The following is a 72,089-nucleotide window of genomic DNA, read 5'->3' as shown; positions in this document are numbered from 1 at the left end:
AGATCATGCAATGTCAACTAAGACTGTGACAATTAGACAAGACGAAACATGTTTACTTAAGTCATCCTTAACACGAAAGCCGAAAAGAGGAGCGCAAAAACATGCCGTCAACGTTTAATCATGGTGTCACACCGATTCAAGAGGAAAGTGTAACGGACTTAGGTTAGTTCTTTGAGGGGCTATTTAAATGCCCCAATTGTATATTGTCAAGAGAGGGGTGTGTAAAAAGTGAAATTGTGTGTGTGTGTTTGTTTATTTTATTAGTTGAGTTGTATATTGTTTTTAGCACGGGGTTTTTCAAGGGAGGGGGGAAGGGACAATAAGGTTTCCTGTGGTCCGTCTAGTCAGAAAGCTGACCTTGTCTGAGTAGGGTGTTGGTGATTGTTTTTCGGTTATTATGCCTAGAGTAAGGAGATGTTATATTATTATTCTTGCTATGTGTGCGTACTGAATATTTGGGGTAATGCTATGATGTGTCATGATACCCTTATGTAATATATTATATTATATTTTATATTGTTTGCAGTAAATAAATACTAATTTTCTACTCCTTCGTTGAGTGTACTTTATAATACTTGTACGCTTGTAGAGAACTACAGTTTGGGCATAAATTAGCTCTCAAAGAACTAACCTAAGTCCGTTACAGAAAGTAGCTGTGGAGAAAGCTTGCAGCCCTATGTGTCGAATAGCGCGCGAGCGCTTATGTCAATGTGTTTCTCAACATTTTGCATTAATAAAATGTTACTTTCGCCACTCAACTGATCAGATAATTTGTTAAGGTGGAGCGCCTTAATCTCACTCAGAGTTGTCTGGGGGGATCCCCGGGTGCCAAACGTTTTTCTACATTTCTGAGCTTCATAATCTTCTTTGCCGTGGCGTGTACAACGTAATATTTTTCTCATAATAGGAAAATTACTAGTCAAATCAAACTGAATTCAGAAAGTTTAGTACATGCTGATTCTAAAATGTGAGAAACATTCGAGGTAGAAATTTGTATTTTTAAAAGTTGTTTTTTTGGGAAAGTGCATTTTCTCGACTTGGGTGTCACCCCCTGATGGGTGCCACCCGGTGCGGCTTTGCACCCCACGCCTCTCCCCATAGTGACGCCACTGACTAGATTTAAACATGAAATGCGTAGGACGTATTTATCTTCTCTTTTGAAGTTATGTCTGTAATCTATATATATTTAAGCTTTAAATGCATGTGAAAATATTAGAGTTAGTAAGGAAGATAATGTGAAGTAGATTGTAAACTAAAAGAAAATGTTTTTGTAAAATAAAATATTGTATTGTCTTCATCACCTCATATCTGAACACAATATCATAATAAAGAATAAACAAGATGTGCTTTAATAGGTTTGTTAATTGACCTCAAAACAAATTTAAATAATAAACAGGTGTAGATTCGACTGATGAGATATCGGTGGACTAATTTAATTGGCTGTCAAGTAAAAAGTTGATTAATTACAGTTATGATTGGCTTATTCTACGACTTTAAATTATTAGGCTACCAAAGCAGTTTGCACAGAACTCAGAGAAAATTATTATAGTTCGCCAACAGCTATAGAGCACAACGACCGACCGCTTAAAAATCCCAGTCTTCACCAAGACTCGAACCCAGGACCCCAGGTTTTGAAGTCAAGCACTTAACACTCAACCATAGCCCCACCGGATATGTTACTTACGTGTAATTATTTCATTGATTGCTTACTAGTCCATCTGACAGACACATCATACACACCCAGTTTTACATAAAGTAACTAATCTTTTACAGACCAGTGTAACAAACCGTGTTAGTTATTATAATGGTAGGGATAAATTCATAGTTGCACGAGGTCCAGGTGAATGTGTGTAAGGACAGATGAGAGAGCGAGTTGGTGACTGGGGCACAAATGAGAGAGAGTGCATATACTTTCAGAGGTTAGTTTAGACTATAGTTTGGGTTTGAGTAAGTCGAGGGTTTATTAGTAGGAAAGTCTTATCGTAGATAGTCTTTGTTGGTGAGCGTTGTATTTTCTTTTGCGTTTATCTGCGTACGGGACGTACTACTTAATACGTAGAATAGTTAATAAAGTGTTTCATTAACTATAAAGTTCTGAGATGTGTCTATTTAAAGAGTAGCCTATGTTCATAGGGCCGGATTTAGGACAGGACATGGTGGAGCTACTGCCCCAGTGAATCCACAAGAAAGGGGCCTCTACAAGATTTTAAGTCTCAAAATTTTGACGTTTCAGCCACTTTTATGTTTGTTGTTTTTTGTTTCGAACATTTTTTCCGACAAAACTTTAAATTTTACGATTGACAAGAAAGAAGTGTATGCTTGTATCATGCTTACAACTTAGAAATGCAGTTTCGAATCTCAACGGCTGTGCGTCAAACCAGGACCTTACCCTCCACAAACTCAAAGATAAATTAAATGTACCTTCTTTGTTTAACTAAAAAAATAAAATAAAAATTTTGTTTAAGAGTCTATAAAGTATAAAGTAGAATAAATTTACAAGTAGGCCTACTTTGTTTCTTTCTTCCAAAACATGGCATATAGTTTTATTATTAATAAGTGGATTTTTTAATTTATGATTTTGAAAAAGTGTACGGGGCTCTACAAAATTTCTTCCCCGGGGGCCTCCACATAGTTAAATTTAGCCCTGTATGTTCATGTTACACTTTTACAAGTTAAGATGTTTCTGTCGTCAAGAAGCTAACTAAGGCTTAGAATCGCTTTCCAGTTACCCAACCCCCTAGACAATGACGTTTACAGCCAGGGCAACTCTTGAGATAGGCCAGCGGTTCTCAACCTTTTTAGTGCTGCAACCCCCTAATAAGATTCTCCACTAAGCATCGAACCCCAACCGTAATTTTTTATTCGTTCACGGACCAAGTTCAATCGCAATTGGCTAATGTTATAAAATCCTAATCGAAATGTCTATATTTGATATTAAACTGTTACTCAGCCCTGAGTTGTCAAGTTCTTTGAATTGGTTGTGTCGTGTGGTACAGTTTGCAGAGAATCTGGGTAGTGAGAAACGTTACAATATATATATATATCTTTGCCAGTGCTACAAAGCCAAGCAGCTTAATGACTTATAAGTAGATTAGCAAAGTATAAAAGATATAATGAGAAACAAGGTAGTCTTAGACCAAGCTTAATTTAATGATTTAGATATAGTGTTTTTTTTTCTCAAGACTTTGCAGCTACCTTCGTGTACAAATAAAATGACATTGTGCAAAATTTTGAACGCCAGAGTCTTTAGAAAATGTGAATATGTTTATCTTCAAGCATAGTGAAAAAGAGATTGAATGAATTCTTGTGAATACAATGACATTGTGCTTATTTTTGTGTGAAATTAACAAATCTTTGGTAACGAAGCAACATTTTGTTTACACTACAGATGATTATATTGTGATTCGCCTCCTGTAACCATATTTTCTTCATAGAGAATGTATGTTTAACTCTTATAAAATAATTGATTTAATAGAGAAAACTTTTTCAAAGAATTATTATAAAAATTAAAGTGAGTTTACTACTTAACAGTACTTTGTAGTTGGGCTTCTAAGATGTAATTGATTAACTTTTAAGGCCCTTTTTTCATTGCTCTTTTTATGGTCACTAATAGAAGTTGCTGTAAACTGGTATGCTCCTCCTGACATCCTCCAAAACTTAGTCAGTCATCATTGACACTTAAACATAACAATTCTCAATCTTATCATTGAAACTAAGTCATTACCATTCTCAATCTAATCATTGAAACTAAGTCATTACCATTCTCAATCTAATCATTGACACTAAGACATTACCATTCTCAATCTAGTCATTGACACTAAGACATTACCATTCTCAATCTGATCAATGACGTTAAGATGTTTTCATTCTCTATCTAATCATTGACATAACATTCTCAATGTAATCAATGACACTAAGACACTACCATTCTCAATCTAATCATTGACACTAAGTCATTACCATTCTCAATCTAATCATTGACACTAAGTCATTACCATTCTCAATCTAATCATTGACACTAAGTCATTACCATTCTCAATCTAATCATTGACACTAAGACATTAACATTCTCATTGACATCAAATCATTGACACTAAGACATTCTCTATCTAATCATAGACATAACATTCTCAATGTAATCAATGACACTAAGACATTACCATTCTCAATGTAATCATTGACACTAAGTCATTACCATTCTCAATCTAATCATTGACACTAAGTCATTACCATTCTCAATCTAATCATTGACACTAAGACATTACCATTCTCAATGTAATCATCGACACTAAGACATTACCATACTCAATCTAATCATTGACATAACATTTTCAGTGTAATCATTGACACTAAGACACTACCATTCTCAATGAAATCATTGACACTAAGACATTACCATTCTCAATCTAATCATTGACACTAAGACATAACCATTCTTAATCTAATCATTGACACTAAGTCATTACCATTCTCAATCTAATCATTGACACTAAGTCATTACCATTCTCAATCTGATCAATGACGTTAAGATGTTTTCATTCTCTATCTAATCATTGACACTAAGACATTACCATTCTCAATCTAATCATTGACACTACGACATTACCATTCTCAATCTAATCATTGACACTAAGACATTACTATTCTCAATCTAATCATTGACACTAAGGCATTACCATTCTCAATCTAATCATTGACACTAAAACATAACAATTCTCAATCTTATCATTGAAACTAAGTCATTACCATTCTCAATCTAATCATTGACACTAAGGCATTACCATTCTCAATCTAATCATTGACACTAAAACATAACAATTCTCAATCTTATCATTGAAACTAAGTCATTACCATTCTCAATCTAATCATTGACACTAAGGCATTACCATTCTCAATCTAATCATTGACACTAAAACAACAATTCTCAATCTTATAATTGAAACTAAGTCATTACCATTCTCAATCTGATCAATGACGTTAAGATGTTTTCATTCTCTATCTAATCATTGACATAACATTCTCAATGTAATCATTGACACTAAGAAACTACCATTCTCAATGAAATCATTGACACTAAGACATTACCATTCCCAATCTAATCATTGACACTAAGACATTACCATTCCCAATCTAATCATTGACACTAAGACATTACCATTCCCAATCTAATCATTGACACTAAGACATTACCATTCCCAATCTAATCATTGACACTAAGACATTACCATTCCCAATCTAATCATTGACACTAAGACATTACCATTCCCAATCTAATCATTGACACTAAGACATTACCATTCTCAATCTAATCATTGACACTAAGTCATTACCATTCTCAATCTAATCATTGACACTAAGACATTACCATTCTCATTCTAATCATTGACACTAAGACATTACCATTCTCATTCTAATCATTGACACTAAGACCTTACCATTCTTAATCTAATCATTGACACTAAGACATTACCATTGTCAATGTAATCATCGACACTAAGACATTACCATAATCAATCTAATCATTGACATAACATTTTCAATGTAATCATTGACACTAAGACATTACCATTCTCAATGAAATCATTGACACTAAGACATTACCATTCTCAATAAAATCATTGACACTAAGACATTACCATTCTTAATCTAATCATTGACACTAAGACATTACCATTCTTGATCTAATCATTGACACTAAGACATTACCATTCTCAATCTAATCATTGTCACTAAGACATTACCATTCTCAATGAAATCATTGACACTAAGACATTACCATTCTCAATCTAATCATTGACACTAAAACATAACAATTCTCAATCTTATCATTGAAACTAAGTCATTACCATTCTCAATCTAATCATTGACACTAAGGCATTACCATTCTCAATCTAATCATTGACACTAAAACATAACAATTCTCAATCTTATAATTGAAACTAAGTCATTACCCTTCTCAATCTGATCAATGACGTTAAGATGTTTTCATTCTCTATCTAATCATTGACATAACATTCTCAATGTAATCATTGACACTAAGAAACTACCATTCTCAATGAAATCATTGACACTAAGACATTACCATTCCCAATCTAATCATTGACACTAAGACATTACCATTCCCAATTTAATCATTGACACTAAGACATTACCATTCTCATTCTAATCATTGACACTAAGACATTACCATTCTCATTCTAATCATTGACACTAAGACCTTACCATTCTTAATCTAATCATTGACACTAAGACATTACCATTGTCAATGTAATCATCGACACTAAGACATTACCATAATCAATCTAATCATTGACATAACATTTTCAATGTAATCATTGACACTAAGACATTACCATTCTCAATGAAATCATTGACACTAAGACATTACCATTCTCAATGAAATCATTGACACTAAGACATTACCATTCTTAATCTAATCATTGACACTAAGACATTACCATTCTTGATCTAATCATTGACACTAAGACATTACCATTCTCAATCTAATCATTGTCACTAAGACATTACCATTCTCAATGAAATCATTGACACTAAGACATTACCATTCTTAATCTAATCATTGACACTAAGAAACTACCATTCTCAATGAAATCATTGACACTAAGACATTACCATTCCCAATCTAATCATTGACACTAAGACATTACCATTCTCAATCTAATCATTGACACTAAGACATTACCATTCTCATTCTAATCATTGACACTAAGACATTACCATTCTCATTCTAATCATTGACACTAAGACCTTACCATTCTTAATCTAATCATTGACACTAAGACATTACCATTGTCAATGTAATCATCGACACTAAGACATTACCATAATCAATCTAATCATTGACATAACATTTTCAATGTAATCATTGACACTAAGACATTACCATTCTCAATGAAATCATTGACACTAAGACATTACCATTCTCAATGAAATCATTGACACTAAGACATTACCATTCTTAATCTAATCATTGACACTAAGACATTACCATTCTTGATCTAATCATTGACACTAAGACATTACCATTCTCAATCTAATCATTGTCACTAAGACATTACCATTCTCAATGAAATCATTGACACTAAGACATTACCATTCTTAATCTAATCATTGACACTAAGAAACTACCATTCTCAATGAAATCATTGACACTAAGACATTACCATTCCCAATCTAATCATTGACACTAAGACATTACCATTCCCAATCTAGTCATTGACACTAAGACATTACCATTCCCAATCTAATCATTGACACTAAGACATTACCATTCCCAATCTAATCATTGACACTAAGACATTACCATTCCCAATCTAATCATTGACACTAAGACATTACCATTCTCAATCTAATCATTGACACTAAGTCATTACCATTCTCAATCTAATCATTGACACTAAGACATTACCATTCTCATTCTAATCATTGACACTAAGACATTACCATTCTCATTCTAATCATTGACACTAAGACCTTACCATTCTTAATCTAATCATTGACACTAAGACATTACCATTGTCAATGTAATCATCGACACTAAGACATTACCATAATCAATCTAATCATTGACATAACATTTTCAATGTAATCATTGACACTAAGACATTACCATTCTCAATGAAATCATTGACACTAAGACATTACCATTCTCAATGAAATCATTGACACTAAGACATTACCATTCTTAATCTAATCATTGACACTAAGACATTACCATTCTTAATCTAATCATTGACACTAAGACATTACCATTCTCAATCTAATCATTGTCACTAAGACACTACCATTCTCAATCTAATCATTGACACTAAGACATTACCAATCTCAATCTAATCATTGACACTAAGACATTACCATTCTTAATCTAATCATTGACACTAAGTCATTACCATTCCCAATCTAATCATTGACACTAAGTCATTACCATTCTCAATCTGATCAATGACGTTAAGATGTTTTCATTCTCTATCTAATCATTGACACTAAGACATTACCATTCTCAATCTAATCATTGACACTAAGACATTACCATTCTCAATCTAATCATTGACACTAAGACATTACCATTCTCAATCTAATCATTGACACTAAGTCATTACCATTCTCAATGTAATCAATGATGTTAAGATGTTTCCATTCTCTATCTAATCATAGACATAACATTCTCAATGTAATCAATGACACTAAGACATTACCATTCTCAATCTAATCATTGACACTAAGGCATAACCATTCTCAATCTAATCATTGACACTAAAACATAACAATTCTCAATCTTATCATTGAAACTAAGTCATTACCATTCTCAATCTAATCATTGACACTAAGACATTACCATTCTCAATCTAATCATTGACACTAAGACATTACCATTCTCAATCTAATCATTGACACTAAGTCATTACCATTCTCAATCTAATCAATGATGTTAAGATGTTTCCATTCTCTATCTAATCATAGACATAACATTCTCAATGTAATCAATGACACTAAGACATTACCATTCTCAATCTAATCATTGACACTAAGACATTACCATTCTCAATCTAATCATTGACACTAAGACATTACCATTCTTAATCTAATCATTGACACTAAGTCATTACCATTCTCAATCTAATCATTGACACTAAGTCATTACCATTCTCAATCTAATCATTGACACTAAGACATTACCATTCTCAATGTAATCATTGACACTAAGTCATTACCATTCTCAATCTAATCATTGACACTAAGACATTACCATTCTCAATGTAATCATCGACACTAAGACATTACCATAATCAATCTAATTATTGACATAACATTTTCAGTGTAATCATTGACACTAAGACACTACCATTCTCAATGAAATCATTGACACTAAGACATTACCATTCTCAATCTAATCATTGACACTAAGACATTACCATTCTTAATCTAATCATTGACACTAAGACATTACCATTCTTAATCTAATCAATGACACTAAGACATTACCATTCTCAATCTAATCATTGACACTAAGACATTACCATTCTCAATCTAATCATTGACACTAAGACATTACCATTCTCAATCTAATCATTGACACTAAGACATTACCATTCTTAATCTAATCATTGACACTAAGTCATTACCATTCTCAATCTAATCATTGACACTAAGTCATTACCATTCTCAATCTAATCATTGACACTAAGTCATTACCATTCTCAATCTGATCAATGACGTTAAGATGTTTTCATTCTCTATCTAATCATTGACATAACATTCTCAATGTAATCAATGACACTAAGACATTACCATTCTCAATGTAATCATTGACACTAAGACATTACCATTCTTAATGTAATCATCGACACTAAGACATTACCATTTTCAATGTAATCATTGACACTAAGACATTGCTATTCTCAATGTAATCATTGACACTAAGACATTACCATTCTCAATCTAACTATTTGTACCGTCTTGAATGGTGTGAATGTTGATTGAATGGTATAAGGGCCTCTTCTGGCCTTGATGTAGTGTTCTTGTATCCTTAATTAAACACATCACATATTATGGATAAAATAATTACAAACTCCTCTCTGTCAGACAAATATTTATTACATCAAATAATAGTTCAGAAAGTAGGCAATCTCAGCCATACAATATCATCACGAATTATTTCACATCAAATACAAACTACATCCATAGAAAAATGTCCACTTAGGTACTCATATTATTTAATCCAATTTCATAAAACAGAGACACCTACGTCTCTTGATACATCATGGCGCTAACTTACTAAAAAAACGTGGTCATGTGATAAAAAATGGTACCTCTTTGCTAGACAATGTGTAAGACCCATTTTCACGTGAACTGAAATCATCTCGTTCATCTCACTCTAATCATAGTGTTACACCATTGACACTAAGACATTACCATCCTCAATCTAATGATTGTCTCACTGTTATCATTGGCACTAAGACATTACTATACTCAATGTAATCATTGACACTAAGACATTACCATTATCAATCTAATCAATAACACTAAGACATTACCATTCTCACTGTTATCATTGACACTAAGACATTACCATTCTCAATCTAATCAGTGACACTAGACATTACCATTCTCAATCTAATCAATGACACTAATACATTACCATTCTCACTGTTATCATTGGCACTACGACATTACCATTCTCAATGCAATGATTGACACTAAGACATTACCATTCTCACTGTTATCATTGACACTAAGACATTACCATTCTCACTGTTATCAATGACACTAAGACATTACCATTCTCAATCTAATCATTAACACTAAGACATTACCATTCTCCATCTAGACAAAATTTACATGGTCACAGTTTAAAAGTGAGGAAAGCAACAAACAACAATTAAATTTAAGAATCTATATTCATTACCCAGCTCAAATACAAACAGATGCTTAGATAATAATAAATAATTAATAATATAAATAAAAAATTAGTATAAAAAATATCAATAGTGCAACAACTTGTATTTTTTTTTTTATTGCATTTGCATAGTAACAGAACTGGTATAGAAAAATACAAAAGACATAAATGTGGGGGCCACCGCTGGGCCAAAGTAAAAACACAGCATATTTGTATTTTTTTAAGCATTGTTCACCCCAGCAGCAGTAAATCTCTACATGGCAAAATAACAAAGCAAAATTTGAGTAATGGTTTAATAATAATAATGATGCTGAAGATAAAAGATTGGTGCAGTGTTTTCATAAACCCTATTACAACCTACTTTCCTCTATGGCAAAAAGGTGCCTGAGTTAATCTTTATAGTGCTTACAGGAGCACCCCGTTACGCCATCCTTGAAGATATATTTGGCATGCAGTCGCCCCCCATGTGGGATAATTTTCCAACCCATCACAGATGTTGAATGATAAGTATTTCTTCTATACTACCCACACCAGCCTCCAGCAGAACATTTTTTTAAGGTAGTTCTGCCAGTGTATGACAGTTTGGTGAGAACTGCTGCTTGGATATATATATATTTAATATGAAACTTGAAAAAACTTCTTTTTTGAAACAAAACTAAATATAACTTTTATTACAACATAACACTAACCCTAATACTAACCTAGATGAAATGAAATAAATCTAGTAGCAATAATATAAAATGGTATTTTAAACAAAATCTAACTCACTACAAAAAACCTGTCTGTACAGTTTCAGATCCCTGGGTAATTTGCATTACACTAGACCATTTTTGTAATTTCACCATCCTCACTGCATATCCGCCAACCAATCGCTAATTTCTCAACGTTACCTTGGAAACACCCACACACACACACTCCATAACACTGCTATACACATTTTTATGAACATACAAAATATAAACATTGTATAATTATGTCTTTATATAACTTTTGTTTTATAATTATTTTATCTAAGTAATTGACTAAGTAATTGTAATCATCGTCCTAAATATAATTTTGAGATCTTGTTTTCTAGTCTTAACATTACGAAAGATAACAATCTAAAAGGTTAATAGTTATTGAGCTAACAAACTAATATTAGAAAATGGTAAAATAAAAAAATCACTGAATACAATATATTTACAGAGTGCGTCAAAAAAAATTTATACACACTTTGAACTGTCATAGACAATTTATTTCCCGTTCTACAATGCTAAATTTCAGCACATGGAAAGCTTAATGTCTAATTAAAGTCAAAGTCATCAAGATAAGGCAGAGGAAATGGTTGGGAGGGAGGGGGTCTGTCAATGAACGTTGAATGGTGTAATATTGAGTTCTTACTTCCTGAAGTACTCTAGACACGTGACAAGACAAACACTATACGACTGACTCAAGTCTGTTCAGCAGACAACATGAAGTTATTTTACTATAATAATAATAATATACTGCACTCCTTGTTAGTGCTACAAGTCAAGAAATAATAATCCTATCCGCATAACAGCGGTATCAAAAGTATCCAATACGTTAACAACAAATCATGTCCGCATCTCAGCGGGCAACACTGTGTAGAAATATAGATTAACTAATACATGTCTCAAAAGACCACTGGCAACAACTGCCCACAAGTTACTTTCTAACTGAAATTACTACAGACTTTTCTAAGTCGCTACTGTCCATCCCGGACTAAAATATACTTGACCACTCGGTCCAAAGAATAACACTTGACTTCTAACTTGACTTCACTTGACTGCTTTACTTGACTGACTGACTGACTTCAAAGTCAACTTTATTCATTCTACTTCCTGTTTTCTACATTAGGAATTCCACGTGTCTTTTAAACTATTAACATGATGTGAACTTTAGATCATGCAATGTCAACTAAGACTGTGACATTACGCCCTTTCCCTAAAAAATTTGAAATTTGAAATTGAAATTTAAGTAATAATACTATTATATGTATAGTCACATCTTTTGAGAGAGAAATAATCCATACAAATGTACAATGTGTGCTATAATCTCTGGCACATGTCTTATCATGCCATCAAAAAATTTGATGAGACTAATATATGGTCTCATTTGACCTTACAATATTTGAAAAAATATTTGTCTGTGTAGACAATACTCATAGTTGTCAACATTACTCAAAAAGCAAGTGTTTCTTTACACAAAATTTCAAAGTAAATTCTCAATTTATCAAAAGAATGCTTTCAATATTAATTTTACAAAGGAATGAGCAGCCATGAAAAATGCTCGTATACAAATATACTTAGTTTATCCCATCAGGTTACATAATCAAATGAAAAATATTGACAATGGTTACATGGTCAAATGAAAAGATATTGACAATGTTCTTTAAAATAAATCAATGCAAGTGAAATGTATCTATAATAAATATTTATGTTGTCTCAATGGTTTATGTACAAAAATAATGGCAATGTTTTGACAATGCTACTAAATCATGAAAGTCAAGAAAATATATTCTTTAATGATGATTTATGAGGAACATATTTAAATCATCAAAGTCATAAGCATATTAAAGCATCAAGGTCGTTATCATGATATTCATTTGGCTCATATGTCTTACTGTGAGCACAAGTTCTTTTAACATAAGTGTAAGTTACAATCTTCTCTCGAAAAAATGAATCAGCTTTTCACGTTATGTAACATCAAATATGTTACTTCGAGCCATTAATAGTGCTCCAATAGTCTTCATGAATCAAGTACAATGTTCTTTCAAAAATCAAGAATATTACTTCGAGCCATTAATCATGCTTCGATAGTTTTCTCATATCCATACAATATTCTTCTCAAAATTAGTGTTATCATCACATAATATAAAATATACTGCTTGAGCCATCAATAATGCTCCAAAAGTTTTGTCATTAAATACAATCTTCTCCTCAAAAAATATCAGTGTCTACATCACACATCATCAAATATATTACTTCACGAGCCATCAATAATGCTCCAATAATTTTCTCATATTAAATACAATCTTCTCAAAAAGTCAGTGTCTACGACACACATCAAATGTATTGCTTCACGAGCCATCAATAATGCTCAAATAATTTTCTCATATTAAATACAATCTTCTCCTAAAAAAATCAGCGATTACATCACACATTATATATATTACTTCATGAGCCATCAATAATGCTCCAATACTTCTCATATTAAGTACAATCTTCTATTCAAAGTTCAAAGATTCAGTTTGCATTACACAGTATCAATTATTTTTCAAGCCATCAGTAATGCTCAAATAGATCTCACTAATTAAATACAATATTCTTTTCAAAAAATCATTGTTTGCATTACATATCATCAAGTGTATCGTTTCAAGCCTCGAATTAAGCTCAAATAGTCTTCAAAACTGATATGTGGGAAAAAATAAATTCATCAGTGAAGATCAATGTCACAGTCATATCTATACAATTTACAAAGGTTATGTACATTTGAAAAAATGAAAAATACATTTCAATAAATAGTGTCACATACTCAGGTTTTAATATGACTTCGTTCTGTTCAAATGGACTCTTGGAAAAATAATTTACACATATGCAAAAATTGGGCACATATGACCTTTTGAAGTGTCATGTGTACAAATACAATCAAAGTTATATGTAGAATATGGCATCAACAGATTCAATGAATTACACTTGTACTGGCTAACGAGTCCTTAACGGTGCTAGTGTTATGTAAAATAGTGTGATAATTATAGTTGTTGACTTATGTGAACAATGTCATTGTTTAGTTATATTACTGATATTTAGTGATTTTGTGATGGTGTTGTATCCTATTGTATAATAAACAAAATTGTATGTTGTGCTGCCCTATGTCTAGCTTGCTAACTACTAGTGTCATGTGTGTTTCCAGTTCTAATGTTACTGTTTCGTGATGCGTTGTCCAGCCCGTTTGTAAGTAATGGATAGGAATTATTTTCTGGAGTTGAGTTCATGAATGCTACATGTTCGTGTTCGTGAGTGTCGATGGTTGCGGCTGAGTTGTCATAACTGCTAGGGCGTCTATGGATTCTATTGTTGCTGTTACTTTGCCATCTGTTTGAAGTATTTCTGTTGTATCTGTTTCGTTCGTAGCCATCACGTCTGGATTGTCTGTGATAGTTCTGAAAGTTGTTGGTATTGTATTGCTGTCTTCTTTGATAGTTCTGGAAGTTGTAATTATCGTTGTTGGTGTTGTATTGCCTTCTTCTATCATTAGGGCTGTAACTTTGGGTTGCTCTGCTGTTTCTTCTGTTGTCATATTTATTGTCTCGATATGTGCCACTTTGATACTGGAAAGTGCTTCTGTTGATTGATCTACATTGGCTCTTTATGTGACCCTTTATGCCGCAGTTAAAGCAGGTTTTATTGTTGCTGCTGTATTTGAATTTACTTGAATCAGTGTTAATGATGGTCTCTTCTGTCGATGGTGTGATTGGGATGGCTGTCTTTGAATAAATTCAGGTTAGTTATGAGTTCTGTTTCGTTTTTAATTTTCTTCTCTTTCAGGAAAGTGAAAATGTTGTCTGTAACATTCAATAGTACACTGTCAATTAAGAACATATCAATGATTTGGTCTGGTCTCGTCATATCACAGTTGGAGAGTTCAAGCCACTTTAAGATATTTTGCTTAATTTCAAAAATAATTCTGTTGTAATCACCGTTCTTTTGCAATCTGATGTCTCGAAAGAGTTTTCTGTAGTGGTCCTCGGATTTGCCAAAGTGTTTGAGGAGTCTGTTTTTCACAGCCTTGTAGTCAGTCTTTTGTTCAGGTGTCAGGGTGGCTATTATGTTCAGCGGTTCACCTGCAAGATTGGCGAGTAGGTGCTTGGCCATATCTCTAGGAGACATGTCATACGTTGAGGCTATGTGCTCAAATTGCACAATGTAGTTTTCAAGAGTTTCGTTTTTCTCATTGAACTTAGGGAACTTCGAGACGTATGGTTTGGCTTGCTGTGTCAGTGGTTGTAATATGTTCGGATTCACTTTTGCAGCTTCCAGTTTAGCTAACTCAACTTTTCCCTCTATTTCTTTCATTTCTTTCTGATGCGCTCTTTCTGCCGCTCGTTCATCTCGTTCCGCTACTTCACGTTCTTTCTTCTTTAATTCATCCAATTCTCTTTCGATAAAATCTCTTTTCTTTTCACCCTTCAATTCCATTTCTCTGGCCAACTCCAAGATTTTATCATAGGTAGACATTGTTGATAGGTATGGGTTTAGGCTTCAAGTGTGTATAATGTCAATAAATATTAAATAATCTTCAATGTGTATAAAGTCAACAAATATATAGGATTCCAATCTGTATGTAGTATTAACTGTGTAGTGAGTGCTTAGTTATCAAAATACAAATAATAATGTTTCACTTTGCATGTATCTTTGATATTTAAATAATAGATGGCCAATAAATGTGTTGAGTTTGTAATCAATGTGTGCAAAATACAATGTACAAATGAGTCAATAGTAATAAGTGTTGCGTCAAAATGTACCAACAAAATAATCAGAGTACGAGAAATGTGTCAATACAAAATAAGTACAAGAGCTCAAAAAATAAGGCTCTAATTCAAGTGATAGTATATATGTACACAATATTATTACTTCAAATATATCTTTGTAACATGTTAAATGTGCAGTGAAAAAATGAAAAAAAAATTAATTAATGAGAGAATAAAGAGATAAATTAAAGTATAGGTGACGAACACAAAAACAATATAGATAACAATACAGTCTGCTTTAAAAGAAATCAATAAATAGAAGACTTTGACAAGAGAATCACAGATATGTAAATACAAGACTTACACAAACAAACAATATGAATACAAAGAGAAATCACACTACGATTGTACAAACAAAACTATATACCACTAAACAAAAAATTTCAAAATGATTTAGAAGTCCCTACTGAACAAGGCTGGTCTACTCGGACCTTATTAGGACTAGGAGAACAACAAGAAAATCCCTAAAGATCCCTATCAGATGAAGTGAAAACGAACGGAACAAATAAATTGTGCCGATTCAGTCTCAAAACATAAGACAGACCCACGCCGACCGCCCTTTAAGGTAACAAATATAAAAAATGAAAATCAATTTAATATGGTTCCAAGAGTTATCAATCACTAACTCTATATATAATCAACTTCAATTACTGCTATACCACAGCAAAATCAATGTACTTTATTAATCATATGAATATATTCAATCCTTAATTATAACTTACAGACTTTCTTTTGTAGACTGATGTAGATTAATCCTCTCTTGTAGCTTGTCAAATACAAATACAGCTTGAGTAGTTCAATAATAATCCATGGGTAAGGTAACTAAGTAATCCGATTGAGAATACACATCAATGTGAGCATCAAAGTAGTAGTAAAATAATCCAGTCATATGCCATAAGATGGCTCAAATGCTCAAGTAATGTCAAAAAATATTTCCTCTTGACCTTTACAATTAACACAAGTCCAACAGGTAATCCAAATAATCCAATAAGATAATCCAAAATGTAAGTGTAGTAATGCAGGCATGTGTTATTTCTTCGTCGTACAACGATGACTAGGAGAGCGCCAATAGGTACAAGTTAGTCCAACTTCAACGTCAAAGATCAATAATCCAAAAGTACTTGAACATTCGTATAAATAATCCAACAGTACTTAAGTGGAGAACTTCAGCTTAGATAATCCAAATATGTAAAGTCTCTGAAAAATTAGAATGACCATAAGTGAACAGAGGTCTAAATGGAGGACCTTCTGTATAGCAATGTAAGGTGAAACCTCGACAATGCAAGAGCGTGTCAAAAGTTGGTGACGAGCGCTCACGTGGAAACGATGTATCATCTGTCTTCAGGCGACGCCTTGAATTTTACACCCACACAAATGTATCAGCTGTCTTCGAGCGAAGCCTTGAGTTTTTCACCCACACAAATGTATCAGCTGTCTTCGAGCGACGCCTTCAGTTTTTCACCCACACAAATGTATCAGCCGTCTTCGGTTTCTGCCGATGGTGATGTCTCAAGATGTCGACAATAGTGGAGAAATAGGCATTGACCAGGTTTAAAATAAACATATAAGATCCTTTTTTGTCCAGTAGATATAATGGTCAGTTTGTAGACTTCATCAAGCCCTAACTTGAGAACTGCTTGGTCAGACACAAACTGTGAAAGATGGAATGTGATAATATGAATATATATATATGAATACAATATTAAAGTGCTGACTTATTTATTACTAAAGCATCTCCAGATTTTCTTTTGCTAAGTCTTTCTTTTAACCAACTGGTGTGGCACAGCAGTAGGCTCTTTTTTTTTTCATTGCAAGTCTATGGTTATTTTTTTAAAATCTTTTTGTCTACCAACACTCTTTAAACTATTTCCCAGGTGGATTCCCTACTTTAAATTTCTGTCTTTTAACATTTCAGCAAAGGTACAAGATATGAATACATTGCTTATGTCCTGAGAATGTTCTGCATTAGACACTTTAGGCCTTCTCTGCTACTCTATCACCTAAATAAATTAAGTTATGCTTCTTTTCCTTGCTCTTTGTTTCACTGCCAAGTTTGATACTTAATACAAAAAGAGTCAAAGGAATCAGATTATCAAATTAATTTAATATTTAAAAATAGAATTGACTCACCATTAGCTGTCCCAATGAACGAACCATAATGTCAGGTTGACCATTAACCCTATCTTACTGTACCAGACATTCATGCTTGTTAGTTTAGCCTAAAGATAACAATGGTAGTGATATTTAGATGCAAACATTTTACTAAATTTATATAACTGGTAATAAATTATTGTTAAAACAAAAGAAAGTCCATAGTAAAGAGATACAAATAAAACATAAAACAGTCTAATTTAAAACTAAATAAAATGATTAATTAACACATTCTTTTTAAGACTGGATGGCTGCCTGGTTGTGCAGTATGCACACTGGATTATCTTTCACAATGGTGGGAAGCGTGGTCGAGAGGCCAAGTGCGCTTGAACTTGGCTTGGCTACCTAGAAGGGGGCTCGAGGTTCGACACCCGACTCGGGCAGAGATGTGTTTACCTAGCGCCCAAAGGCAGCACAGAAAACCAACTCCTAGATACCCCCTCCCCCCCACCGGTCCACAAATGAGATTGGACCAAAAAGCGCTCTGAGCATGCTATAAGCATGAAAGTAGCGCTATATAAAAGCTATAATAATAATAATAATGGTGCCAGGTTCATATTCTGCCAGCTGACATCAAACTTTTGAATTCATTTGTCAGTAATTATATTTTCTTTTTTTTTTTTTAAATACAAGCCTCATGCAATAGCAGTCTTTAACTTTTTCTTTATTGTTATAAATTATTTTAAGCAGAAGAATCTAATGAAATATACTTACAAAACTTCCTTTAAGATTTCAAGTTAAAAGTTGTGGGTGAACATCATCCCAGGGTATACCAGGACCTATACAGATAGAGTGGTCATGAGTCTGAAATACAAATAAAGTGATTGTGTCTGAAAAACTTTTTTCTTTTATTAATCAGAGTTAATATGTCATCTAGGTATGTCAAATAGATAAGTTTTCCAACCTGTAGGTATGTCTGACAGATATGTCATAAAGAGTCTTACAGTCTAGTAATGTAACATGCTGACAAATTTTTTCTTTAGAATCTTAAGGGGAGGGGAGGGAGGTAAGAAGAGTGCTTTTAAGAAATTATTACTCACTATGGTTTCAATTACAATGGTCAGGTCAGTTCATCAGGGCTGATCAATCCAACATAAGATCCACTATTTGGTAATTTACCTACGCCACTGTCATGCTTTAAATATTTCCAGCCAATAGAAGTAAATTGAGTTGTATGTGCTGAGAAAGGAAGACAAAAAAATGTTTGTAAAATGTTTCACATATTTTAGTTGTTCCTTCAGAGTTGAAGATAATTTACTTCCTAGTCCTAACTTCCAGCAGGATGACAGCAGGCAGGGTATTAACCCAGGACCATCGAGAAGTCCAAACAATATACCACACGACCAGGCAGCCAGCCTGTATGTATTATAAGTGTGATTCAATATGTTATAAATCTATATTTTATATATGTTATAAGTGTGATTCAATTTGTTTAAAACTACAAAATTTATTTTTTTTAGGTTTACTGTTTTTGACAGTCAAAATAGTGGTTTACATATTTTTCCCACCATTTAAGAATTCCGATTACAATATAAAATTTAAAAAAATAGAAAAAAAAACACATACACACATACAAAAGATTTGTAAAAAGCCTTGGCAGTCACATCAAACATTTTTTCAAAACCAACAACATGCACATCCTTGATACAAAACACACACACTGGTGATTTTAGTCATAAGAGATGTACCTGTTACCAGATGTACCAGTAAGGTTGATTGGCTGTATTGTTAAAGATTAAAAGCAAACCATTATCCATACAGATCTAGTTTCACTAGAGAAAAGATTTTTTTTCTTGGTATCCAAATTCTTATGTATAAGATTTCTATAATGTGTCTTCTTTCTACTATAACATGCTCAGTACACTTTTATTGTATAAATACAGTAAGGGTTATATAATTTGGCTCTAAATGAAAGATTTACCTGCTTTCCATATGAAGGGAGGGAGGGGGGGGGGGGCAAACATTATAGTTTCGGTTCTAATGCAGTCATAAGACCATATCTAGTATGACAGTCAACAGTAGAAACTTGCAATTAGATTCCATTATAGTTTCGGTTCTAATGCAGTCATAAGACCATATCTAGTATGACAGTCGACAGTAGAAACTTGCAATTAGATTCCAAGCAATAGTTCTACAAGTATATAGTGAATTTAAGATGTAGCACATAAATTATAATTTCCAAAATCTAAACATAATTTTTTCTATTGCACAAAGTTATCCAGCTAGAGCTAAATTTTAAAGTAAGAGGCAATTCACAGTTGGAAACATATGAAAATATAAAGTAAAAATATTAATGTCCATCATGCATCAGGTTTAATTACAAAATGAGGATACTGAACACTTCAAGAACTTTAAATATTTCCTTTTCCACAACCAAGGTAACCAATCGAGCCTAGTAGGAAGCGTGGTCAAGAGGCCAACTACGCTTGAACTTGGCTTAGCTTGGCTGCCTATGAAGGGGGCAAGAGGTTCGACACACAACTCGAGTTGAGTTGTGTTTACTGAGTGCTTTAAGGCAGTTAGAAAACCTACTCCCACTGGTCCACAAATGAGATTGGACCATAGTGCTCTGAGCATGCTATAAGCATGAAAGTAGCACTATATGAAAGCCATAATTTATTTATATAGTAAATATTTAGGGTTAGAAACATGCTTACAATTCAAGTAGATTTCCTTATTGAATGACACTACAAAATGTAATCATGTATAATCTGGATATTCTTCTTTGTTTTTATTATTCATTAACTTCAACAGACCTACTTTTTTTGCAGTGTCAGAGCAGAAGCACCAACAAATGTTTCATTTTTTTTTATCTTTTTTAAAAAAAAGACTCACAACATAGCAAGTAAACTGCTTTACTATCGAAGTTAGTGGAATTAATTTAGGTGAATAGATAGTTCCAAACAGGATGCATGCCATAGTTTTACTTCTTCTAGACTTAATCATTATTTCAATTTATCAGACAATAGTTACCCAGATAACGATCCTGACTGCCAGGTCGTACAGTTTGCGCGCTGGACTGTCGATCGGATTTATCGATGGTCTCTAGTTCAAACCCTGCCTGCTCCCATCCCCCGTCACCCTGCGGGAGGTTTGGACTAGGAAGTAAACTATCTTCAACTCTGAAGGGACATCCGAAACATGTAAAACAATTTACAAACATTCCAAAGATAAATACATGTTAAATTAGTTATAACTTATGAAGACATATAGCTATTGACATGGTTTTGATTTAAATTTGAGGATAAAATGTAAAAACAAAAAAACCTTCATTAAAATTATAACAAATAGATAGTTGTATATTCTATAGCCCCATTTTCTAAAAGATCAATAGCAAATATTCTTTTTTTATGCTTTGTTTAAGCCTGCTTAGCATACTTTATAAAAGTGCATAATTTGACTATAGTAAGTATTGCTTATAATATTAGCCTTTTCTTGCATCAAAGTAAATCAGAAATATTATTTTAAAATCAATTGTTGATTTAACATAATCATCAATTTAGTGGCTCAGAAAAGAAAAAATGTCTGAAAAAATGATTATAATTTTTAGAATAGTTGTGGATTAAAATGTAATAAGAATGCCTTTTAAAACTTGCAATCTATAGGGCTTGCTAATAAAAATACCAAAGAGTGGAGATCTATCACAATGTGAGAAATGGCGAGGCATCACTTTGCTGTCAGTACCAAGCAAGATTTTTAGCAGAATCCTACTAAACAGAATAAAGGGAGCATGTGATGAACACCTAAGGGAAGAACAGGGCGGATTCAGAAAAGGGAGATCTTGTGCTGACCAAATAGCTACACTCAGGATAATTGTAGAACAATGTGTCGAATGGCAATCTCCTCTCTATGCAATTTTTGTTGACTTTGAAAAAGCTTTTGATAGTGTCGACAGAGAATCTATTTGGACTGTAATGAGACATTATGGGATCCCCAATAAAATAATAACCATAATCAAGAACCTTTATGATGGTTTCACCTGCCAAGTAACCCACTGTGGCAAGCTGTCAGAGGAATTTCCAGTCACAACAGGAGTCAAACAGGGATGTCTTCTTTCACCACTCCTGTTCCTTCTAGTACTGGATTGGGTCACAAAAGAAGCCTACTCTAACACAGGGAAAGGAATCCAATGGACTCTCATACAAAAGCTGGAAGATCTGAAATTCCCTGATGACATAGCCCTATTATCACACAGACTACAGGATATGCAAGAAAAGGTCACAGCTTTAAGCGAAGTAGGAAAAAGAGTGGGCCTCAAAATAAACCACCAAAAAACTAAAGTACTTAAAGTAAAAAATAAACAAAGTGGAGACATAGTATTGAATTCTCAGACAATAGACCAAGTAGAAAATTTTATATACCTTGGGAGTGTAGTCAGTATATCAGGTGGAACAGATGAAGACATTAAACGCCGTATAAATCTAGCATGTCAGACATTTACACAGCTAAAACCAACCTGGAAATCTCCTTACATCTCAAACAAGACTAAACTAAGAATCTTTAACTCTAATGTCAAGGCTGTCCTACTGTATGGTTCTGAAACATGAAGAACAACTGAAGCCACAACAAAAAAAATACAGACCTTCATCAACAGATGCCTCAGAAATATCCTAAAAATACACTGGTATGACAAAGTAGAAAACACCAAACTGTGGGAGATGAGTGGACAGAAAAATATAGAAGTGCAGATCTTAGAGAGGAAGTGGAGATGGATTGGTCACACCCTTAGAAAAGATACCAGCAACAGAGCTAGGCAGGCCTTAGAGTGGAACCCCCAGGGAACAAGACGCAGAGGAAGACCAAAAAGAACATGGCGACGCAGTGTACTTGAAGAAGCAGTGAAGACCGGGAAGAGCTGGGACACCATCAAAAAGCTAGCAAGAGACCGTGGAGAGTGGCGTGTTTTTGTCGAGGCCCTATGTTCCATAAGGAACTCAAAGGAGTGATGATCATGATGAATCTATAGGGCAGATGATGTAAATGTCATCTGTTTCAGTGGCCTACAGTTATAAAGGTATCATGATATGGCCAGCACAATGATAAACCTTCTTTACTTCCCCAACTAATGTCATTAGAATTGCATGGACTTGAGGCACTCTAAGATCCTGAAATTCAAAAACAATCTTCACCAAGATTTGAACCTGAAAACTCTAGCTTAAAAGCAGTTGCACTTAACCACTTAGCAAGTCCTCTCCCCCCCCCCCCCCCCCCAATTAAAAAATCAAATGTTCCATTATGAATCAGCACATCATCATTTGCAGAGAGAATTTCTGCCAATCTTTTGACTATACAGGATATAGCTAGCTTAAGTACAATAGAGATAACTTTATTCAAGAATTTTTAACTTTGGCTGAATGTGCATTGTGACAAGCTAATTCAGGAACTGGCTTATACTGTAACATTTATTTAAATATTTTAGACTAAAATTACAACTATTATACACTAAAATAAAATGTTATTTCATTCACTATGTCATTATGTTATGGAGTGTTTACCCTGGCCCAGCATCCTCCTCCTTTTGCAGCATTACATGTACTGTAATCTTCAGGGGCCCAAAGACTTTTTCCAGTGATGTAAGCCTCCAGAGAATCATATGTCCTTGGATAATGGCAGCTGTGAACAGAATCACTTTTGCATAACACTTTCCAAAATGTACAAACTATTTAAATATATTAATATATGCCTTTATTCTAAAAACAACCTCATAATAATATACTTATTCTTTTAAAAGTTTCATAGAATTTATTACATGCTAGATATCCTTATATGTTCACCTAGATGTCTACAAGCTAGCAGAGCTGTTTGTTAGAAAGTTGATTAGGTCTTTCCAAACTCAGCCACTTTCAAAACTTAATAAATAGTGAACAATACACAAGTTACACCTAAAATAAAAATGCCAACAAAAGAGCTATTCAGGCTTTAGATGGGAACCCACAGGCACAAGGCACAGAGGAAGACCAAAAAGAACAGTACAACACAATCTTTATATCTTCTAGATTACAGGCATTACTTCAAAAGAGAATATTCCTATGCATTTCATGATCAATCTAGTCAGGCATGTTAATAAGTTACTTCACCTCTACTAAGTCATTGGTTTTCCTGGCCGATTGAGGCATCCCATTCCCCCTCTCTAATGGCATTAGGGAAAATTGAAAATAATTATGTGGTGTTGTCTTTTTATCTGTTTCTATCTCATCATCACTAGTTTTGGGGAGTAAAAAACTTAACCAACATACCCAATAGCATAAACAGATTTAGCTCATTTTTTTTTTTTTATCTTTTAAGATGACATGAGCAATATCCCATCCTTCATCATGTGCTATAATTAAAATATTTTTAAAAGCCATTTAAATCCCAAGCCCAGGTGAAAAAGGAGGAGGGTTTGGCATGGGGCTAGCGACCCCCACCCTGTAAAACCACTATTGCTACAGAAACGGCAAACTCGACACACCAGGTGGGAGTAGGCTTCAGACATTGCCAGTGACAGATCTTTATGGAGACAGCTTGCCGACAATGCGCCGAACGGCGCGGGAGGACCTAAGTCTAAAGTAAGTTTAAATCTAATGCATTTCTCAAAGTCTGCAAATAGAGAGATAACAAAGATGTCTGGTAAATGTTGTATGCAGGCCTTCTAACAGAACTAATAATTTCAAAAACAAAAATGATTTGGAAAATATGACCCTAAATATACAATCTGTTGAATTTCAATAATCAATTTATTTATGAACCATCTGGTTTATTATATATTTGTTACGGTCGTAGCGCAGCACGGTGTGCATGAATAATGGTGCGAATTTGTGTAATGAATGGAAGTTGAAAAGGGTAAATTTGTGTAATGAATTTCGAAGAGTTTGTGTCGTAACAAGTGGCGCCCAACGGAAAAGGCAAGACCTGCGTTATATGGGTATCTAATTCCTGTCTACTGAGGTATTACTAGTACTACAAAGTGTAACAAAATCTCTAGATCTATTAAGATTGGGAGAGTAGCGTCATCTAAATCTCTAAAGCTATGTACTAGACTCACTGGTAAACATAAACCTTTAGTTGAAACTTAACTAAAACATTATTGCTGAATTAATCAATTGGATTAACATTTAAATCTAGATTTATATCATTATAATTATTATGACGGCCCATTCTCTACATTCACCAATGTGAAAACGTCAGGGATTACCCACTGTATTTGGATGTGCTATGAATTTATTGAAAAAAAAAAAATTAAAAAAAATCATGTCAGTGGCTGCTGAAGTACATGTTCATTATTCTGGCTGGTCATAGTTCTCAACAATAACCTTTAACATTCAATATTGATGGAAATTTGTACGATTATTAGCACTGCTGTGGGCAACACTAGTGAATTTTGACTACGGTGGAGAACAGTGCCTATTTAGGACCAACGGATATACACTGACTACGGCATATAGACAAATAACGAAAGACTCATATCACCGGCGGAGAATATACACTAGCATTGGCAGTTATACCAGCAGGAAGAAGAGTATTCCGGGAAGTAGATACATATTTGTATTCGAATAACATTAAACGTTTGGTTCATTACATTACATTTAGATATGAACATTGTTGGGTCCAAGCATTAAGTATATGAGAATCAAATATATTTAATTGATATGGTCAGATATTATAACTCGATAAAGAAAAAATACAAATGGCGGATAAAGCTGAGATAGTTGCTTTGAAAGAAGAAGGGAGACTATTGGAATTAGAAGGAGCAGAGCTGAGAAAATATGTACAAGAAAGATTAATAGAAAGAGAGAAACTAGTCAAGGAAAAGGAAATAGAGAAAGAGAAGTTAGTCATGGAAAAGGAAATAGAGAAAGAGAAGTTAGCCATGGAAAAAGAAAGAGAGAAAGAGAAGTTAGTCATGGAAAAGGAAATAGAGAAAGAGAAGTTAGCCATGGAAAAAGAAAGAGAGAAAGAGAAGTTAACTATTGACAAAGATAAATTAGCAATGGATAAAGAAATAGAGAAAGAGAAGTTGGCTATCAGTAAAGAGAAATTAGTTACCGATAAAGAAATTGAGAAAGAGAAGCTAGCTATGGAGAAAGAAAGGTTAGCCATAGAGAAAGAAAAGTTGGAAATAAAAAAAGGAAAAGCTAAAGATGAAGGTACTGGAAAGAAAAATGTCTGGAAATAAATTGGCAAAATATAAAGGTACAATGTTTGATGAGAATAAAATAGACATAGATGTTTTCTTAAAGAAGTTTGAAATTGAAATGAAAGAATTGGCTTTTCCTGAAGATAAATGGATATTTTTGTTATCAAAGTCATTTGCAGCGGAGGTACCGTCAAAGATTTGCATGAATCAGAATAATTACCAAATAGTAAAGGAGCAATTACTACGAACATTTGGTAAAACTGAGGCATTTTATCATCAACAATATGTTAATTGCACCATTGAAACCAACGAGGATCCCCAAACATTTTTAGACAAGATGAATAGCTACTTTGACTATTGGACAGTCATCAAAAATAGAGAAGACGTTTGATGGACTAAAGGTATTTCTTATGCTGGATAAAGTCATTTATGAGAGTCAGGACGAACTAAAAATATTCCTGCTGGAGAGAAAGCCAAAATCTGTAGATGAGATTGTAAAATTAATAAGGGCTTACAAAGTGGCACATCCTGAAAAAAAGTTAAACAGAGTTAGCGATATTGAAGAAAGAGTAGCATTTAATAGAGCTAGAGAAACACAAGACAGTTATAGCAACAATAGAAGATTTAGATATGAAGGACAGAATAGGTTTAGAGGACAAGGAAGGAGCCAAATAGATAGTAGACAAGGCCAGTATAATAGCTACAGAGGGCGATATCAAGAAAACAGACAGGAAAGATATGACAGCGGAAGAAATAGAAGAGATCAAAGTTTGTCGTTATTGTCGAGTTCAGGAAGTCTAGACTGTTTTCAAACATTTGTAGGAAATAAGGCTGCAAGAACGATAAGGGACACTGGGAGCACTATTGTTGGAATAAACCGAAAATTGGTTGAAGATCATGAATATACTGGAAAAAACAAAGCATGTATTGTTTGATGGTAAAACAGTTCGATTACCCGTGGCCCGAGTGAACATTAAAACACCGTATTATACGGGGATCGTAGAGGCATGTGTTATAGACCATGATCAAATTGATTTGATTATTGGCAATATACCAAACATAAAGAAGTGCACGGAAAATGAGATAGAAGTTTGGAAAAATTGTTGTGGAATGGCAACTACTCAATCCTGTAGTAAAGATGTAGAGGAAGGAGATTTGGCAAAATTGTTTGAGTTATCAACTAAGGAAAAAGAGCAAGATGAAGAACAACATGAAAACACAGAAACAACAGAATAGCCAGATGGGCACTGCAACTTATGGATTATAACTTTGAGGTCAGGACAATACCAGGGAAAGACAATGTGATAGCTGACACATTATCACGGTGTACCTAAGAAGGAAAAGAAATGGAAGTAAGGAAAGGAGCTTGGCCACGTCAATTTTGTTTCTGTTGGTTGGTCAAAAGAATAATGTCAGTAAAATCATTTTGGTGAGAACACAATGAATAGCAGTGTAATGAATAGACATCTATAGGGAAATCTACAGATTGGAACATTTTGTAAATATACACATATTACATGTATATGTAATCGAAGACTGTATGGACTGACGAAGCTTTGTCACATGTGTGAGGTGTCGAGATATTAATATATGGTGTTATATTGAGAATTTGATGAAACCATTATTAGAAATGTAAAATATAGTATTACAGTTACATAGTTAATTACAGTTTATATTTGTGAATTATGAGATTTACTCTGATTGGTTCGTTGGGGAAGTCTGGACATTATACATTGGGATGGATGTAAGTAATTTTGAACCTAAAATAATAATGTAAAGAATGATGATATTTAATTTTGCTGTTGGAGGGTTTTTGTTGTTGTCGTTGGTTTTTACCTGGTTTAAAAGAATGAGAATTAATGAAGATAATATAATTATATTGAACAGTGATTTATAATTTTATTTGATATTTAAAAGACGTTCGATGTACATCGAACTTGGCAAACAAGGGGGGTGTTACGGTCGTAGCGCAGCACGGTGTGCATGAATAATGGTGCGAATTTGTGTAATGAATGGAAGTGATGTTGAAAAGGGGAAGCCGGGAGTAATTGACAGGAAGAGAAATGAAATGTTCGTATTTACATAACTTGTTGTAATATTAAAGTATTTATAGAGTAATAACCTGAGAGTCTATTATTATTTCGAAGAGTCTTGAGTCGTAACAATATTCAAAAAATATTTTGATATGTTTAAAAGCTACAGAAGATTGTCCTTATGATCACTTGAGAAAAAAATGTCAATATACATTAAAAGTCAGAATACTTTTTATATCATTTCTACAATGATTCCCTATAGAATAAGTGATGCCTTGTGATGACAAGAAACTAATCTTTAACTCTTGGACAACTATCAGATACATCCAATATGATCTGGTAAAAACAAAGATCTTCACTTTTTCCAAAAATATACAAGTATTATTATACAGTATGTCTTATAAAGATAGTATAGTATAAAATGTAGACAATTACCTTTATAATAAGTCCCAAGATAAGTTAGGAATGCAGTATTTTCTGTGGCTGTGCAGCCCCAGCTGAGACCTACATATTTATATAATCAACACTATAGCCTCTCTCATTCCATATCTGATGAAGATAAATTAAAATTAGTTGTTAGATTTATACAAAGTCCCTGTGGGGCTGAGGGGCATACACCAGTTGGCTACCTTTCAAGGGGGCTGGATTTAGAATTCCAGTAAGCACCACACATTTTCATAAATTTTCAATTTAGATTTGGCTTGAGCTATGTTGCAGAAAGGGTTAAGTAAGGGTTGGAAACAGCATGAAAATCTTCTCCCAAATACTGCTTCTCCCCACATGTTCCCCAAAGAGCTTAAACTGAGCACTGAGCAAGCTTTGTGTTATGATAAACCAAAGAAAAATAATAAATAAATAAACATCTAAATTTCATTCAACAGAAAAGTAAAATCTAGACAGTCAACTGTTAATTAAGGCTAGTAGAAACTAGAACAAATATATTCGTTTTGTAGAGTTCATTTTCAAGAATGTTTTTTTTTTTATGTTGCTATCTTGACTAAGGCTAACTCATTTGACACAGAGGGCATTTCAAACCCAAGCAAAGGGGCATAGCACTTGTAATACATATTAACATAAACTTTTTCATATAGAGTTAAATATAAATATCTTTATATTATGAACTAAACTGTGTATCATGTAATAGAGACCAACAAAAAAAACAAAAACAGTCTAGAGAAAACCAATACATAAGACCATAGAAAGTGTAGGGGCAGCTACGGAAACTTACCCCAAAGTAGTCTATTGTTAAATTATGCCTTCTTTTAGCTCCAGTAATCCATCCCTTCTTTGTCTACTCAATCAATCATATACACTCTGGACTATCGTTTAGTGGTCTCCATGATCCTAGGTTAGACCCCTGCCTGCTGCCACCCCACATCTTCTTGTGGGACGTTCAAGCTAGAATGTAGTTGTTTTCAACTCTGAAGGAACATCTGAAACATGTAAAACATTTTTACAATAATCAGAATGGGTCACCACAATTTAGATCCTGCACACATAATAATTCCAGACTCATCATAGATAATCAGTAAGTCAAAGTTAATAAGTAAATACTGTTTGCATCAGTTTAATTTAACTGAAAAAAAAAAACATTATTACATTATAATAAATATGTCATAGAAAAAAGCAGTTTTAAAATCATAATCAAGAAATTACTATTTTTCTCAAATTTACCTTAATTATAAATAGTCTAAGATTTCATTCCCCTGAATCTCTGGATAGTTGACAAAGTAGTTTTGAAGTTGCCTAGGAAAACATTTTTTTTTAGGAATTAGTTTCAAAAAGATCAAACTCATGCCTGTAATAAACCTTCCTCAGTTACCAGTACTATAAAAAAAAAATCCTGTGTTTGGTACCATGGGGTCAGTTTAAGCTTTATTAGTCTCATTGTAATTTTTTCATTCATGTTTTGAATTCTCTTAATTAAATAACATTAAATCTCTAAAATCAGTGGCCTGACTTTTAAACTTATCTGTTTGTTTCTAGTGTAACAGTGTAAGCTTACTTTATCAACTCTATGCAGTCTCATTTATTCTATTTTACATGTTTTTTTTTTTATTTCCTTAGTTGTTGCTTTTTTTTTTAAAGCATCAAATTTACATAAAGAAAAAAATAATATCTTTTTGATGTATTTTTTTTTCTGCCTTTTTATTATGTTTTTCTTTTAATAGGCCTACATAGTAACATAGATCTCTATGGTAGATTCTTATAACTGAACACCGACTTTCGGGAACTGGGTCAATTTTATATTTTATTTTTTTATTTGGTGAAGGTTTAACTTACAAAAAAACTGAAAGCAGATTCTTATTCTGCAACTAAAGGACTATAAAAATAGCTGTGTTCCTTTGTATTACCACCCATAGTCAAGATTTTATTTTAAAATAAATTAGGTCACTTCATGCTCCTATTTTGAACGCAGTTTTTGGGCTTTCTCCTTAGTTGAACAGTGAGCATCGGTGTTGAACACCACTAATTAGATGTAATTGCTAATAAATTATATTGGTGTTACTTTAAAATTATTTAGATTGTAGTAAAAGAAGTAGATTCAATTTTGCAATATGTATTTATAGTCTTATTTCCTCATATGCTCTCTCTCTTTATATATATATATCGTATATAGTTTATTTATTTAAATACCTATATAATCTTTGTGTAGAAACAGACAGAAATATACATATTTTCTACTAGGCTACTTGTATTTTCTCTCTGTCTTTCTTTTAACTCCCATCCAAGGACCCTCTTCTTGTTTTCATAATTTGGATGTTCGTTTTGTGAAACCTTAACATCCCCTCCCTCCCATAGATGCTTATAATTCTTTTCATGACTCTCTCCCCCTTCCCTCCACTGCCTGTTGGATAGTTTGTGACACTACTCGCCTAGTGTATACCCCTCCTCACCGCCAGATTATCTTGCGTGATCACATGCAGTGGGCATGGTCTCTGGCTTCAAATTAGCAGCCCGCACTTTTTCTTTCATTCATAAATTATATATTCTAGATATCTCTATCTAGGTCATGTTTATTCATTGAAAAAAAAATTGTAGATAAAATAAATGAGAAATGGACGAGCTCCCATCCAAATCACAAGAAAGATGATGCTTACTATAAGCTATCCCGACAAGACCAACGTCTAATCTTTCGACTCAGGACCGGACACAACAGAATGCGACAACACATGTTCCGGAAGCTCAAAATTGGAACCAGTGAAATCTGCCCATGTGGAGTATCACCAGAAAATGCCGACCACGTCCTCCAAAACTGCTCTCTCTACCAAGAGGCCTGTATAAGACATTGGCCCCAAATCACCCCAATAGAAAGAAAACTATATGGAGAGCTCCCTGATTTGGAAACCACTGCGCAGTTCATCTCATGTATTGGTCTAGTCATATGAACACTCCAACATAACAATGAGAACGATGAAGAAGAAGAAAAATTGAAAAAATCATAGATTTATTAATTCCAATAATATTTCTTAATACGATTTTGCTGTGTTCAAAAAGGAGAATGAGCTGAATTCATTATTATTTGTTTGGACACCCCCTTTATTAATTTTATTTAACAGCTAACGGTATAAATGTGATTGGAATGTCTTTCTAAAGATGTTTGGAAGCTTATTTTGATAAGCCCATCAGCCTACAATCAAACAGGCTCATGATATAGCCTTCATCCCTTATATGGGTATGAATTGCCAGGGGAGGTTAAAACAACAGCTTAACATACATGGTTACCGAGAATCTAAATAACTGCCATCTGCTTTGGAAAAACAGAACAAAATTACCGGAACTTATCTAAAATTGGACATGCACAGTCCCGAAACGTCGTTTTTTAGCTCCAAACATAAATACAAATGAATTACAAAAAAAAAGCGACCCGTTCAAAAAGGAGAATTCGATGGGGTGTTCAAACTATAAGAGCCTCCTCTCTATAACTATAAAGTATAATAGATCTATATTTTGAACTTTCAAATTACAGCAGTTTTTTTGTTTAGAAACCATAATGATATTATGCACATTACCAAATTAGTTAATTTAATTAGGTTTGGACAAAGATGTACATTAGATTTATACAGATCTAGAGTCTAGTAATCTTTAATTCATAACATGTTATTGTTATGATGACTGGTAATCTGATTATAATTATGACATGTCACATGGTGTAAAAGTAAAATAAAATGATAAGATTCAACTTGGCAGAATTTAAGTCATTGCATGACTAGATGCATGACGCGTAGGACATAATCATCTTCTTTTCTTCGAAATAACGTCTGTATTTCATAAGGGCCATTATAAGATAAGAAGATTCAACAATCTAATTCTAATATATCTAGATATCTGTCTAGTCGTCTAGATCTAGATCTACTTACGGTAAAATCCGCGGCGTCCTTGTCCTATCTACCTTTTGTTGGCAGTGGCCAGGGAATGGTTGAGTGTGGTGACTTTATTATAGGTTAATCTTATCTTTTAAATTACAGACACGTCTTCAAGAAGACATTCTAATTACGTCTACGTCAAATGCGTTTAATTTGTCAATCTAGTCATGCATGTTAATAAGTGGCTTAAACTCTAAGTTGGTTTTCCTGGCTGATCCAGGCAACCTATTCCAGACTCTAATGGCACTAGGGAAGAACTTGTACTTGTAATCAAGGGTGGATTGGATGTCAAAATCGGTCCAGGCATTTCTAAACAGTACATTTCGTAAATTGTATATCATTTGATGGGTCTCCAATTATATGCCTATCTGTTCTCAAAATCATTGGGTTTTTTTAATGACGTATCGGTAAATATATGCATGCTCTATAATACTCTACATCTTTAAAAGAAATATAGGACTTATGTTGCTTTTGAATCGTCCTAAAGAATGAAGCCTACTAATAGCACTGTCTACGTATGTAGGTATATTAGCCTACATTATTTTTGAACATGTTTGAGATTAAATGAGTAGTCTGTAGTCTGTAAAAGATGTATTTAACTTGACGCTCATATAGCCCCTTATATAAGAGAATATTATAAAACCTTTAAAAATTTTATGCGTGCCATAGTGGCATCCATGAGACCATTTACGCCAGTCATGTCAAACTCATTAAGTATGGGCCACATAAAAAACTTACTATGACCTGAGGGGCCGCAGCCAAAAATCAGTTGCAAAACAGCCTACTAGTTTTATGTAAATTATAAACAATAGAGAGGAAGTGGAGATGGATTGGTCAGACCCTTAGAAAAGATACCAGCAACAGCGCTAGGAAGGCCTTAGAGTGGAACCACCAGGGAACAAGACGCAGCGGAAGACCAAAAAGAACATGGCGCATCAGTGTACTTGAAGAAGTAGAGAAGACCGGGAAGAGTTGGGAAACCATAAAAAAAACTAGCAAGAGACCGTGGAGAGTGGCGTGTTTTTGTCGAGGCCCTATGTTCCATGAGGAACTCAAAATAGTGATGATGATAAACAATACAATAGAATACATTATTTAATAGCATACCTGTCCCACAGTTAGCTAAATTTGTAGTAGCCTACTATTTGGTAATTATAAATTACTATGATTTCGCGTTATTTTCTTTGTCCTGATGCTTAACATTCTTTCTGGGATACAAGTTTATAAATGTCTGATTGAAGCTTGTTTGCCATTGACACTTTCATCACTGATGACAAATTTTGATCAGATAATCTCGAACGGGAAGGTGTTTTTGTAGCTTTCATTAAGGAAAAGAACTGCTCACAGAGATCAGTGCTTCCAAACATAGCAAGAATTCGGGCTGTAAATTTCCGCAATTTAACTTTCTTTACAGGTAAATAACTGTAAAAATTTTGGCACAGCCACTTCTATCTACTTCGCTTTCAACAAAGATCCAGACTGCTTTTCCATCAGCTCTAGTTGCACATTATAGCAGCATTTTCAGAAGCAAATAAAAATGGAGATTTTAACAACGAAAATTCTTGCTCGTATGAAACGAAATCAAGAAAACGGTCATTGAAAAGCATCTACTAATGATTCCAGGTGTAGGACATATTTACCTAATGTTGTAGCCGTATTTAATCTTTTTAGTTCCTGGCACGTTGAGACGTAAACAAGATTTTCTATTCATATTTGATTTATCCATAGTCGTAATTTTGTTTGAAAGCACTTGACATGATCACACGCAGTAGTGACAATTTTGTCTTTACTTTGAAGTTTCAAATTCAAGTCTTGCAGGTGACCATTGAGATCAACTATAAATGCAAAAATCCTGAATCCATTCGTAAGTTTGGAAATGTTCAACATGTTCATAAACAATACATTTTCTTCACGCAGTGCAAAAAATCTCAGCTTTAACGACACATTCCTTCATAAACTCACATTCACTAATGATTTGCTATGGCTTGCAATTAAGTTTGACAAAATGTAGCTTGCTTTCACTGCAGACTCATTCTCGTTGTTCAGCTTAACAAATACTTGTTTCAATTCAAGTAACTTGTTATCTCTTATTTCCCAGCGTAATAGTCTAATATTATTTTGATAATTTTTGAGCTGGCCAAGCGGGCCGCATGCAAAGTATTGCCGAACGCCGTGTTTGATATGCATGCTTTAGGCCCCTTTGAGTACCGGCCCACCGGGCATTTCCCCAAATGTCCATATAGCCAGTCCGCCCCTGCTTGTAATAATATAACATTATTATTGTTATAAAGGAGGCTGTTACATTTATATGTGTATTTGTGTATGCTGTGTGTTTGTTTTCTTGTAGTCTCCCTTATTCTACTGTTCAGTGTTTTCACGTTCGAACAGATCGAGACAGCTGGAGGTCACTTACAAAGGCCGCGGCATACACATTTGAGACCAAAAGAAAATCTGCTGCCGAGGACAGACGCAGACGGCGAAAAGAAAATCTAATTCGACCACCTGAGGACAATGGTTATTCTTGCCCTGTGTGTGACAGGGTATGTAGGTCACAGCTAGGGGTGCGCATCCATGGGGAATACTGCATTCCTCACTAATCTTCGAGGACAAGTATTAGTGTGTTGACGTGTTTTTCTCAAGTATGTTAGGCCTATAATTGTGTATTACAGTCTCCTGTTAGTGTGTTGTTTTTTTCATCTTCTTGTTTTCATGTCAATAAAATTGAGTTGCATCTTAAACATTAGTGTTGAACTTAAATATTAGACTTAATTGATAGCCTAATATATTAGAGGCAATACAGTATTTTAGATAAATAGCTAACTAATTACTAGCCGCAACAGAGTCGATAGGATACCTCTAAAAGTCGCCTACTGGCATCTGGTTGGAGGCGGCTTCAGAACGAGACAGGTGGAGGTCACTTACAAAGGCCTCGGGATACACATTTGAGACCATAAGAAAATCTGCTGCCGAGGACTGTTGTAGACAGCGAAATGAAAATCTAAATAGACCAGCGGCGGACAATGTTTAAACATGCAAAACATGTAGGTCGCAGCTGAGGAGGCGTAGCTACGGGAAATACTGCATTCCTCATCAATCTTCAGGATAGAAGACTCAAAAGTAAAGTAGCAATTATACATAAAACACTTTTTATCCATAATTTTCAAATACAAAATTTAATAAAATACTCAAAAAGAAACAAAGATAAAGGCACATTCTTCGTTCCGTATGCTAGGACAAATGAGTACAAATGCTCCTTCTTTCCTAGTGCTATTAGTGCTTGGAATGGGTTGCCTGAGCTAGCCAGGAAAAACCAGTACGTTTCTTAGAAGAATTTTAGGTCATTGTTTAATATGCATGACGCGTAGGACGTAATCATCTTCTTTTTTGAAGTATCGACTGTATAATATAATATAATATAATATATTTTGTCTCAATAGTGTATCTCGCAGCCTTTGTAACAAGTCTCGAAGTCTCGTTCTGAAGTCGCTTCTGCCAGGTGTTTTCTATGTCAATTAAAGCTTGCTGGCTCTAAGCTGATCTTAAAATGGTTTCTTGGGATTGGAGAGGGGGGGGGGGGTGAACATATGTTAGGCCGAACTTTCTGCTCACCCAAAATAAAAGGATTGCCTTAAGCGTATGGCCGATTGACTGCAGAGGAAGACACAAGGGGATCATTAAAAACGCTATGAAATTACACTCAAGATTTCTATCCAAGAATGTGGAACTAATATCGCACTGGGAAAACGTAGCTTAAAATCGATTTCTTGTAGTCGGAATTGTCTTGCTGGACAACAGCTGCAACAAGAAACGTAGAATAGAGCTAATTTAATAAGGTATAGGCTTCCGTAGGCCATGACTAATTTAATGATCCAGATAAACTCGTCTTTTGCATCCATATTAGTGAAGGCTACATTCAAAATGAGAATATACTTAAACTTTGCGAACACATTGAGATTTTATGTGTGTGTGAACTAAGAGGGATTCATGCTCAGTACCAGTACATGACGATGATGTTTTATAGACATCTTTGATCACGAATGAGAAGCATTTTGTTAACCGGTACATGATGATGTTTTGTAGACATCTTTGATCATGAATGAGAAGCATTTTGTTAACCACAATAGATGAACAATGGTAATGCTGTGCTGCAAGTGGCAAAATATATAGGTCATAACTGGTGCTGCGAAGCAACAGGAAATACTGTATTCCTCATCAATCTTCGGACTCGAAGACAAGCCTTATTACTATAGATCCTTAGTTTGATTCTTTCCCTTTAACAGGATGTTCTTCATTACGGAGAACTCATGATCCAACTCTACTAATAACATAATGAAACATTTGTTGTTTTCTTCTCCGAAATGTTAACATGGACATTAAGCTGAATGTACTTTTGAGTGTATTTTAAGTTTGGCTTAGTCAAATTGTAATTAAAAATATTATTGTATTTATTGTTCTTTTAATGGCTGTAAACTGTTTTAAGTTCATTACATCTTTCAATTTGTAGTCACTCACCATTGCCAAAAGGCATTACCATTCTCAATCTAGTCCATGCATAGGCTCATATAAAGGCTAAAAGCTATAGTGTGATATTCAGTTTTTTCAAAAAATAAAAATATTGTGTTGAATAAAAAGTTGCATTTTACATTTTACAAATTTATGTGCAGAAATAAAAAAAAAAACATTTAGGAAAGAGTACCAAATCAGTTCTAGTAAAGAAATGGATTGCAAAAAGTGATCACTTATTCCAAGGAAGAGGTAATGAAAAACTGGGTAAAATTTTAAATTATCTTTAAATAGGAGAATCACAGAAGAGCGAGTCCATGTTTTGACTTTCATATATAGATTTATGGATTTCAAATATTTACACTTTTCTTTAGAGTAAACTATTCTGGTATTCGACATATGTCCAAGCTTGTGCAAGTTGTGTGCCAGACTAAAGAAATGTTTGCTTTACATGTTTCAGATGTACCTTCAGGATAACATAATTCCACGTACAAACCTCCTGCAAGATGATGGGGATGTCATTGGGCAGACTGCCAGAGTATGAACTCTGGACCATTGAGAATTCTGATCGACAGTCCAGAAAATGGATATTCAGTTTGACAACAATTGACAACCTCAGCACAACTACTGTAACAATAACATTATAGATGCAAATACGAACAACATTCACACACAAAACACAGACACACTCACAACCAGCGCTTTATGAATTAGACTTCTATGAACTTCTCGATGATGATAGATGATCTTGTAACACTCTGACCGACAGTGAGATGAAGGAGTTTTAAAATCTTTCTGTTTTAGTTCTAATGGAAAGGAGACAACCACTTCATTCAGATCTTATGTAACAGTGGTTTAATGGGTGAAGGTTATCTTTAAGAATAGTGAGTGTTTTGGAAAGGCATGTTTCATGGAAAAGCTCTTCTTGAGATGGTAGCAAACCGCTACATTACAACCAGGCAGCTATCCAATGTTTATGATGAAAGTTAATATAATTAAAATTGAGGCTTCCATAGAGTGGTTTCAAGAAAAAAAATATAAATGTTTTCTGGAACTTAAAAAAAAAAAAAGAGTCAAGATAGGCTTACAGATGATCATGGTTTATAAGTGTGGAAACAAACAATTTAATTTAAGAATCTATATTTATGAACAAACTAAAACACAACAGATATGTAAGCATAAATAAATAAAAATGTTAGTTTAAAAACATCAACAGTGTAACAATTTCTTTTTATTTTTTTTACATTTGTAAAATAATATAGAAAATACAATAGACTTACATATAATAACCCACATACTGGACCAAACACAGTGGGGTTTCCTACATTTTGTGACTTTACCATCACAAAAGAGATACAAGACACTGATGGCAATCAAATCATTAAATAGAAACAATCTGATATAAACTTTTCACATGTAAATTATGAGTGAGTCAGGTGTGAATGTACTTTATTATTATACATGTCTATTGTATTTTAAACAAAGTTTTTCATCCCTGCAGAAGTAAATCTTAATATTGTATAATAATAAGGCAAATTATAAGTAATTGTTTGCTAGACTATTAATTATTAGACTCTCATTGTGGTTTAACAAAAAAAAAAAAAAAAAAAAGATAATTTACAATTGTGTTCTGAAGGAAAAAATTCAATAATGTTATGAAGTTATGGAGGAAATTGATAACATTTTGAAGGAAATGATTTGAAATTTTGGACACTGTCCAACATACATCTTTTTTTTTTCTGGAAAGTTACTTCAGATATGGGTTTAAACATGTGCAGTTTTTCCTCAATGGTGAAGCAGTAATAGATTTAGAAAACACATCATCAGTATCAGATACAGATAAGCAGAAACATGATGCCATTAAAAAATTACACATTTTTATGAACTCAAATGTATAATCATTTTACAAAACAATTTACATTGTATGTTTTATAAATATTTCATCTAATAAATTTAAATGAGTTTAAAAATGTCCTCTAAGATTATGCAGACATCTTGTTTTCACATAAGAAAGACTGCAATCTAAATGGAAACAAACTGTTACCAAAAAATGAAAATCACTGATTACAATATACTGGTATACATGTTTATAAATAGATATCACATCCACCTTGATCCACTCTGGCAGCTACAAAAACTCCACTAGTAAAATTTATTTCCACAAAAATATAAGACCTGTAAAATAAAAGAATGTTTATTGTATTAATATCAAAAATAAAGTTAAGTAACTAAATATATTTAAAAAATCATTTTCTAGTGTGTGAAATGGACAGCTTACATGGCTAATCATGAAATCAGAAAGACTAATTTAACACACTGCAATGACTTAGTAAGGAAATTTAAGTTGTTTTAGTGAGTAACTTTTTATGTTAGAGATCTTTTAAATACAGAATGCTTAACTGTATATATTATATATCATCTGTTCCTTGACTTTTGTCATGGGGTTCACCTAACCAAATCCCTAAACTTAACCCAGTCATCATGCAGATAGAATATTATTTGATGTATATGCCTATAAACTAGGGGTGCACCGGATAGTTGCTCCGGCTCTGGCTTCTGCTGAATATTCTGCACTTTTTCACTATCCGGCTCCGGTTGGATATCACTACCGGATAGTAAAAGCTACACCTGTATTTCTATGAATATTGTTATGCGCCTCCGTGCTAAGTGTTTTCCAGATACGCCAAACGGAGGTAACACTTAAATATCGAAACAACACAGGCGAAAGGCAAACAATATAAAGGTAGTCGATGCTGATAAACGATGTCCAACAAGAAGTTTAAACTAAATCTCCATGTTAATAAAAATAAACCAATACTCATAAAGTGGACATGATTCAATAATGTCAGTTCTGAAATACATTAACTTTTTTGTTTCAAATAAAAAAATCTGTTTTTAAAACTAAAAACTATGAATATGCACCAAATATTTTTTTAGTACAAAGACAAGGCGTGTTAATCTAAATAGAAATAAGACTTTACATTATAAATTCGCATTACATACATAGCAACGATGTCATGCACATTTTAAAAGCTTGTCTTGACTTTTGAGTGGTCTAGTAAACATGTAATATTCCTTAACTACGCCACGCTGATAATCTGTCTAGATGTGCGGGTATATCTCCAGAGGTAGAGATGAGCAACCCCCACCTCTTTTTGTTTGTATAGTCCATAACATTGAGTTCACAGATAGGCAGCTTACCACATCAAGCCAGATGTCAACGTGTTGACACTTTCCAGAGGTCACATCTTATGAGGGAACTGAGTTTGTTTACTTGGAGAAGAATTTTTATTAGGGGCGGGACTACAAGCCAAATCTTTATAAGGTTAATCTGGTATGAGTTTGTTTATTATGAGATAGGTTGTCAATCAAGGGTCTGGACCACATGCCACACCTTTTATACTTTTGGCCGGGACAATAAGTTTGTTTACTTTAAGTCTCAATTAGGAGGCTGGACTACAAGCCAAACAGACACTGACCAGGGGTATCTTTTAAGGGAGGGCTCAAGAGACTCAACATGCTCAACTTCTTATTTGTTTAATCCATGACAATGTATTGATAGACATTGACCATTCTTAAGCCAGAATGGATTAACGCAGATTGTTGAGAAATATTGACACTGTCTAGAGGTGACTAGATGATGAGACTAAGTTTGTTTACTTGGAGAGAAATGTCATTTAGGGCGCTGAACACACGTTCGTTGCACAATAAAATAAAACAAATATGTTTTTGTTTTTTTGGTTTTCCTAATTCTCTTAGATCTATATAACAGTAGATCTAAACATAGATATCAATAAAAGGCCTACAGACTACAATTAAATCTATGTTTCGCAACATTTAAGGCTCTGGCTATGAGTAGGTATAATAGATGTTCCTGCTGTTAATAAAATATCGTTTGCCGCAAATGGATTAATAAATATATGACCTACAACGCTTCAGATTCCAACTATTAACTAACAGCTATCAGTATTAAGCCCTTGAATCCAGAACCAGAAGCAGTCTTTGGACTTAAAATTACAAGTCTGATGACCAGTTGTTGGTCAGAAATTCTTGAACACATACATCCAACCACCATACAAGCCAGATGAGAGATTTACATTAGTAACTAGTTAAATACTTACTAACATATTTTACATTGACCCTCCAACACACAGCCTTTATAGTTGGTGGCCTTGTACATACATACAGACACGCTCATGCTACACAGATTAATTTTTGTTTATACTGTTAATCTTTTATAAATCAATCAGTAACAGAGTTTAAAACAATAAGGTATATAAAAGGAGAAAAAAACATACAAATATAGGTATGTTATTAACAGTTTCGTAATATGCTCAGCAATACAAGCTATTTACAAGACACTAAGGTATTCGGCTCCGGCCGAATATAAAAAAGTACTATCCGGTGCACCCCTACTATAAAAATTTTTTATATTGTTTAATGCTACATATGAAATGTTTGACTAATATGCCTATAAACCTCATTGAAAAAATAATCATTTATACATACAGAATATTATGAGTAGGACTAAAATCTAGGCTATATCAAGTTAAATTTCACAATTATTATTTAAATTATACAAAATGGATCTTTTAAATATTTTTACATGAATCCAAATAAAACAATTTTCAAAATAGGATTTTCAGAAGGCCTTGGTTCCTTTGTTGGAAAATAAAGAGAGTTGCTATTTGTGATAAACACATGACACGCAGATTAATAAGTGGTTAAAAAATCTTGACATTATCTTGACATATCAATTAATCATCATTTGATACAAATTTTTTTCCCGGGCATGCTACCCTGCCTCATAGTGGTGCCCGGGTGGAAACGATCGTAGGAGGAAACGAGGTTAAAGGGTAGCAAAACAAGACTCCCGTGGGGGTGCCTAAGGGGGTGCGAGTGCATCCTCTTGCATTGCGCAGAGTTGTAAAAAAGCTCCCACAACCTTGTCACAATCCAGGCGCTGTTCCTCAAGGGGCTGTTACATAAATGGCGTGTCCCGCATGGTTAGCCTGGTATAGAAAAGGAAAATGGCGGGGGTATTAGTGTACGCGGCCTCTTGCCGTGAGTCTGACCCACCCGCCAGACAGAACAGTGTACACTGTTCTCATTCAGGCCGGTGAGAGAGAGCTCTTGTTCACTTTTGCTGGCCTAGAGTTCCAAATAGCCGAAGGCTCAACTCTAACTGACAGTTTCAAGAAGAAGAACAAGAAGAAAAAATTTTTTCTGATAGTTAGTGGCTATTACATTCAAGTTTTTATTTAGCACGCACAAACACATGCCTCCATTTTTGAACTTGAATTTTTTGTCTCACTAACTCTACCAATAGTTTAACATTAACTTCAATCAGTGATGGGAACAGACTTTGAAAACATTTTAGGAAAATTTGTCCACCAGCGTTTTTTAAACTGGCCTGTTGCAGCGACTTTAAAAAGATGTCGCTGAATTTTTTTAAATAATGTAGAATTAATTATATTTATTATATTCTTTAAATAATGTATCATTCATTATCACTAAAATCTAGGACTAAACCTAGATTTTCTAGACACTAGTAATTCCTAGTAAAGATTTATCTACTATAAATCACTCATTAGATGATATTTTCTTGATCAAGAATCTAGATTAGAACTCTAGATAAATCTAGACTTGTAGTTGGACTTTTATTAGTCTCATTAGATCTAGATCTATCTATATCTAGATCTACTTAAATCTAATCAGACATTATATATCACTGTGCAAGAGTTAATTAAAAAGCTAGAAACTTTTAGTTTAACTAAAACAAATTAATTAAGGCCAAAGTTTAACTAGAAAAAAATAGTTTAGTTATAATCATATTTTTTTTATAGTTATTTTTATATATTAAAATTTGTAAAATTTTCAACATGTAGTAGCAGTTGAAAAGCACATCCCAGTTTTCTGGTCTTGTGATATCAACAACATTTGATTATCAAAGAGTGATGCAGTTAACAACTATTTTGTCAGTCTGCATTTGAAGAGGGTAAAGTAGAAGTTACCCGTGAGTCAATATCTGCACTTGAAACTAGCAGTAGTATTAAATGTTGCTAAACATTTGTTTACCAAAAGCTTTTATGCAATATTATGAATAGAGTTGTTCCGAGTTTTTTCTAAAATCATGTTCTGGTGTTTAATGTCTGTTTATAGTGGGAATCTGATTAGCAAGTTAGGTAAATATTTAGTAGTTTTAGTCAATTCATTTTCTGCAAACAATAATTTATTAACTGCAGGAACATCAAGTACAACCTTTTTATAGCTTAAACCTTTGATGAAGCAGAGACATATAATAGATTCTAGTCTTAAGACTTATTATTGAGATCTATGTCTAAATTGACAAATTATAGATCTAAAAGCATTAGCATAATGAACTCTAGAAAAAAACAACATCCTAATCCATACCCTCCCTGACCAAAAAGTAAATAGACTGTAGGCCTAGTGTACCGTACATGTGTAGTCAATGATACTACAAGACTACCCTGTTTTTTTTTTTCATTGCACGTTATGCAATTGTGTTTGCTTAATGTTGATTGGTCAAACAAGAAAATAACACACTGGCCCATGTTTAGTCAAGCATGTTCGTAGATCTATCTTTACACTGAAATTTGTACACACCCTTCCTGCCCAAAAAGTAAACAGACAGTGATTTTGACAACCTGATTAGATAGACATAGACACATGTAGGTCTAGTGTACTGCAGTGTGCGGCCCACAGTGACAAGACCACCCCATGGTTTTTTCTATGCACACTTTTAACGGTTATGCAATAGTGTTTTTGAGTGGTCAGACAAGAAAATAACACTCCAAAATTTTGTTTCTATATCTTTCGTTACTAGATCTAAATCTGAAATTCTAAATCTGTTATTTAATGAGATTTTAAACTTTACCGGTATAATAATAAGTTAATATAATTTTTTTTGTAAAAGTACCAGGTAAAGGTTTTAATTCAAGGCAAATATACAAGCACACATATTTATTTAGACATCTTTTTTTTTAATTTTATTGTGCATTAACGTTTATGTAAGAAACATCTTCCTCAATACTGATTTTTATTATGCTCTACAATGTTAAAAGAATTAGTTCAAGCCGCAGGCATAGAGTCGAATGATTATAGATAGGTCTAGATCCCCCCCCCCCCCCCCCCCCCCCCCCAAAGTTATGAAAAGGTTTGTATGGTATGATTAATCTTCTTTAGTTTAGTTTAACTACATTTTGAAATTCATGATAAACTTTTAGTTTAACTACTTTTTGTTAGTTGAAACTTAGTTTTAGTTTAACTTTTTAAATTTAGTTTAGTTCCCATCACTAAGTACTGACCTTTCAAATTAAAGCTTTTGAAGTGTAAGTATGATAGGAGCCCAAGTCCTTAACCTTTAACATTTCTTCTTTTCTTTTACTTGAGTGTTCTTCAGAATAATGTCTGGAGTAGATGCCAAGTTCCTAGACAAGAAATAACCCAAAATTTTATTGCATGCCTTAATCCAGAAATACTGTTGTACAGTAGAGAGAATTACAGCTTTAAAGTAACTGACTTGTGTTGACAAAACTCAAAAACTAACTTTTTCTTAAAAAAAAAAAAATTCAAACAAATTAGTTGATTTGTCCCAACGAAATGACTTCAAAAAAAAGAAAAATGACTTACTACAAACAAACTAAAGCTCCAGTTTTGTTTCACCTCTGTATCCTACTGTTTATGACTCCATCATCACCTAAATAAGAACAAATTTGTGTTAGAGATCAAGTCAAATTAATTTTGGATATATGGACTTAGTAACAACTTAATGTTTATTTTTCAAATAATTCTTAAAAAAACAACAACATATGTACATGGAAATATAGTTGTTCATTAGTGATTTAAACTGTATTCATAACACATTTTCAAATTAGTGCAAGCTGTTCCATGCACCCATGGCATTTGTTTTGTGCAGTCTGTTATTTAAGACCTCAAAAACTAAGACCACAATTAAAGAACTCATTCAAGATTCTATACTCTGTGTTTGACATGCTCTGTCAATGACCACATTCCCCGCCCAGCCCTGCCCCCACTCCAATATACAGTAAACATATGTAAAACACATTTCCTCACAGATTAAAACATTATTATTATTATGGTAAGAATAGTTTAATCATGAGAAGGAAAAAATTAATCTCTTTCTGTTTGCAACACTAATTCCTAATATCTACAGTACAAACATTACTGCTTATTGTACCTGGTTTGAAGTGACTGATGAGCTTCTTCCTAAATAAAATGAAAAGAGTGTTGAAGGAACTTGAAATCAGCTCCTTTCAAGATGTCTGCTGCCTCATTCACCATCTTCCGCAGGAAAAACATAACTATGAATAATAACAAAATATTATTTTATGAGCTTTTACCACATACAGAAATAAAAAAAAGATGAATAATAGATAAATAACTCCCTATTCCAACTGTGTACTTACATCTTTGGACTGTGTCTGGGAAATAGCAGCACTTAAAAACTGGATCAAATGTGACCTTAATCTTTTAGCAGCAATAGAACTATTGACCTTGATTTGTTCTCTTAATCTAAAATCAACAAAGACAAAACAAAAGATTAGAAAATGACTTCATTGAAAGTGCATACTAATCAATAGACAGTATTTCAATGAAAGTGTGTGAATATTTAATAATAAGAGATTTTAGAGCTACTTCACAAAGGATTTAGGTTTGTGGATAGAAAATAAAAATCATTTTGTAGCTTGACCTACTTTACAACTAGTTTTAATTTCACTAACATGTAAACATTCATCCACTTACTTATCAATCTGTTGGAAGCAGGAAGGAATGACCAACACAATAGCAGGAACTTCACTTTCTATTCCATCTAAAATTTTGATATGAAACACACAGAAGATGATATAGTATTAACAGTTTAGGCCAAGATTTCACTTAGGCTGTTATATTTATAAGAAGACTATATTGATACTTAATCGCTAATGAATTAGATTTATACTGAAAAAAATTACAAATATTACCTTCCATCTTTCAGCATCAGAATTTTCCAAAATCTTGACAAAGTCCCCTTTTGCTAATGACACCTGAATGTATAAGAAACAAAAATCTTTACTATTAATCCCAACAAATACAACCACATTAAGAAGACTTAGCTACAACTAATCATTAATTAAACCTGCTCTGGTATCATGGGATCTAAGTGACATCAAACCTTTTTGGAACATTTTTTTTTATATTACAATTAAAATATTTCATTCCTCACAATTCCTTATGAGGCTTTCCAAATTTAAATATTGTCTGGTTATTTATTATTTAGGTCTTTGGATGAACTTTATTTCAAGCATTTTAAAACTGTGACTATGATATGATGTTGGTACACATGGACCAGGGACAAGTCCTAACACAAGATATATGGATAAGCTCCCAACTATTTCATGAACAAACAGGAACAATACAATTATTGCACCTAACTTTTACTGATAATTTAAAATCAAGGAAATCAATTTGGAATGATGAAAAAGAACAAGATCTTTGATAACAACAATTGTATGTTTAAATGAGAATAATATTTTTATTTTTGTTTCAAAAACAGACTGACTTTTAATTGGGAATGAAAAAATAAGGACAACCTGCACCCATTAAACCCCTGTTACATAAGATCTGAACGAAGTGGTCATCTCCTTTCCATTAGGACTAAAACAGAAAGATTTAAAAATTCCTTTATCCCACTTTCGGTCGGAGTGTTACAAGATCAGCTGTCGTCATCGAGAAGTATATAGAAGTCAAATTCATAAAGCGCTGTGTTTCGTGTGTGAATGTTGTTCGAATTTTTCATCTATAATTTTATTGTACAGTAGTTACGCTGATGTTGTCAACTGTAGTCAAACTGAATTTCCATTTGATTGGATCAATAAAATTATCTTATCTTATCTTATAATAAAAGTGTGTCACTACAAAGAAAAAAAATGTGTTTAACAGACATGAAAATAAATCTTTGAACAGTGGCTAAATCATTGTGTCTTTTAGGGAATGGCTGATAATGCTGCTAACAAGGAATTTCTTGTAGAACTTCAAAGAATGTACAAAAGATAAATGACAAAGACATAATTGGCCCTAGCTTTGATCACTCTTGAGCCATTTAACAGTTTAAGTGCATCAAAGGTCATAAGACTTCAAACAAGTCCTTTGTAGCTGTAGAATTTTCATTGTACAAGATCAGGTTGATATTAGCAACTATCTGGTTAACCATTGAAAAAATCGTCTAAACAATTCAATGATGATAACTGGCTTTAGTTTATAGACACAGCTATACAGAGCAATTATAGATGCAACTTTGACAATTTGGTTCTCCTCCAGAATAATAAAGATTCATACAAGGAAACTGAATGAAAAAGTCCCATGGCAAACTCACATGTTTGTGCTGATATTGGACAAGAGCTCTAGCCTTCAAATTCCATTCTGGCAGTTCTTTGCGGTGATGAACTGGGTGAATATCTCAACTTCGCTCTGTGAGAAGATCTAACTAGCCCTGATAGTCCAACAATTGTTTATTAACTGAAAAAAAAATTATTAGCAAAAGAATTATTTTCCTATTTGTGCATCAGCATCTGACACTTTCTTTCTTTATATTTATTAAACCTTCTCTAGTGCTGTAAAAAACCTGTACAATTTTGCTAAAGAGTAATCTTAACATGAAATATGTTGCTCTGAATATAAAAAAAAGTAATTAAAAAAAGGACATAATCTTGAACTACAATAGGAAAAAAAAAATTGTGTTTTGTTTATGATATATAATCTAAATCTAAACAAAGCTGAATGATAAATAATCTTACTCTGAAATGTTTTAACATGACATCAGGATCTTGAGTCTTGACTTGAGCTCTAGCTGTTGAACTGTCCATCCAAAGCAAGAATGAAAGCATGTCTTCTTCCAGGTGGCAAACATCATGGTAGAACTTTGAGAACATTAGAATAGAAAAGTCTAATCATTAAGGTACTTCTATCAGAACATCATGGTAGAACATTCAGAACATTAGAGTAGAAATGTCTAATCATTAAGGTACTTCTATCAGAATATCTTGGTAGAACATTCAGAACATTAGAATAGAAATGTCTAATCATTAAGGTACTTCTATCAGAACATCATGGTACAACATTCAGAACATTAGAATAGAAATGTCTAATCATTAAGGTACTTCTATCAGAACATCATGGTAGAACTTACAGAACATTAGAATAGAAATGTCTTATCGTTATACTACATCTATAAGAACATCATGGTCAAAATATCAGAGCATCTTGGTACAATTAAGATGCAATTATTGTAGACATAGACCTGTATTCATGCATGTCTTACTGATTGTACTGAGATGTTTGATTTAGTATTAAAATTGACATGCAATTTTGGTTTTCTGCCTGTATTAAACTGTCATCTGGTTGTCCACTTCTACAGCTATTGACACTTTGGTTAACTACTCAAACTTTAGTGTCAGTTTCATTTACTTCTTGTAATAATGTTTCACTTGGTCTACTGCTTCTAATTAGATTTCACTTTAGTTTTCTGCATTTTCCAATGACCGGTTTTGAGCCCAGCTCATTTCATAATATTGCATTTTAAATGTTTCTTTTACCATATTTTTTTTCTATTTCTCTGGTTCTATATAAGATGAAAGTCTTGAAATACTTATTTTTATTTTTAATCTATGTTGGCTGGGTGAAAATTTACTACACAATTATTTACTGAGAATCAATAACTTTTGATTCTAGCTAGCAATTTCTAATACACAAAATTTCACAAAGGAAAAGGAATAATATTTACCTGATGATAGTTAGCAGTATTTTCACTATGAATGCCTAAAAATTCATTGACTGTTTGAATCCAAGACCAACTCTTATGCTTCGCTGAGACACAGTCCTAATTAGAACAGAAAGAAATTGTAAACAAATTTTCTTTTTAAACACATTTTGACAAAGTAGCAAATATTATTTATTTGTAGGAGCTGGTCTTTAAAGTTTTCCTCTAAGAACAATGGTATACTGACTTTCTTCATGCCTATAATCACTGTTATATAGATTTGTTATCCTAGAATGTATCTTGCACTAGACCTATTGTAAACCCTTTGCTTATTTAATTCTATACATAAATTTTTTTTATAATTTAATAAATATTTATACTTACTTTATGAATTTTGGACTGAGCTGGGACATCTTGTCCTCTGTAAACACTGTCAAATACTAGTGGTCTTTGACTTAGATACAAAGCTCTGGCTTCAATATCTGACTCAACATTCTAGCGCAGAGTGAAAAAAATGGATTTATGGCATAAAACAGGTAAGTTGAAACAAAAAGGATTTACTTCAGTTTCTGCAGACTTTAGTGTTCTGACACTGAAAATGTGTAGTATGTAATTTTTTTTCCTAATAACTTTCAAAAATCCCAGAAAATGTTCATTTTTTTAAACTCTTTAAATATTATCCTGCCTCTCTATTTTAATGAGTATAATGAATAGAAGGTACTTATTTAAATAATGAAGTTGGTATCTAACCATGGATAATAAGTTATCAATAGCTAGTGATTTTACAACATAGATGGCTATTTTTAGTATTTCGACAGTAAGCAAACAGTATTGTAAATAAGGCAACTTGTACTATTGTGGTTTAGAGAGTAATCTTATAATAAGTGTGACAAAGATGTGCAAGATAAAAATGTTATAAGTTGCAAGAAATATTGTTGTGGATGAAGCTTGTCTGTCTACATCCTTTAACATCTCAATAGATGATCTTTTCCCTTTGCAACTACTCATATGACTTAAGAGGCCAGACCTAAATCCTAGATACACATCTGCAGTCACAGGCTTGGTATTTTTGATCACTAAACATTGCATCATATTCAACTGTGATCCAGGTCATTTCTGTTATGTTTGCTTTCCATGAGGGTCTATCCTGTGCTTTTGCTTTTTTTCTCCATGCTATTGGTGTTGATTTTGAAAAGCTTCATATAGAGCAGAAAAAACAACACCATGGATTTATGGAATAAAACTGTTAAGTTGAAAAAGTGTTCTATGAGATGAACCTTTGTCTTTATGACTGAAGGAGGCCAAGAATCATTTAAAAATGGAATAGAGAAGCTCTACTGCCCTCTATTTGATATGGACTAACCTCTCCATTACTGGGGAAAAATCTGCGCATAAAATGTGTGATTGCTGGGCTTTCCAACATCAGCACTCATCTCTCTTTCATGCTGACCAGATACTGATGTATCTTGTATTATTATAACATCACTGTTGATATCATGATGTAGGTAACTTTCAATATAATTACATCAATAGCTGATAATGTTATATTTTAGTAACATTAATAGCTGAAGTTACAAAATGTAGCTAAAATTATAGAATGATGTAAGTTGCTGATGATGTTGAGGTATCAAGAGCTAATGATATTATAACATTTATAAAGTTACTTGCTAAAATTGGTCTTCCAAGTATCTTTACAATCCTCAGACAACGACGTCTGAGCTGGCTTAATCATGCCTGAAGGACAATCATATACCAAGTGTTAATTTTATGGACAACTCACGACAGGTTCAAGATGAACTGATGGTCCCCACCCTTTGATATGTTGATGTAATCAAACAGGACCTCAAAGCAGTGGACAATGATGTTGACAACAGGAAACGCAAGGCCCTACCTCACTATGTAAAGAAATAGTAACCAAGAAAGGTATGTACAGCGAAAAAGATTTGCCTCAGTTCTGGAAAAAAAAGCATGCCAAATGTCACCTTAACCTGGGACACATGTGGAAAGGAACATCTCTCTACAGCCACATTTAATGAAAAAGTGTTCTGTGAAATGAACTATTAAAAGAGGTCCACTAGTAGATCCAAATGTGTTGAGCTAGTAATATTAAGAAGTAGGTAGTTCAGAATAAGATGACAGCAATGATTGTTAGCAATATTATATCATCAATAGTTAGGTTTCATTTTTCTTTCTGTAGACAAAGATGAAAAAATGTTGTCTGTACTAAATTATATATTATAATTGAAAGCCTTTACAAAACAAACAAAAAAGTAACTTTTAACACAAGATCCAACCATATTTAACAACGGACTCAGCAAAAATGCTAGCTGTGGCATTCATACTCTCTTGCCTTGACTACTGCAACGCTGTGCTAGCAGGTATACCTGATGACAAAATAGCCAAGATGCAACATATTCAGAACAACGCTGCTGTGGCATAATACTCTCTCGCCTTGACTACTGCAGCGCCATGCTAGCAGGTATACCTGATGACAAAATAGCCAAGATGCAACATAATTCAGAACAACGCCGCATGAATAGTACTTAGAAAAACAAGACAAGATTCTGCTACTACGCTCTTTTGTTAATTGGAGGCGCAGTAGCTGAGTGGTAAAGCACTTAGCTATCTGAACCAGGGGTCCCGGGTTCAAATCCTGTCAAAGACTCGAATTTCTAATTTTGGGATCTTTGGGTTTAGCGGTTGGTTGTTGTGCTGGCCTCATGACACCCTATTTAACCATGGGCCAGAGAAACAGATGAACTTTACATCATCTGCCCCATTGTCTGAAAGGGGACCTTTCACATGACTGATGGGCCAATACATTTTGAAGTAACTCTTTTTAAAGGGATCTGCTTAATATAATAAAGCAATCATAAAAACTGCTTATTGTAATGTACTAGTTTAGAGAGTAGGTTAGTTTTGTTAGTTAAATATATTGTGTATAGTTTTAGCGATGGTAAAAGTAATGACGTAGTAAGACAGACTAATGACGTAGTAGACTTAGGCGAACAAGAGACCAACATGGCGTTGTTAGAAGTAGGCTGTATTTTGAATAGTAATTGAATAGTAGTTAGATATAGCAACGTTTTAGAAAGACTAAACGGATTTCCCAGTGGTTAATAAAGTCTCATTTTATAGAACTGAATGTTTTTATTAAGTATATCTATTTTGTAATGTTCTGTGGCTAATGTTAAGTAATTATTGATACATAGTCGAAGTCAGATTAGATTAGCCCACAACATTATTTTGGCGACCCCGAGGCCAGAACGAACGCCACGCCATTACTGTGACGACCCAGAGAAGGGATCGAAGAACGCCAGAACATTGCCTGAAGTGAGCCAGAAATTTGTAGCAGTTGAACTAGAGTTCGTGGAACATTGAGAAGTCGAAAGTTTTACTTCGCTGTCAAGTAAGTCATTCGTCGTGAAGACAATATTTTGAGCGGCGCTCGTTATTAACTTTGTAAGGTCATTGAAGTTTGACCGTTAGAATCACTTTCTCAGTTAGACAGTGATGTATAGAAGGCGTCATTCTTCTTAAGTACTAGTCTAGATCCACTAGATCTACACACGAGTGATGGTATACCCTACTACCACACTGTGTGCTCGTCTGTTCAACCTGTGAGGTTGCGTAGTTTGTTCATTGGAGAGAGAGTTGGACTTTTTTTTGTATCTCTCTTGAGTGAGACAGCACCACTAGCTTGTCTCAGTATTGACTTTTGCATACTGTTGTTCCTGACCTGAAGATAGTGGAAGTGAAACATTGAGCTGTTATTTGGAACTTCATCTTTGTCGCCGCCAAGATTGTTTTGAGTCGTCGCAGACTACATTTTCGTCGTATACCTCACCACACCTGTGAGCTTGTTTTCATCGGGGACTGCGCTGCACCAGAGACATTATCGTCGAAGTAGTTGTGAATTATTATTATCTTCGTCATCATTGAAACAGACGCCGTAGAAGGGATTCGTCGTAGAGGACATTGAACTGTTACTGCCAGATTGACTGCACTCTTACCACTTTAGAACTTATTCGTCGAAGAGGAACCTGAGCCGTTACTGCCTGCCTTGAGGAACTGTGGAACCGGAAGTTTGACTGAACCGATATCGTCACCTTCAGAGAACATTACACTCTATGTTAGGTGATTGCAACACTTTGCCAGGAGTTGGTCTACACTTGAGCTGTGAACCGAAGCCATCCAGATTGCCAGGACGGAGGAGCCTGAACTGACCACTGACCCTTGTGTGATACTTGTTGGCCGAAAGGAATTTCAATATAAAAGATAAGTTTATTTTTCCTTCTATTAGTGTGTTTAAAATAGATTCCATAGGACTCAGTGGCCACTTGCTAGTTTATTGCTACCAGGTTAAATCAGGGTGAACCGGGAGTGTTCTTAAAATTGGGTATTTACTAGCAAGGAGCCCACGTATACGTATAGTTGTCAACTTGTCTTGTATGTAAACATGAATCATTTATTTTTTTGTTTAAAGTCTCGTTCCGTTTCAAAACTATTGTATCACTATTGTCTCTAATCTTTCTATCAGACGAAAGTCTCGTCTCTCATAGATGTATTTGGTGTATATATTTATTTCTTTATTCAATTAATTATTTTTGTGTGATAAATCTTACGTATTGATAAAGTAGGCTACATTTATTTAGCCTTATCTAGTAGTAATCTAGATCTAAGGTGAGTCTAGACAATTAGCAGTATACTATTGTCTATGTAAGAAACCAGTGTTAAACTAAGTACCCTTGTCATATATAGAAATAGTGTTGTTGTCTAAGATTATAATAGTATCATAATGGCTACAGCTCCAGGAGATTATATGGAGACTTTTCGCCAGCAGATTATTGCTGAGGCTAAACAACTAGAACTTAAAGGGAAGGACCTAACTAGCTATATACAACAAATGGTGACTATAGAGAGAGAGAGAATTGATAAATTAGAAATGGAAAAGGCTAAACTAGAAACAGAGCGCAGAGAGAAAGAAAGAGATAGGGAAGCACAATTAATAAAAGAAGAAGCAGATAGAAAATTACAGTATGATTTAAAGAAATTGAGGTTAGATGCTGAATTGAAGAAACAAAACACAAATACTAATAAGACTAGCAATGGTAATGACACAAATGATAGGCCTACTGTTCAGAGTGAAAACATAAACAATAGTAATAGTACAAGTAATGGTAATAACATGAATGAAAATAGGGATAATCAAAGTACTAATCATTGGCTGAAAAAGAAACTGCAGCCCTTTCAGGAAGATAAAGACAGTATTTCAGACTATTTAAAGCGTTTTGAGATCAAAATGAGCAGTTGTAACATAAGAGAAAATGAATGGTCTCAAATCTTACTTGATTTTGTTCAAGGGTCAAGCATTAACTATTTGTCAGAACCATGATCATACCCTTCAGAATAGTTATGATATATTAAAGAAAGAGCTTCTTAATGCCTATGGTCATAATGCCAGTACATTTAGGAAAAAATATTTTGAAAATTTTCCTAGTAGTCAGATAGATCCTCAAACAACAGTAAATCTTGAAAAAGATTATTTCAGTAAATGGATGTCATTTGAGCAAATTGATCAAAGCTATGAAGGACTTAAAAACTTTATTTTGATAGATAATTTTACAAACAAATGTGAATCTCAGTTACAGTCATTTATAAAAGAGAGAAAACCAAAAACTTTAGAGGACATAGTTATTATTATGAGAACTTACAGCAGTGCTTATCCTAATAATTCATTTTTAAATAAAGACAAGAAACACATTGATTTTGTAAGATATAGTAAAGAAACTAAGAGTAAAGATAGACATGAGAGCAGAAATGATAGAAATAGAGATAATACAAACTATAGAGAGATCATCTGTTTTAATTGTCAAGGTAGAGGACATATTGCAGCACACTGTAAAAAAGTGAATTACAGTAGATCAGATAATAGGGACAGTTACAGGAAACAGAATAGGAAAGTTGAGTTTAAAGAGAACAGAAACAGAAATAACAAAAGTAGAGCGTATTTCACCATGATAGGGATAGTAGAGAAAGTAGTGATAATGAAGAAGTAGAAGAGATGAACTATTGTTGGGGTGTAGAAGAAATACATTTTGCAGAAGATGAAACCAGCAGAGTGAGAGTACACTGGTTTTATCAATGGGAAACCTATGAGGTTTGTCAAAGATTCGGGATGCAGTACAGTTGGAATTAAGAGTAACTTAGTTAAACCAGATTGTTTATTAGGCTATGAAAAAAAAGTAAGGTTGATAGATGGCAGTATAAAGCGCTATCAAGCCTGTAGAGTTTTCTTAGAAACACCATTTTATACTGGTTATTGTAAAGGTTTAGCAATACCAGGATTGTCTCATGATTTGCTTTTAGGCAATATACATGGACTAAAGGAACTGACTCAAAGAGAAATAGATAGCTGGAATAGAAGACATGAATACAAAATGAGACAAAGAAATTCTTATGGTAAAGTGAGAAGAAACATTATTTGTTTTAAATGTCAAAGAAAGGGACATATTGCCAGGCAATGCAGAAGTTGTGACTATTCAGATAGGAGATCTGACCATTAAGAGTATGACAGAAATATTGATAACAATGCCTATGATAGACAGTATCATAGAGGGAACCCTCAGAGAAGATTAACTCTGATGAGTACCAGGGTACAAGGGACAATTGTAGGTCATATAGACCTTACCAAAGAAGAAATGGAGAAGCAGAATATAGTTGGAGAAAGTAAATTCTTGATGGCTTACTTTTAAGTATATATAGATATATATACTAGCAATGGTTTGATTGTATAGTGCATGAACATGTTGAGTTCTTTTAGATTGTAAATAAGTTGTATATGTTATGATATTTATTTGTATGCTATAGTATGGCACTCATAAGACTGTATTGATGAGAAAGGGAAATAATTTAAAGAGTTATAATTTTAAAGGGAGATAATATATATTGAAAGCTTATTGGAAAGTAAGTATGAGCAGAAGTATTATATTTTCTTTGTGTGTATCATCACATTGATCATTTGTAAATTTTAGATTCCTGAGGAAATGGTAAGCGAAGGAAGAAATAAGCTTGAACCTAGTTATGGGTTAGAAATTTAGGGATGCCTCAAGTATCACTGTTTAAACGTTGTAATAAGCTGTTAATGGATGTTTTATTGTTTGTATCCATAATAGGAAAATGTCATGAAGTTGTGATGCTTCTTGGTGCTCTTGAAGATGGACAGTGAGATGGTACTTGACATCGTAAACAACATTATTGTGATGTGATGAACTTTTATCTTGTACAACGTGTGGCTTGAACCGTGTACAGCATAACTTGTGGTAACTACAACGTTATGTTTCGTACTCATGGACTGTTACACTATGTGCAGAAAGGTTACACTTTGAACTATGTGTCACATGATGTACCACATTCAACAGAAGTCTTGAACTGTGTATCACGTCAGATACCTCACTCAGCAGTATTGTGTCAGAGACTATATGGACTTTTTAAAGTTGTGTTTTACAGTGACATTACTATTTGGTCAGTAATAGTGTGTTACTGAGCTTACCTTGTTGGATGTCAAAGGACTTACTTTGGTGAATTGTCATTGAACTTAACGCAGTGAGATGTCTGTGAACGAACTTTGTGAGATACCAGTGAACCTACCTGAGATGTCAAGAGAATCTATTTGTTGTGTTGTCCATCCCCATATTTACTGTATTTGTTTTTTCAAACAAAATTCTCTTTGCTATTGTAAAGACATTTTACTGTACTTTTTGTAAGAAATTGTTAAACAATTTTTTTTAGAAAGGGGGAAGGAAATGTAATGTACTAGTTTAGAGAGTAGGTTAGTTTTGTTAGTTAAATATTTTGTGTATAGTTTTAGCGACGGTAAAAGTAATGACGTAGTAAGACAGACTAATGACGTAGTAGACTTAGGCGAACAAGAGACCAACATGGCGTTGTTAGAAGTAGGCTGTGTTTTGAATAGTAATTGAATAGTAGTTAGATATAGCGACGTTTTAGAAAGACTGGACGGATTTCCCAGTGGTTAATAAAGCATCATTTTATAGAACTGAATGTTGTTATCAAGTATATCTATTTTGTAATGTTCTGTGGCTAATGTTAAGTAATTATTGATACATAGTCGAAGTCAGATTAGATTAGCCCACAACATTATCTATTGTATCAATGAACAAAACTATACTTGCATACACTGACCTTTGGTGAGCATCAGCAGAGGCTAGTGGGTAAGTGTAACCCACATAATTACCAATGAAAACACTTTTTTGCAGCTGTATGTGATGAATTTCATTCCCAGCATGCCTTCTATACGTCTGCTGCCATGGCTCACCTGGTGTGGCATTGGAAGTAAGAAACTAATTAGATTATTCCAAGTCTTATAGAGTTTTATATTCTGGTGTTAGAGAGACACATTACAAATGTTAAATCAATTTCAGAATGAAATGTTTGTTAATCTTCATCTGCCGAGAGAGACAATATTTCTTTTCCAAGCTGCATTCCTTCATCACATTTACCTATCCCTTAGCATGTTAGACCATTGGGGCACCACAAAGATGTTGACCATCTTTCTGCTTAGTTCCTTAGCTTTAGATTTTTTAAAAACATGGGCTGCCCAAACATTATTGCCTCTCTATTGATCTAAAGAAATGCCAAGCTTTACATTAGGCACCCACCCTTTCCAGCAGCTGCCCAAAGAAATTACATAGTTGGTAGTTTAACTAGATACAGTTTTGATGAATGCCAGAAACAAGAAAAATCTAGAATGAACTAATAGTGCAATGCAATGAGCTGTAAAACACACTGAGAACATGTTTAGCTTTTTATTTTTTTTTTCAATTTGAAAAATTGTTTTTAAAAACTTTTAAATTATTTGTTATATGTAGGGTTCTTGAATTTATAAGGCTCATTTTGTCACCATTTTGTTCTAGAGTTATTTTAAAAGGAAGTTGAAAACTAAAACAGTCATAACTTAGGAATGTTTTAAAGTCAACTTACTGCTGAAAGTGTACCAGCAATAATACAAGTGTAGACAGTCCAGGATACAGACAGTTGTTGGCTAACAAAGCAAAGCTGAACTCATCTAACCTAACCCTTACCCATCTTTACGCACAATATGATCGGTGAAGTACAAACTTTGATGTCAAAATGTAAATATATTAATAACATTAATGATATTCTAACTCTATTTGAGTAAGGGCCTAAGAGTTTGGCCTGAACTGTGTGAAATTTGAACCAATCACTTGGCAGCTTCATCCAGGGGCTTCTTGTCCCAGCATTCAAGTCTTTTTTTCCCAATTTATTGTTTTCAGAGCGTTAGTCTCCCCTTAAGTCATTATTTAGTTAAAGCTAACAAATTTAAGTTTATACCAAAAAGTAAAGCATTAAATATATGTTAAGTTCCCCTTGCAGTCTATGTGGTAGATGTTGTTTCTGTGGCCCATGGTTAATGAGGGTGTCATGTGGCCAACACAATGATCAACCACCTTTACAATTCCCTAACTAAAGTCAGGTACCCATTCATCATCATCATCAAACTCTATTAGAGTGAGGGCTTGAGAGGCTCAAATCCTCTCTTGCAAAAGCCCTGGACAGAAACCCTGCTGTCTTGAGTAGTGCATGAATGTCGCCATACAGGTTGAGAATTTTGGGTTTCCCAGACCTGTCGAGACGAAGATCAGCAAGTCTGGGGCAGTCAAACAGAATATGAGGCACGGTTTCCTCTTCTTCCCCGCAGCGAGGGCACAGTGAATTGAAATTTGGCCAAAGCCGCGAGAAATATGAAGCAACAGGACAGTGGCCTGTCCTGCACTGTGCTATAATAGCTTGCTCAGGCCTGGACAGCCTCCACCACGGGGAAGTGCGGTCAGGGCGCCTCATGCGCTCCCAGACTCCACGGGCTTTTTGGGACTTGTCCCAGCACTCAAACCACTTTTCCATTTCTGTTTTTTGTATTATAGCCAGGGCTTGATGAAAGCTTACAGCCTGATCAGTGGGTGGAATTTGCCCTCCCTGGTGGGCCAAAGAGTCTGCGATTGTGTTGCCAGTCACACCTATGTGACTCGGTACCCACTGCATTATTACAGGGGTGCCATAGCGTTGTTTGATGTTATGTGAAGCCATGATGACAGTGTTGATATTGGGGGGCCATGGTCCGGGCTTTGCAAAGCATGTAGCACAGATTTTGAGTCAGTGACCACAACAATCTGTGTTGCCCTCAAATGTCCCTCGCCGAGTTGAGAGTCAATGACTTTTAAGGCTTCACAGACTGCCATGGTCTCCGCATCAAAACTGCAAACACTATCACATGGTCCAAAGATTTTGACTGTGTAAGAGCCAAGAAAGTCGATGTAGGCTCCATAGCCTGCTCTTCCAGAATCTATTGATGCCGATCCATCAGTGTATGCAAAAATAGCACTGGGCTTGAAGGTATTAATGGTCTCCAGAGCTAGGATTTGAAGGTCGTTAGATGAACGGCTTTGCTTAGTGGCATTAGGTCTACTAATTTCAAGCGTATGTCTGGGGTTGTTGGGCGACACCAAGGGGGAAGGGGATGAAAGCGTTGAATGTTTTGTCGGTTGGTGGAGAGGCCAGCTTCATAGATAGTCTAGTGGCATGATGCATAAAAGACTGCAGGTACCCATTAGAACTCTTTGACTCCTGAATTATTTTCCATGTTTAGATGGAATTAATTTTTTTTGCCATTCGGGGTGAAAAGAATGCTTTGATTAGACTTTTATAAATTTTTTGTTTATAATATAGCACAAAGCAATTATAATAAAACAAAAAATTATTTTTATATTAATGTTTGAAAATTAAAAATAAACATTTACAGACTGCGAAAAAAGCCTCTAGGATCTAGATCTAGAGCAATATAATAAAAAATAAATATTTACCAACAAGTTTCAGATGTATTTTATTGCCGGCATGGAAGAGGTAAAGATACTGACGAAAGTCTGGTGCAAAGTCTTTCACATCCCAGGATCTTAAAATGGTATGACGATCCTTAAAATCCAACTAAAAACTGCATGAGTCACAAACCTCCCAATGTTTTGTTTCTCTTGTAGCTCCCTTGGTTACCTAAACTAGTCCATAGCAATAGACTTTTTGTAAAGCTTTTAGCAAGTCTGACTGACTTTTTGATAAACATTGTGTACATGTTATTCTCCCACTTCCCATACTCAGATCAAGTTGAAACATAGCACTATTATTCATTGTCCTTAACAAAACATAATTGACCAAAGAGTTAAATGATTATTGGCTACATGTAATCTTAATTGGGGAAAAGTAAAGGTGGTTGGTCATTGTGCTGGCCACATGACACCCTCACTTACAATAGGCCACAGAAACAGATATCATCTGTCCTATAGACCACAAGGTCTGAAAGGGGAACTTTCCTTTTTTATGTGTTCTTACAAACTGACAGGAGAAGGGATGAAAGGCGGAACACTGGCGCCTCAAAACCAGTTTAGCTTCGTGTTGATGGGGCACGTCAGCCTAAATAACGCAACCCATCTAGGAGAAGGAAAACTCTGACTCCAAACCTCCACTCTGTGGCGATACTCCCCCGTGTGGGTATCGGGGCTTGGAAATGACCAAGAGAAATAAATGACCCCACTGCCTTTCCACTTGCATTTCACTAAGTGAATAATAGTGGACCTTCCCCCCCTCTAGGTGCTTTTTGACGGAGGTCTGGATTGCACTACACCAGATGGAGGTCCTTGTCTCACTACATTCTAATACTAGATATAAATCCATCATGAAGTGTTTTTTTTTCTGGATCTGGTGAATGAGATATCGTGAAGGGGCCTGGATCCAGGATGTGATGATTCCACAGGGCATACCCAGGGCACAGTCCACTTTAAGCTTTCTACTGCAGAAAAGTTCCATTTGGAGAGCTCTATGGATGGCGGAGAATGGACCATTGGCCAACCCCACCTTGTCCCATGGATATTCCGGTTACAGTCTTCAGACCTAGATGTTTCCTTTTATGTCAGTATTGGAGAAAATTGCCAAGACCGAAAACTCACTTAAAATGCGGGGACTATATATTTATATATTTTTAAAAAGCCTGAGGAAACACCCAGCCTACACTAAATGCCAAGGAATTTAATGAAAAATCCATACGAGCTCAGGCGTCACATCATAAAAGGTCTGCGCATGGCAGTTTCTTCCAGGACTGCCTGTGATAAGTCAGCTACTGGAAAAACAGACTAGCAGCAAACACCTAAACCTTTTGCAACTCAACATCTTAGGCCTACAAAACAAGACAACAGAACTCCAACACATACTCAAGAAGCATGATATACACATAGCGCTATTGCAAGAAACACTACTACAGGCTACACACAGTACAGATGCCTTTGCACCAAATGCCAGGGAATTATGACCCTCATAAGAAATGACACACAAGCCACAGTAAAACAAATACAGAACAATACAGACATCAACACACAGGAAAAACTTCTTTGGAGAGGAGGAACAAAGTACACCATCAAAAACTACTATTGCCCACCATCATTAACAGCAGAAATAGACATACAACTACCACACTACACAAGGACAATAATAGCTGGCGACTTCAATGCACACACACCTTCCCTAGGCTACCCACACTACAACAAGCGTGGCAAAGAAATAGAGGATGTAACAAATGCCTCTAACCTACACCTTCTGCAAAACAAAACTACACCTCCAACTTTCCTCCACAGAACACACAACACAACTAGCAGACCTGACCTAACTTTTATCTCTACAGACATTACCGACTCTTCTAAAATAACAGTACTTGAAGACATAGGTAGTGACCACAGGCCTATACTCCTCAATATTGGAACGCCAGGTAGATACCAATCCAACAAAACAACTAGATGGAACTATAAAAAAGCTAACTGGGCAGCTTTTTCACAAGAAACAGACACAAGACTATCAAGCATAATTGAGACAGACGTCAAATCAACCTACACAACTATAGTCTCCAACATCTTACAAGCAGCAAAAAAACACATCCCTCGAGGCCAAGTTAAGAAATACAAACCTTTTTGGACACCTGAATTAGATAAATTAGTAAAAGAAAGAAACATGGCCAGGAAGACTATAGAAAAAAAACCTACTAGAGAGAACAAGACAACGTACAACAAATTGACAGGGCTTATAAGATACAAAATTAAAACAGAAAAAAAGAAAAAGTGGACCACAACATGCGAACAACTAGATTTAAACAAGGATGGTCAAAAGGCCTGGACCCTTCTGCACCGGTTAGCAGGAAAGAAACAAATAACAAACCCCCAACCTATAAAAGGCACTGACGACATAATAACAGAAAACCTTAAAAAGGCTGAAACCTTCAATAAATATTTTGCCAGCATTAACAAGTCAAAGCCAAGAAAACAACTGGACCAGGCCTTCAGTAATATCTTAAAGAAAGAAGAAAAAGCTCCAACAGGCAACTGTCAGATCTTGGACACTCCCTTCACTCTACATGAGCTCAATACTGCCCTAAAAAGCCTCAAGTCAAGAATATCCCCTGGACCCGATAAAATAACAAATGAAATGATTCGGGGACTAGGACCACAGGCCCAAAACTGTATACTTAACTTTATCAACCATACATGGAAAACTGGAAACATACCACAGGAATGGAGAACCGCAAACATAATACCCAATTTTTAGGAAAAATAAACCACCTGGAGACTCAAAAAGTTATAGACCAATATCTCTAACATCCAACATTGGCAAAATGGCAGAAAAAATGATCAATAACCGACTTTATTGGTGGCTAGAAAGTACTTGCTCACTCCACAATGCACAAGCTGGCTTCAGGAAAGCAAGTAGAACAGAAGACCACCTCTTTCGTTTTATCCAGGACACAGTAGAAGGGTTTCATGAAAACAAGCACACTACAGCAGTATTTATAGATTTGCAGCAAGCCTATGATAGAGTGTGGAGAAAAGGTCTATTTTTGAAGATAAAAAAATGGGCATCAATGGAAAAATGTACAGCTGGATCTGGGCATTCTTAAAAAACAGAACCATCCAAACCCGATTCGAAGGTGCCATCTCTAGTAAAAAAAGTTTGGAAGAAGAACTACCACAAGGTTCAGCCCTTAGCTGCACTCTCTTTCTAATCTTCATGAATGACCTCCTGGACCTCATTTCGGTCAATAAGGCACTTTATGCAGACGACCTTTTAATTTGGACTACAGAGAAATATCCAGTGCTGACTAGATCCAAACTAAATAGAGCCCTCACAACTATCTCCACATATTCAAAATTATGGAAAATGGAAATAAACAAAGAAAAGTTAGTTTATTCCATTTTTAGCCACAGCAACAAAACAGCAAAAAGAAAGTACATCCTAAAAATAGACTCACAACCAATAAATAAAGAAGAAAATCCAACATATCTTGGTGTAAAACTAGACCAAAGACTGTCTCTAAAACACTTTATGGCAGATTTAAAAGAAAAGGCATCACAAAGATTAAACATAATAAAACACCTAACAGGAACATCCTGGGGAGCTGAAAAGAAAACCTTAAGACAGTTATACACTGGATATGTCAGATCTGTAATGGATAACTGTCTCTCCATACAATTAGCTGCCAACAAAACCTATCAATCATCATTAGATACAATCCAAAACCAAGCCTTGCGGCTAATTAGTGGAGGTATGAGAACTACTCCCACAGCAGCCTGTGAAATAGACTCCAATATTGAACCTCTTAAGTTAAGGCGCAACAGAGCAGCATTAGAAGCTATTGAGAGATACAGAAGGTTGGAGGAAATATAGGAAAAACAACCAAAAAAAAGCAAAGGACTGATCCAACTTACTGACGAACTAGCCCTAAAACACCACCTACCCAATAACAGAGAAAAAATTACCAGGTTTTCAAACATTACACCCGGACTAAACTACAAACAACCAACCATCAAAACACATTTACTAAATAACACCTTAACAAAAGAATCAAATCCACTGGAGCTCAAAGAAGGCACGCTTGAAACAATCAAAAGCTATCAAAAAACAGCTATCCATATTTATACAGACGGATCGGCTTTCAAAGCTACCATCAATGCTGGTCTTGGTGCCTTCCTGGTCTTCCCTAAAAATAAACACTTTGAGATAAGCGCACCCTGTGGCGATTACTGCTCAAACTTCCAAGCCAAAATTGAGGCAATTACCATAGAACTTCAGACAGTGGAAAACAAATTATATGAAGGAGTGCAACCACCATCAGATATTGTTGTCTTTACAGACTCCCAATCTACTCTGCAAGCACTTAACAGCAGCACCTCAAACAGCCCAAGAGAGTTGACAACACTCATTGTGATAATCCACCAGATGATATCAAAATTAAATATCAATATCACACTACAGTGGATCCCTGGACACATTGGCATCATGGGAAATAAAAAGGCAGATAAGCTATCAAAGGCAGGTTCATCTATGGAACAACCAGATAGACCTGTTAACTACCTCACCCTAAGGTCAATGTTAGTCAACAATCACAAAGAGGAGTGGCTCAACCAATGGGCATCAGGAAACACAGGCAGAGCCATGTACAGAGAAATGACTACGCCTAACAAACTGGACAGTATTAACTTCCTCCCCCGCAAAGAACAACCTACAATCTTCCAACTAAGAACAGGACACACACCACTATTAAATTACCACCTGAAAAAATAAACTCCACACAACTACCCCTTTTGCAGACACTTCGCCCACCCCTTTGAAACTGTAAACCATATCCTCTTTGAATGCCCCTCCCTAATCCACCTTAGGCAGACCCTACTTCCACTACAGCCCAACATAACCAACACCCTGTACGGCATTGCTGAACAACTGAAGAAAACAGCACACTTTTTTTCCTTGGCAAAGTCTGCAAAAGAGATCACAGCTCAGCAGCAATAAAGCTGGCTAGAAGAAGAAGAATGTGAAAAGTGAAATAGAACTAACAGTATTGAGATATGTGCCTGTAAAAGTGCAGCTATTTTATAAGCTTTGTTTATTTTTTATTTTGCTTGTTACATTTCTTTCTTATTAGAGGCTCAATGTATTGAGAAACTATATTGTGATCTTATATTTCTGTATTACAACATTGTTTCTTTATAAAATCAACTTGTCAAGATGTAACCTTATAAATTGAGAGCTTTAATTCATTCTTCTTCTAGCCACATTTTTGTTGCTGAGCTTTAAGCTCTTTAGCTTCCCCCTTTTCCTCATTTAGACCTTGTGATCTATAAGACAGATGATGTATAGGTCATCTGTTTCTGTGGCCCACAGTTAATGAGGGTATCATGTGGCCAGCACAATGACCAATGGCCTTTACATGTCCCCAACTATTACCAGGTACCCATTACAGTTTTGTGGACTCAGGAGCGCCCTTAAAATCCTGAAATTTAAAACCCAGTCATCACTAGGATTCAAACTCTAGACCCATCAGTTTGAAAACCAAGTGCTTTACCACTTAGTCACCACAACCTGTCCCATAGAAAAAAATGTGCTGTTTACTTTTTAGCTGTTCTACACTGCCATACAGTCTTGGTTATTTTGTGGTAATTGGTTCTGTCTGCGATGAATTAACTTCTGTGAAATTTCCTTTATTAATTCACTATTGTGTTTATTATATTTCTAAGTAAAAAGAGAGAATGGTGTCAGATCATGTCTCAGTGGTTCAAGTGTAGTTACATAAATAATTTAGTGCTCTTGCCACTAGTCTGGAGCATAAAATTGAAAAAATTTCAGAAACTCAATGAAGTCTCATACAAACTAGAAAATCTTGATGAATTTTATTTTTATTTAATGTACATAATCCAGCTCAGGCTTTAGAACAGTCACAAAAACAGTGTTTCTTGTTTTAAACACCAAAGAGTTGTTTTTTTAATATTTGGCATGTTCAATAGAAGTGGAAGAAAGAGAGAAAGAAAAAGATTATGCTTGAACAAATTTGCTTCTTTAATATTTTGTTTGTTATATTTATTCTCCCGACAGAATAATAATTGTTTTGCCATTTCTTCACTAAACATTGTGTAGGTTGATGCTATGTGTTCAAATTGATCCAAATAATTTTCAAGAGTTTCCTCTTTGATGTTAAAGTTATGGAATTTGGAGATGTTTGTTGGGTCGATATATTAGGGTTTACTTTGACTGCTTCTACTTTTACTAATTCTATCCATTCCTCACTTTCTTTTTGTTTGGTTTCTAATTGTTTTTGTTTGAGTTCTAAGTCTTTTAATTCTTTTTGATGAGCTCGTTAAGATGCTCTTTCATCTCTTTCTCGTATTCCCCAATATATGTTTCTAGTTTATCCCTCTCTTTCTTTTCAGCTTTTTCTAATTCTAATTCTAATTCAATAAATTGTGAGAAATTTGTGGAGGGATCAACAAAGGCTATGGCACCTTACCCGAAAATAAAGGCAGCTATCCAGAGAGATGAAAGGGGCAGTCCCCCAGAAGGTTGTGCGCAGGGCTAACTACTTTGTCATATAAAAAACAAATACTGTCCTGAAAGCTTCTACTCACAAGAAAACCTGGACAGATCTCAAAGGAAAACAGCCTTGGCCTGGAAAAGACATGATTTTTGTTTTGCAACATGGAACGTGCAAAGCCTTTATAGAGCAGGTGCGCTAGCCCAACTTACTGAAGTGTTAAAGAAATAAAGGATACCTCTTGTAGCCATACAGGAAACCAGGTGGAAAAACATTCTCAGAACTAAGGAGTATACTATATTTTATAGTGGTGGAAGCATTAACTTAGGTACAGGTTTTGCTGTAAAAAGAAAATGGCAGGTAATGTCATTGGACTTAAACCTGTAAGTGATAGACTCTGCTCACTACGTTTGAGAGGAAAATTCTTCAACATATTATTCATCAATGTCCATACCCCTACTGAAGATGCAGATGATAACACAAAAGAAGCCTTCTATGATGGACTGGAAAGAATTTATGATGAAGCACCAAAGCATAACATCAAAATAAATCCTAGGAGATTTTAATGCAAAAATTGGAAAAGAACCAGCATACAGGCCAACAATTGGCAAAGAAAGCTTACATGAATAGTCCAACAATAATGGCATAAGATTAGTGAATTTTGCATCAGGAAAAGGAATGTCTATCTGCAACACTAAATTTTAACATGAGAGTATTCACAAGCTAACCTGGATCTCACTCGATTTTAACACCCAGAATCAAATAGATCATATACTCATAGATAAGAGACATGGATCGGATATGCTAGATCAGAAGTGTGCAAATTACGGCCCACAGGCCACATGAGACCCGCCTAACTGTTTTATGCGACCTGCGCATACCTACAGAAATTAGGTGAGCTCATAGATTATACATATAAAGAATGCAAATATATAAAAAATAACTAATTTTAAATATCTATATAAATTATTGAAATTTCTGATTCTTATCAGTTATGATGAAGAGGCAAAAGAAATAGTCTCTACACATCATTCTAAAAAGCCTAAGCTAAACGTAGCCTAAATTCTTATTTGCAATATTTTAAAGATCCAGTCAAAGATTCAAACTCAGAGAAGTACTTGAAGATTTGGAAATAAAACATTCTAAGGTTCGGTACCACAATAGTGTCCGCTGGCTTAGCATGGACAAGATATTGAGAACAATATAGGATCTCAAGGAAGAAATTATGTTCCTTGAAGGACATTGACTATGACTTTGCTACTAATATTTCTAATGAAGAGTGGAAGACTCAAACTTTTTTTTCTTCGGAGGTATTGCACAAAACTTTCCCATTTTTCCAGGCAAGCAAGTGAAAACAGATTTTCACATTTTCCTTTGCTGAAAGGTAAAACTATTTCTAGTAAGACGGTTTAATTATTTGAATTATTTGATTGTGGAATGGGCTGAATACTTTGAGGGGACAATGGAGAATATGAACTGCCACATTGGAGGACCAGATCCCTTAGTGAACCAACACTCATTGAAACATCAGAAATAATTAGGACCACAAAGAATCACAAAGCACCAGGAGAGGACCAAATTACAGCACAACTAATTAAATATGGAGGAGAACACTTAGATTCCCAAATACACAGACTAATATCAAGAATTTGGGAAGAAGAAGTAATACCAACAGAATGGGAAACAGCTCTTATAATCCCAATACACAAAAAAAGGATCCAAGCTAAAGTGCTGCAATTACAGAGGAATCTCTCTACTAAATGTGACTTATAAGATCCTGTCTAGGCTTATAACTAAGAGGCTAGGAAAATACTCAGAAGAAATCTTAGGTGACAAGTAATCTGATTTCAGATCAAATAGATCTACAACTGTGGGTCCACAACCAACAGGGACGATATACAGCTAACCTCTACAATACCTTGCTTATGCTGATGACATTGCCTTATTGGGTAAAGAAACGTCTGAAATTGCTAGTTTTTTCACACAACTAGAAGAAGCATCTCGACCAGCAGGACTTGAGGTCAATGACAGTAAAGTTGAGTAAACCCAAGTACCCAAATATCATGTCATATAATTTAGATTATTTTAGATTAGATCTAGATCTAGTTGCCTTCCAATCTCCCCTTTCACTAGATCTATTCTAACATATATTCAATACTGGATCTACTCATGATCTAGCATCAATTTTTTTATTCATTTTCACTACTAAAAAAAATTGGTCTCAAATTTGTCAAATGTTAATGAGACAAATTCAACAAATTTATACAAATTGCTACCCAAATTGCTACTAGAAACTCTAGACCTAGATTAGTCTAGTTAACTCTAGTTCTAGATTTTTTCTAGATCTAGACTCTACTGTAGTACTGTCTCTACTGTAACTATCTAGATTCTAGTTTGTCTAGATTACTCGTCTCTAGAAACTCTAGATCTAGTATAGTCTAGTCACTCTACTCTAGTCGTCTAGGTCTATTGACGGTCTAGATAGATCTTGAATCTTCATCTAGTCTATCTCTATAGTCTATAATTTATTTCGTAGAGTTATTTATTATATAGTAATATTATTAGTAATATACTTATTATATAGATCTAGATCTACTCTATAACTCTACTACTAACTAGATCTAGTTACTAGTAGTACTACTTATTACTAGTAACTAGTAGTAGAGTAGTAGTAGTAGTAGTAGTACTAGTCACTTACTAGTGACTAGTCTATTATAGTATTACTTCACTAGATTTAGATCTACTTACTACTAGAATTACTTACCCCAATCATTATTTATATCCATATTCTACAGCTGAAACATTAATATTCCCATTAGAATCTTATTCATAAGCCTAAATATGTTTCATTTTGAAGGCTTTCAAAAAATCCATTCCAACATGCTGTATTATATAAGATAAGATAAGATATAGAGATGAGATAATCATAAGCCATGATAAGCACCTAAAAATAGCTTCACTATCGCTCTTCTAGGTCAGAGTTAGTAAAGGTATAAATCGTTATTTAAAAACTAGCAGTGCGTGCGTAAACGAAACAACCCAAAATCGGCGACTAATCGGCGCCTTCGACATAGCGGTCACGCTCTAGTTGTCTACCTACAGTGAAGTCCAGAAGGGCGTAGGCGCCATTATCCCATTGGTGGTTAGAAAGGCTTTTATCTAACTACCAGTACTGGACGTAGGGCTCTTCACCTCTGTCCTGTCTGAGGCAGGGGCGTAGCTAGGAATTTTTCATCGATTGGGGGCCCGGGGGGCTTGGCCTCTTTGGGGGCCCCTGCAGTTGCTTAATATTAAACTTTCAATGTAAAAAACACTCATTAGGGGGCCCCCCTCAAGTGGGGACCCGGGGGGATTTTGAAATGCTCCCCCCTCCTACCCCCACTTTAGCTACGCCACTGGTCTGAGGGCTCCCAACGGTAGACAGCCATATCGATTGACTGGGCCAGACCGGACCTAGACGTGTACACAGCGCACCGTCCCCGTTCCTGGGCCCCACTCGCTACAAGTGGCCGAGAACAGTGCTAACTTGGGGAGCTTGTCTCATATTCATATACTGTAACCGCCACTGTTCCGTGCAAGGACCGCCACTCCAGCTAACGAGACACTGATGACGGCTCCCTTGTGGAACGGCGTGACGGACTTTTTGGACATTCGCAACTATAAATTTCAATATTGTAAAAAGAAAGTTTCCCTTTCAGACCTTGCGATCTATGGGGCAGATGATGTTAAGGTCATCTGTTTCTATGGCCAACTTTTAACGAGCAGGGTGTCATGTGGCCAGCACAACGACCAACCGCCTTTACTTTCCCAAATTAAGTCAGGTCACCATTAGATTTGGGTGGACCGAAATTCAAAATCCCCCCTCCCCAGTACAAATTTGTTAATTTTTTTTTGTTATTGATTCATGTATTTTCTTCGCCAAAGAATAATTGTGCTAAAGTTTCAACTTGATCCAAGAATGGGAATGGGAGAAATGACGTGTTCAAACTTTTTACCAGACAGACAAGATTTGGTATACGCTTTGTAAAAAAACAGGTCTATTGTGTAAGTGATGTGGAATTTTTTTTTTAAAGTTTCGGACACTTCTTTCGAAATGAAGATCATTCATTCCAGGCCAAACCTCATGCGTGACGTCGGGGGATGACGTCATTGACGACGAGCATTGAAGTGCATATCGCTCGAACAGGCGGCCACCAGGGGCGTAGCTAGGAATTTTTCATCGTTAGGGGGCCCAGGGCTTGACCTCTTTTGAGGCCTCCGCATTTTGCGTAATATTTTTTTTTATATAAAAAAAACACACTAATTTGGTTGCCCTCCAAATTGGGGGGGGGGGGGGGGTCGTGGGAATTTTCAAATACTCCCCCTCCCCTTCCCCAATTGTTTTTACAAAGCTTATATCAACTCTGTCTGTCTGGTCAAAAAGTTTGTAGTTTTTTTTTTCTAAAAGTATTTTTTTTTTAATTTTCTTGTTCATATATTAATTTTTAAGCGATGGGAATTTCAAGTCACTGTCCACTGAAAGAAAACCTAGATAAAAGTCAGCGCTATTGTGTCTCTAGTGCAATGTTTCCCAAACTTTTTCCTTAAAGGAACACTTCGCACGTTCTGAGTATTTAGCGAAACTTTTCGCTTATTTTTTTTTCACTTGGTAGCCTTAATATGGATTGTGTATGTGTGTGTGTTTATATTGTTACGATCTTCTCTATCAGGCCTTTTGCAAACACTGCCAACAACACAACACATCTAAAACAACTTGACTACAAAAGCTTCAATAAACAAAGTGGCGGTTTAATGACAAATTACACCAACAACAGCCAATAAACACAATTGGCTACACTAACTGAAATGCTTTTCTTCACAACAGAACTGCCTAACTAATCCCTACAAGTCTCTCTAGCTCGCACAGCTACATCTTAGAGGACTCTCAAGGTACTGCACAGTCTTTCTCTTGCTGTCTTGGACTCAACTGTCTTTCTTTACACACGAGTCTCTCCCCCGTAAAGGCTATCTGTCACATGACCTCAGCACAGGTCATACTTGCGTGCACTAGCCCTTGACCTGTGTGATTGGCATGAGTAATGTATGTCAGTAGGCCGCACACACATTAACCCTTTCAGTCCGCCACTAAAGTTACTACAATATGGTGACGGTGGGAAGAGTTTAGCGGTTGTCCCTAATTAACATGCGTAACTAGATTAACACATGTATTTGATAAGGACGTAATTATATTTTTGAGAAACGTCTGTAATTCATAAGATAAAATAAGAAGTATTCTTATAGCAACCCAATTCATTATAGTAGAAGTAAATAAGAGATTGTTACGTAAGACTTTGGTCCTTTTTTATAAGATGTCCGGCTAGATTAGGGTCACTTTATACGTGCAAGCCCAAGGAGCACAGAAAGAAGGACAAAGCCTTCAAAAGGAGGACAATGAAAATAAAACTTTAAAAAAAAAAGTTTTGCAAATTAGTTAATGAAACGTGTCATTCAATCTTAAATTGCTAAACAACTCATAGGTAGCCTGCCCATTTCAGACCTTGATTTTGATAGGGAGGGGTAGATGATGTTAAAGCTCATCTATTTCAATGGCCGACTGTTTCAACGAGGGTTTTATATGACCAATACAACGGTCAACCGCCTTTACCTTCCCCAACTAATGTTAAGCACCCATTAGAGTTGGGTGGACTCAGCAGGGGCGTCCTAGGAATCCACGTAGAATGCAATTTTTTCTGTTCTCTAAATGATTTGTGTAGTTCTGGTCA

General features: G+C 34.7%; 2 long non-coding RNA genes across 10 annotated transcripts; both read right to left on the bottom strand.

Annotated features, from left to right (window-relative positions):
• Window positions 1-9,597: 9,597 nt before the first annotated feature.
• LOC129927282 (uncharacterized) lies at window positions 9,598-20,050 on the bottom strand. Its single transcript, XR_008778930.1, has 5 exons — window positions 20,020-20,050; window positions 19,139-19,277; window positions 18,813-18,902; window positions 18,078-18,166; window positions 9,598-17,599 (listed from the first exon to the last, which is right to left on the bottom strand). It is a non-coding gene; the product is annotated as an uncharacterized LOC129927282 (long non-coding RNA).
• Window positions 20,051-38,328: 18,278 nt separating this feature from the next.
• On the bottom strand, window positions 38,329-69,407 carry LOC129927283 (uncharacterized). Of its 9 annotated transcripts, none has more exons than XR_008778931.1 (14): window positions 69,092-69,407; window positions 59,798-59,906; window positions 57,102-57,234; window positions 49,281-49,391; window positions 48,921-49,016; window positions 47,935-48,057; window positions 47,514-47,656; window positions 46,123-46,185; window positions 45,905-45,971; window positions 45,568-45,673; window positions 45,339-45,462; window positions 44,771-44,837; window positions 44,446-44,568; window positions 38,329-39,292 (listed from the first exon to the last, which is right to left on the bottom strand). It is a non-coding gene; the product is annotated as an uncharacterized LOC129927283 (long non-coding RNA). The 9 variants fall into 9 exon arrangements; XR_008778932.1 differs by having other exon boundaries at window positions 45,339-45,442; XR_008778935.1 differs by lacking the exon at window positions 57,102-57,234 and having other exon boundaries at window positions 69,092-69,403.
• Between the last annotated feature and the right edge of the window lie 2,682 nt (window positions 69,408-72,089).

Source organism: Biomphalaria glabrata, chromosome 7 (genome assembly GCF_947242115.1).
Source record: "Biomphalaria glabrata chromosome 7, xgBioGlab47.1, whole genome shotgun sequence".
In the NCBI taxonomy this organism is placed as follows: domain Eukaryota; kingdom Metazoa; phylum Mollusca; class Gastropoda; family Planorbidae; genus Biomphalaria; species Biomphalaria glabrata.
Note: the sequence above shows the minus strand (reverse complement) of the source record. Positions and strands in the feature narration are given on the sequence as shown.